General features: G+C 32.6%; 4 protein-coding genes, 2 long non-coding RNA genes and 1 other non-coding gene across 8 annotated transcripts; 2 read left to right on the top strand and 5 right to left on the bottom strand.

The window, feature by feature from the left end:
- Positions 1–15268: 15268 nt before the first annotated feature.
- On the bottom strand, positions 15269–28942 carry LOC135126938 (progestin and adipoQ receptor family member 3). Of its 2 annotated transcripts, none has more exons than XM_064053178.1 (6): positions 28808–28942; positions 25856–26016; positions 24347–24576; positions 16330–16486; positions 15936–16277; positions 15269–15882 (listed from the first exon to the last, which is right to left on the bottom strand). In XM_064053178.1, the coding sequence occupies exons 2-6, from the start codon at positions 25946–25948 to the stop codon at positions 15649–15651; spliced, it is 1056 nt and encodes a 351-aa protein (XP_063909248.1). In that variant the 5' UTR covers positions 25949–26016; positions 28808–28942; the 3' UTR covers positions 15269–15648. The 2 variants fall into 2 exon arrangements, with proteins under 2 accessions (XP_063909248.1, XP_063909249.1); XM_064053179.1 differs by having other exon boundaries at positions 25856–25938.
- A 429-nt stretch (positions 28943–29371) lies between these two features.
- Trnav-aac (transfer RNA valine (anticodon AAC)) lies at positions 29372–29444 on the bottom strand. Its single transcript has one exon. It is a non-coding gene; the product is annotated as a tRNA-Val (tRNA).
- A 6620-nt stretch (positions 29445–36064) lies between these two features.
- On the top strand, positions 36065–36853 carry LOC135126500 (uncharacterized). The gene is made up of 2 exons (XR_010280050.1): positions 36065–36162; positions 36226–36853. It is a non-coding gene; the product is annotated as an uncharacterized LOC135126500 (long non-coding RNA).
- On the bottom strand, positions 36516–37064 carry LOC135126499 (uncharacterized). Its single transcript, XR_010280049.1, has 2 exons — positions 36906–37064; positions 36516–36852 (listed from the first exon to the last, which is right to left on the bottom strand). It is a non-coding gene; the product is annotated as an uncharacterized LOC135126499 (long non-coding RNA).
- Positions 37065–43540: 6476 nt separating this feature from the next.
- On the bottom strand, positions 43541–49188 carry LOC135126937 (uncharacterized protein K02A2.6-like). Its single transcript, XM_064053177.1, has 2 exons — positions 44209–49188; positions 43541–44049 (listed from the first exon to the last, which is right to left on the bottom strand). Exon 1 carries the CDS (start codon positions 48687–48689, stop codon positions 44628–44630), a length of 4062 nt encoding a protein of 1353 aa, XP_063909247.1. The 5' UTR covers positions 48690–49188; the 3' UTR covers positions 43541–44049; positions 44209–44627.
- A 2330-nt stretch (positions 49189–51518) lies between these two features.
- LOC135126936 (ubiquitin-conjugating enzyme E2-17 kDa) lies at positions 51519–56648 on the bottom strand. The gene is made up of 5 exons (XM_064053176.1): positions 56293–56648; positions 55734–55797; positions 55638–55669; positions 55228–55411; positions 51519–51900 (listed from the first exon to the last, which is right to left on the bottom strand). The coding sequence occupies exons 1-5, from the start codon at positions 56314–56316 to the stop codon at positions 51761–51763; spliced, it is 444 nt and encodes a 147-aa protein (XP_063909246.1). The 5' UTR covers positions 56317–56648; the 3' UTR covers positions 51519–51760.
- Positions 56649–64445: 7797 nt separating this feature from the next.
- Positions 64446–71297, top strand: LOC135126940 (uncharacterized). The gene is made up of 2 exons (XM_064053180.1): positions 64446–64579; positions 70589–71297. Exons 1-2 carry the CDS (start codon positions 64577–64579, stop codon positions 71057–71059), a joined length of 474 nt encoding a protein of 157 aa, XP_063909250.1. The 5' UTR covers positions 64446–64576; the 3' UTR covers positions 71060–71297.
- The last annotated feature ends 792 nt before the right edge of the window (positions 71298–72089 follow it).

The raw sequence follows: 72089 nt of genomic DNA, 5'->3' as shown, positions 1-72089 counted from the left end.
AAGTTTTTCCATAAGAAAATTTTGTGATGACGTCATCAACAACTTGTCAATGTAATACCAAAAATCACAGTACTGTATACTCAAAATTTCGAGAAAATGGGGTGAACCGTTCTTAATTTGATCAATAAAATAAATTGCCTCATTCATCTTTTTTAAGTCACCCTGTATAAGCAATTCTTAAAAAATGAATGCACTCATAAACTACAAGTGCAGATTCATAATATTTTATATGTTTTAGACAGAATTTATTTGACAAAATTTTGAGATGATGTCATCATTTTTTTGGGAGGGGATAAATGGATACATTTTGATTAACGATTTACAATGCTTCCGATGACCTTTTAGCTTTTGAAAGATTTTACAGGATTCGGTTTAACAGTTTCAAAGCTAAATTGCAAAATATTGTTATAGAATTTTGATTTTTTTTAATCTGGTTGTCTAGGGTAAAAACACAGATTCATAACACAGAAGTACAGAAATAGCTTATTGTATAAAATTTAAAAAACATTTATTATTGTTACTTTTGGAGATGACGTCATTGCCGGTGGGGATGATTAGTCAAATTTTAGTTACCGTTTTACCATCTGCGATATTTCTGATATACATATAAAATTTGATGACAATCGCTCCACCAGTTTCGGAAATTCTGTATCCAATAAAATTTGACACAGACGACAGGCAGACAGACAGACAGACAGATGAGACAGAGACGGAAACCGGAGACCACCTTTTCGTACTCTCTTGTCCTGAAACGTCGAGAAAACATGAAAGTGACAAGTCTCCCGATGGACTTGATTACAATAACTTACCCTCAATACTCAAAAATAGCAATTACTATCAACTTTAAATATAGAATGTACTTAAGAAAAAAGAAATAGAAAAAAAAAGAGAAGACGCAGTAAAAATGTGCAGGCTATTCTACTTGAAAAAACTGAAATGTCTGAAAATTCTAATAATTTATTATTTTATAAACACTCTGAGTACTAAGGCTTAATTTTATTTATGCCACAACAAAGTGTGTACCTTCTTTTATCTCCCCACAAAATATTGTAATACAGATTTTAAAGATAACCCTACTGCGGTTTTTTGTTATGAACTCTTCCATTTAAAAAAAAATCAAGAAATTTGGAATAACGTGGCAATATCGCATCAGAATTTCATTTTTTTTTTGCATTTAGAAATCATAAAAAGAAGTCAATTAGATTATAAAGGCTGATCAAAAAGTTTTCAGATTAGAGTTGGCAATGGAAATATTTGTCATGTCTTTGATTAAACCGTAAAAAATAAATAACCTTTATTTATTAACCCTAATCTGAAAACTATAAAATATATAGATAGATGTTCCATTTGAAAAAACTAAGTTTTGTGTTACGCGTTAAGACCAGAACACTTTGTATAGTTGAAAGTAATTTTAGTATATATGGTACTTTCGTCATAGTTACATCGAGAAATTTTGTAGAATTATAATTTGTTTTCTAAAAAGGTACATGCATAAAGTTAAAAATGAGGGTGGTTAAATAAATCACAAATATAGAAACATATCATTTTGGGTTGCGTTTTACAATTTACGTTCTTAAAATACTTACATCTAAAATCTAACAATAATCAATCCAGGAGTTTCGTAAGATACTTGCCTAATAAAATCACCAACAAACGACAAAAAACCTACAAACGACTGACATACGGAAAGAGAGGACCTAATTTTTCATATCCTAGAAACTATGAAACGTTGAAAAAAAATCTTAAATTACTTGCGCTTGAGTAAAGACACAAAACTTTTAATAGCCAAAATCCGTTTTAACTTCGTCAGTGGAAACGTTATTAGAAAATCATTTTAATGGAGAGATTTCAAGAGATTTTTATGTTTTGTGATCTCCAAACAAAATTTTATTTTTTATTTCATTATGTTTAATGCCAGTAGTTAAAGAATAACAAGAGAAGTTACTTTTCTAAAGGTACTTTTTAAATATTCTGAAATTACCTTGGTACACATATTTGTTAATAAAATGTAAATATGACAAACAGTAAATATGTTACACAGAATAAAAGTATGGATCTACATTTTAATATGGTTAAAGTGACTTTTTTTTTGAAAATCCACACGTTTATGTTCAATTCCCCTACATCCTCAAATTATTGATATTTGGACTGCAATTAGTCAATGACGGATAGTAGGGCCTATGTTCTATGAAGGTAATCGTACCAACAATGATCATGTGATTAACTTCTTTTCAAGGTTGCTAGATTTCAGCAAGCAATTTTTAAAGATTTTATATGTCAGTGAAATTACAGTAGATTTCAACAAGACGGGGCTACACCGCATTTGGCTAGGACCACAGTATCAATAATGTTAATAAAATTAGTATTAATCTTGTACCAATTTTTGTATCTTCAGACATATTTCATTAATAATCTTATTAACAAGTGTTTGCCATTTTTGCTTTTTCATTTGTCATTTTTTTGACATTTATCATTATTAGTGTGGTTTAAACACCGACATACTAAATCATTTCCAAGGATGACTCGGTTATAAATTATGTTGTTCACTCAATTTAAAATAATATCAAGAAAGAAATGATTTTATTAATTTGAAACCGACCAAAAAATTAAACACATACAAAATCAATTTTTGGAGGAATATGTGGTTTAATTTAAACAGAAGTCACAAATAAATTGAATTGATTTTCTTTTAGAGTAGATTGTAGCAATAACAAAAACAGTACAACCTTTGTAAAACATTACATAGTCATATTTTCTATCCTCCGTATGAGTGATTTGCGAGGGCGTGAAGGGCTCTAATACCCAGCGAACATTTCAATTACTTCCATAAGCCCATCGAAGGGACACAAGTGTCTGTAGCACGGCGATATTCCTTGATATTTCAATTATTACGCAAGATTTGCTAATCGGATCTTCCGGATGCCCGAACTCCTGTAGATGATGCTGTCGTAATGTTCCCTAATGTACCCCTGTTCTACACTGTACGAGACACCATCGTCATTCCCCCGAGATTACTGTTGGAGAAGAGATTATAACGCAATCAAAATACAGACCAGTTCGCAGTCATATGATATTGTCATTGTTGACTCGCACAGTCAAAACTCCGATTACACATAAAATAAAATAAGATCTCTTTCGGCAGTTACATAGTTTGTGCATTTAGCTAAAGGTGTAGTGTAAGTCTGGAATGTATGCAGAGGCTTAAAAACCAAAATTAGCTTTATAATGCTTGAGCTTTACTGATACAATGCAGTTTGCATTAAAAATCTGAACCAAACGACTTTACAGCAATAGAGGCTATTATAAAGTGCTTATTGTTACGATACTACCTGGTCTACAGGATGAATTTAATAACAAGGCGATAAACTCTAGATGACCAAAAACGCCACTGAGCAAACACAGATCGATAACCGTATCAAGCAGCATTTGGTGGATATTTCTAATTGCGGTTAACCGAAAATATTTATTAATAAAATATTTATTTGGCATATGTTGCAACAATAGTTGTAGAAATAAAAAAAGCCGTATCAACATATGTATCGTGGAAATTACATTATGTCGATGTCACGTTGGTATGCAAATAAGTTATTTAATTAAATCATGCTCATTTGATTGTCATAATTTAATTTTCTCGGCTGATATTCTCGACCCTCTTCAACGATGCGAATACCATTCGTATAAATAAGCGACATATGTTGATTGAGTGTAATAACTGGTATTGGTTCGTGTATACATTGACTTGATGATAAACCCCGAAATTGCGTGCTCGAGTGCTAATTAATTTGTTTTATTGTTATTTTCTAATTGTGGTACAATTTTGTTGCGAATTCATTAATGTAGATTATTAGTTCTAGGTTTACAGCGGTTTACAAGTTAGCGCGGGGGTTTAAGAGCTCTTATAATATCGCGAACGAATTTGTTAATTATCACTGGTAAATATTTAAATGATGCAGTTTTTTGCATACACTTTTCACCTTGACCACATTTAGACACTTGAAAGATATTTTTACCAATTTTACAATGATTAAGTTAAAATATACACAAGAAAAATATATTAGAAATATACAATATAACCACAAAATATGCAACTTGTTAAATGTTTCAAAAATATGTGATTTTTTATTAAACAGTTAATCTCTGGAACTACCGTATCGTTTACTCAGATATTTTAATGTAGTTTCAATTTATTCACTAGACCGCCAGGTCTAAAGGAAACATTGCAATAGTACTATAGAACTCACAAATATTAATTTCATATTTTCTTGCAGACGCAGATTTTTCGTTTGTCTCTTTGTGTATCATTTGTCGTTCATCTATGTGTCCAAAACTATCAATCAATGCAAAATTTAAGATACACTTAAAGATTTCCTGAGAATGATAAAACATTGTCCAAAAGTTGTCTCTCCACCGCCTATGAAAAACTGCTGTATGTAATTAAATATTCCATGCCTATTTTTAAGAAAGAAATTAGGTGTGGATTGTAGAAGTTTACAAATTCTGTCAGGAACTACCTAAAGAAATTCTCAGAAATTTCGATAGGACTAATGGGTCTTAAAAATTATAGAACCATTTTTTTAATCATCAATTTGGTGTTAACTTAACAATTCTCTTTTCTTTTTTTTGTTGATTTGCATTTATATTGTTTTGAAACATACTCAAAATTGTTCTTCAGTGTACAGAAATATGCAGTCATTTTTATCTAAATCTTGCTAGATTAAAAATTACTCGTTTCTTTTGTGGATTCACTTTTGTTTTCTTTCCACACTTTCGTTGTCCATTTCCACTCTTTTCCTTCTCTAAATCTTGGATATTGTTCAGCTGTCTCTTCCGACTTTTACCCTGAAGTTAACGGTATGCCCGGATTTGGCTTTTTTGTGGTCAGTAAAGTCTTAGAGTTATTTTTTTTACCGGCAATTTTTGTAAAATGTAATTTTACACACTCTTATGTCATTTTTACCCACAGTTCAGTCATTTTTTTATTACCATGGAAACCGAAATGGAAATAGAAATGGAAATATTTACTACAATATTCGCTAATTTACTAAATTTCAAATTAATAAAACCAATTTTTTATTATTCAAAAAGTTTCAATTCCAATACTACTTTTTGTGGTACAATTACCTTATTTATTGTAAATAAAGAGGCGTTTTCATAAAAAATTTCACGTGGAAAATAATAAACAATGATTGCTAGATAAAATCCACAGCCAAATACTGCATTGAAAGGTTGCGGAAAATTATTTTTCAATATTAAAAAAAAGATAAAAGTATCAAAGAAGATTTTGTATTCCACTCGAAGGTAAACGAAAATTTACCCACTCATAAAATTTTTCATTCGTGGGTAAATTTTCATTTTACCTTCTCGTAGAATAAATATCTGTTGCCTTGTCCATTTTGTGTCAGAGAGAGCAATAAAAAACACAATCAAAGACAGCTATGGATTTTTTTAAATTTGACAGTGCAAATGCGCAAATTCTGCAATTTTTAGATTAATTATATAAAAACAAACATTTATTTTTAATTTTATAAATACGTTTGGAAATTGTTTAAATTTCCAGGAATTTATTTTATATCTTTTTATAAAAGAGTCTAGGGCCAGATTAATGTTTTCATGACGTTTCATGATCCCTAGAGTATGAAAAAAGTCGTCTCCCGTTTCCGTCTGTCGTCTGTGTGTCTGTCCGTCTGTCTGTGTCGATGCTTATTAGCCAGATAATCTCCGAAACTACTGGACCGATTGTTATTAAATCTTATATGTTTATTATGAATATAATGCAGATGACGCTAACGAAACCTAGGTCTAACCATCCCCGCAAACAATGTGATGACGTCACCTTAAATTATGTAGTCCTACACGTGTAGTTTATGAATGCGTGTTGAAATTTTTCAAAAGCGTTAAATTTATCGTAAGCACGTTAAATTTTTAAACAAAATATATTTTTTTGTTGTTGACGTCATCTCAAAATTTTGCCGAATTAATCCTGTCTAAAATGTGCAAAATATGATGAGTGTATATTTGTGAATTATCATTGCATTGATATTTTGTTGAATTGATTATACAGGGTGACTCAAAAAATCAAGGAATGATTCAATTTATTTTATTGATTAAATCAGGAACGCGTCAATCAATTTTACCGAAAATTTGGAAGTGCAATATTGTTATTAGACTGCATCTATCCAGATTGATGTATGTGTCCTTACAAAAATGTTGATGACGACATCACAAAATTTTGTAAAGAAAAACCTCATTCGAAAGAAAAGCGCAGCATTATTCTTTACCTTTGCTTTAACATTACATACATGTCTTTGTTTTAACGTATAGAGGGTTTTCAAAAAAATATACTAAAATTCGCAAAATCAAATTTTACAATTTTTCGAAAAAGTTGGAAATGTTTTATTGTACTTCTGGGGCGAGGGAAGTTCTGACAAAACATTTTTTTTATATCAAGAAGTGGTATTATTTTATAATAAATAACTATTTTTTTACAAAAGTTTAATTTCATCATGTCCCTCATATTTTGTACATTTATTGTAAAATTACCAAAATTAGCTTATTTACTTACCAGACTTTTAAATTACGGTGATGTTGCAACATTGCTCTTTATGAAATAATGAGGAATTACCAATTTTATCTAAGTATTTTTTAAAGAAGACCAAACTGTAATTTTTTGTAAATTTTCAAAATGATTTCAAACTTTTTATTCAAAATTCGAGATTAAATTTAGTGTGATACATTTTTCTCTTCGAATTAAACTTTGATTAGTTTTCTTTGACTGATATTTTGACACGTGTCGCTGACGTCATGTGCAGAAACAAGTGTTTTTGGTTATTAACGTTAACATTGAAAATTAGTTATGTTCTTTTTTTTTTTAACTAAAGTAACAAAAACTAAAGAAATATCTTTACAAAAGGCGGCTTGATAGTTAGCAGGCACCGATAAGGCATTATGACCAAAGCAATCAGCAGAAAAATGAAGATTTGAACTACATTGTCAAAAAATTTTAAAATTTAAACTAAATTTCATGACTTCTATGTGAAATGTTGAGTTGACGTCATGAAATTGTTGCTGGTGACAATTAAATAAATTTTACTTAGTGTTTTATGATCTTCACTATATTCCTAACATACGTTTAAAATTTGACAACAACCGATAGTAATTTCGGAGATTATCTGCCTAATAAAAATCGTCACAGACGATAGACAGAGCGAAACTGGGGACTTATAGAGGTCATCAAGACATCAAGACATGAAAGTAGCCTTTTGTCGGATAGACTTTATTACAATACTACCTTAGCTTAGGCCCGGAGAAGTAAAAATATAGACAATACCAGCCACAGTGTAAGAAAAAACCAGTGGCCCATGGGGGGACCGAAACACGACCCCCGTGGGTAGTATGATATTACACATTTTGAAATTTTTGTAAGTATGAAGAATAGGTATGTTATTTTATAAAAAGTAAATAGCATTTACCACGCAAATTTTTGCAGTGATGCCATCAAATTGTTGATGAGAATGATCAGACAAATTTTCGTTAGCGTTTCACCATCTACATCTAAAATTTGAGGAGAATCGGTTCGACAGTTTCGGTGATTTTCTATCTAATAAATATCCGAAACATACGACAAGCAAACAGACGAAAACGGGAAACCTATTTTTTGCACTCATGACCTTTTTTGATAGCTTTCGCGCATTCACCAGAGTGCGGGAGGTCGAACTTCCCGCACACGTGCATTTAACTTCCCGTAGCCATGGTAACCTTAAAATACTCGGGTAGTGTCAACATTGTGACGTGTTGACGGCGCTGTCAATGGCGTTGTTTATAAATAACTCACAGTTAATCTCTTCAGTTTAAAGGTTTATTCGTCGCAAAAAATATTGTACACAACACGTTCGTGAGCCTGCTTCCCGGATTCACGCAAATGCGGCACTCCCTTCGGTCGTGCCTCAAACAAGCGTTCATGCGGGAAGCAGGCTATCCCGAACTAGTTGCGTAAATTACTATTTTCATATTCTATAGGTAATGCAATTTCTAAAAAACATGAATGTTTTCTATATTCACCTGATGGATCCTATTACAGTACTTCCTTAGCTTACAATCGGGAAATAATAATGTAAAAATAAAAATATTCAAAAGTTACATCGTGATAATTTTTATAGCTCACGCTTTAAAACTACTTATAGTACCATTTTTAATTAAATAGACATAATTCCATTTTAACAACTCTGACTTATTAAGAACCTAATTAATGTATATTTAATTCATCTAAAAATATAGCAATTCAGCAAAAATGTTAGTGTTACATTGTACTTACACATCGAAGTTAATATATTATTTACCTTCACTAATAATTAAGACCAAAAAAATTTGAAATAAATCTTCATAGAAGAAGAAGTTCGATGTTGTGATTTTTTTTTAATTATTCCGGTACATTGTATCACTCAATGATTTGACAATGTGTTCGTCGATTTGTTAATACTTATTTAACTCATCCTCTAGAACGATGGCAAAAGACTTTAAGCCCGCAGTCGTCTTCCGTCTGCTAACCCCGTAGATGCGACCACATCCGAATATAAATTAATTACTGTTAGATGCGTCCTCGCTGCCTTTGTAAGCAGCATAGGTCCGAAGCCCTTGGACCAAAGTTCGCAGCGGCATAATTCATCAACCTCCAGCGGGTTCATCTTTTACGTCAGATGTGAAAATTCATAAATCAAGCAGGAGACATCAAGCGGGGACAACAAGACTCACGCCCGCCAAAACGGAGGGAAAGCGCCTAAGCCCGACACGACTCGTTGCTTCTAATTATGCACGCAAAGATTTCTCGCTTAATTTAGTCCTACCGGTTCCAGAGTTCGCATTTCCCTAACTCATTCCACTCGCGAACTTCCTCAGGAGACGCTGCTTAGACTGGAAAAAGCTCGCCGCGGGACGACCCCAACCTCTCACAGTCTGACTTCCAAGGAAAATGTCGCCATGGAAACGGGCTCGAGTAGGGGAGCGCCATTTTGTCCCCGACTCCGGAGTTAGCGAAAGCGCCACAAATTTATATCTGCCTCATCCAGGGCTCAAAAGAGATCATTACCAAAGCTTTCTACTCAATTGCGGATCGCCCGGAGTTTGATCTATTTGTCGTCGCTCTTTACCTGACTACTCACTGCCGTCTTTATTATTTTATATGATTTCTCCGGATTCCGGCGCCCGGAGCGACCGCGGAACTGCACCGGATTATCGGCACGGATGTTTCGTGAAGACGTCTAATTAAACGACGCTCACACTCTTCCGTTCGACAATGCGAGTGGTAGAAAGAGCAGTCCACAAAAAACGCTAAATTTTAAAAAGTAGGAGAAAACAGAAATATTACAGAGATAAAGAAGTACGGTATGAAATTAATCACGCAAAAATGTAGGTGAAGTAGCTGAAGAAAACAGCGGGTGAGGCAATAAAGAAGAATTATTAAGGAAACCCATGAGCCAACAAATCCAGTCAGAGTTGGCGGCACAAGTTGAGGGATCAATGGCTCAAGATGCCGCCTCCGAAGATGGACTGCTCCTTCATTTACAATCATTAAAGTGAAACTGGTTTCTGCTTTCTGCTGATTTAAATTTCTTATTCGCAAGAATAAATATGGACTTTTTTGATCCCGCACCTTAATTTTTAAATAAATATCGTAGTAAATGTCGTTGCATTAAGATGTAATGCTGAACAAATTTAAAGTTTTTTATTTCCATCTAGGTTTGAGACTATCAACTACATAATCTACCGTTCGGAAAGTAAGTCGTCTGGTGCCATCTAGTGGTGCCTAGTTGAAAATTCTAACATAGAGGAAGAAAGCTGCGATCAATTCCCCAAAATTATATGGTATACTTGCAATATATCACATGTGAAATATGTAGAACATGTATTTATGTTCTTTAACATATATTATCATAAGGAACAATATTTTAGTAATCAATTCTGATGAAATATTATGGTAATTTTCTGATTCGGTTGACATAAAACCATGAAAATAATGACGTTTAATTTAACACTTTCCAGCAGTTTTTGGTACTTGCGTAATTACTTAACCTTAACTCAGCGTAAACAACGCACATACATTAACTTTCCAAATACTGTTACGCTGTGATATATGTAAACATATACAGGACGTCAAAATTTAAACAACAAAAAAACGTAAAAAACGTATAATATTTTTGAATCCGTGCAGGTGTAAAAACGTAAATAGTTTCCTAGAAATAAACTCAACATGCATTTTAGGTCTATGTCGCTATAAACATTCATCTGTGATCAGTTGATCATAATTTAATAATTTTTGATGTCATCTGCATACATTAAATAATTAACATTTAACTGGAAAACAAGGTCATTGAAAAAAACAGCAAACAAAAGGGGCCCCAAGACTCAACCCTGTGACATTTTAGAACCGTCATGGAACTCATTAGAATTGCATCCAAAACAAAGTATAAACCGTTTCCTCTTATGCAATATAACGTTAACAATGAAATAAACATAGGACAGAACCCGAAATCACTGAGTTTATTCATTAAGATAACATGATCTAACATTGATATATCCAAATAAATGAAGTCAGTTTGACAACCGTCATCTATGGAATCAACAATAAATTACGTAATGCAAAAATGATTTGTAATTGTAGTTCTAAATTTGGTCGTAAATTAAGAAGTCTAATATTTTGCCAAAATTATGGGTGATAAAAATACACCTATAGTTTTCAAACATGTACGATTATATACTTGTGTGGATTGGAATAATTTCAAATATGTATTTTCAAAATATTCGGGAACATTTCAGAACGCGGATGCATATGTTGAATACTCGTATGACAGACAAAGGTTCTAATAAAATACCAGCACAATCCGTCACAAGGAAAAGACGATTCCATCTGGTTCCTTAATGATTTTCTTTTACTCTTTTTTCTGGCTTGAAAAACATGTTCAGAACTCACATCCACCATTGTAACATTGTTAGTACTGCTACCGTTCAACTGACCGCAATCATCTATGATATTGTTACGGTTAGATTATCATTCTCACAAATAATAGTACCTAGTATCATCTGCATATAGACTTTATCGACATCGACTTTGTGCCAAACCGTGAGGCAAATCATTTATGTAAATTAGAAAAAGGAGTGCGTTAAGTATTGCTCCTTGTGATACACCAAAATTAAGTCAAAGCATCAAAGAGTTTCCTGCTATTACGATTTGTTAAATATCAACAATTCTACTAAATAAAAAAAAAAGTGTGTACTACTTTATGACCATTAATGTTTTCAAATTTCTAAAAATTGTTTAAACATGTTTCCAGTTTTAGAATTATTTGATATTCCTACAAATTTCAAATTTAGAAGCGAATTCGTGGTACTTCTTCACTATACATAACCAACAACTTAAAATACTAGATTTCAAGGTAATAGACATTGACTTCATTTTTTCTTGCGCATTCGTACCAAAATTAAAGTGTCAAATAAATTTGTATAATTAAAACGAAATGTACTTCAGTCAAAATATAGGTTTAAAGTGCAAACATTATTTTCAACAGTTTTTAATTACGCGACGAATGTTCTTACAAACTCATGTAAAAATAGAAATACTTTATATTATCGAAACATGGTTCACTAGAAATTAAAAAATTTGGACTTCTATGTCTAATTTCAGTTCAGTTTATCTGAACCGACCCCAAGCCGTAAACCCGCCCTCCTCTTCAAGGGGATATTATTTTCTTAAATCCAGCAACAGATCACCCCCCGAGAAACCGGCATTTCATTCATATTGTGTGAAATTAATAAAATTCGCTAAACACAAAGGTGGGTTTGGTTTCTGGAAAAAACATTTGGTCCTTGGAGCCGGATATCTCGAGGGACCAGTGGTAGTGTTTTCTGTTCCATCTTCGGCCATCACCAGCTTCACGACCAAGCGTGGACGACATCAGTAACAGGTTCACGACCAAGGGCACTTTCAGGCAGCGTGGGCGACATTAGCCACAGGTTCAGGACCAAGGGCACCTTCCGGCACCGTGAACGACATCAGCAATAGATTCATGACCAAGGGCACCTTCAGACAGCGTGGACATCATCATCAAACTTCACTACGAGATCAAGGTGGACTCCATCCATTTTCCATTTTTCCAGTTTTATTGACGTTGGATCGTAAGTAAACAATGAGTATTGAAGAGCTATCGGTTTTAAATATTAAGTGAGAAGCGATAAAACGCAAAATAACCTTGGCTCAAAACGCGATAAACGATTTCTATCATCTAAATAAAATACAACTTGTTTATTAGAAGTTCAAGAACATTTGACTAAAATTAGATCAATTTGTAACGCATTTTTCGACATTTAAACTCAAATTGAGGAATTGACAATTTCTTTATGACAAACATCCATCGCAGATCAAGGCTGTATTTTTGATAAGGAATTTTACATTTTATGTCATACAGGACTTAAAATTATTAGAATTAAAACATTTATCCAAATTTTCAACTAAAAGTGCTTTTAATTAAAATTGTCTAAATCAAAGTGATGTGAAACATTAGAGACTCTACATCTTGTGACCAATAAATCAGTTAGTAATCATGATAACTCCAAAAGGTGTTGTGTTTTTGATACTCAATTTTTCCTGTTTAATATATATGTAGTTCTAAAGATGAAACGATTGTATCGAAAAATGTAAGCAGATCTTAGTAAAAGTATACATAATACATATGTTTATGTGGCGTCGACTTAATTCTTTCAACGTTTTAAATAATCTATTTTAGTGTTCAGTATTTTTAAATTTAAAAGTAAGGAATAAAATTGACTTTGTATCATCAAAAAGATTATGTTCAAATTGTTTTCGTAATAATTATAATTCATCCAATTGTAAATCTCAATATCACAAACGCATCAATGTAAAGAACATTAAAATCCATTCCAATTATAAATTATACAGGGTGTTATTGAAAGGTACGTACAAAATAAAATCGGCAATTGGTCTCGAAGTATGGGTGCAAAAAGTTAAAAAATGTTCAGGTAAAAGTGTTCTCCTTTTAGAGATAAAAATTATTAAAATTTGTCCAAATTCGTCAAAAGATCATCTTTCGTTTCTATAGCAACATTTACTCTTGACAAAAGTTTTATTGTTACAGTTGCTAGGATTTACTAAAATAAATTAATTTTACCTATTTATCCTTCAGTAGCGTCTAAAAAGGTTGGATAAGGGTTAATTTTCCCCTTATAATTTTGATAACACAAAATAAGTTTTTCAAATTTCTTAGACTTCGCGACGAACTGTCCATTTTGTTGCACGTACCTTTCAATAACACCCTGTATACTTGAAATTTATCATGTGTTGTCATACCACAAATATCTGAATATTTACCATCAAATTCATTTTCAGTAACTAATTTAGAATTTCCAAATGACATTAAATTGGCAGATCCCACCTTTCATACAAGCGATTTGCTAACTGGTGCTCAAATTTTCTTTAAATTGTTGGAACCAAAACAAAGAGTTCCGATTCAAAACTTTCTCCTACAAGAGAGTAATTAGACTGATAAATCATAAATCAAGGGTCGTGTCATTATGTTAAACCTGTCTTCGACCAAATGATCAGCAAATTTTGGGAATTAGACAGTTTCTGCTATTCAGAGGTAATTTACCTTCTATAAGTACCTGGAAATTAAACGAACATTTCAAGTTGCTATTACTTACCTCATAATGGGTTTTCAAGGAGAGTAGTACAACAAAAGATTTCAAAAATTTGTATGGCGATCTGATGAAAATTCACATACGGATTTAAAACGTCCTAAACGGTAAAGCCACTCTCATCTTTAAAGTTTTTTTTTTTTTAAATCCAGCAATAAGAGAGGTAAGCATGGTCGGAGACAAGCAACGAGAGACCGGCATTTCATTCATGTTGTGTGAAATTAATAAAATTCGCTACATATAAACATCAGTTTAATTTCCGCAGGAAACAACCTCAAGAGAAGTTTCTTTTATTTCACTATACCGAGTTTCATTTCCGCTCCAATGAAAATAAAATTTCACATATCCCTTTCAGCCATCCGTACGGTGATCAATTAATTCATCGTCGAGACGAACGCCAGCTATTAATTAAAAAAAAATCTTAATGAAATTAATTTTGGTAGCAGAAGCACGCGGAAGTGAATTTAAAAATTTCTTATTTAACCAAAAAAAAACATTTACATATCAACATAATAAAATTAGGATTTTCACTTTTTTATCATAATTTTTTCTATTGCAATAAAAAAAGTTACGCATTAATTAATAATTATTGGCTCATCTGAGTCATCTGTCTAAACATTGTTTGCTTTTCAGAATACCTTTTTTGTCCTCTTTTTTAAGTAATAAATATCCCAACAAAAATTTCGCATTTAAATATATTTCTGTAAATTTTTCTTCTTAAAAAAAAGTCCCAAAGCTTAGAAGGCTACATTTATTTAACTACAACTGTGTTATTGTCTGCCATTTTTCAGTCGTCGCGTCGTCACCCCTTTGTTGTACAGAGTACACTCTCCAACAAAAAATAAATTGTCAAAATAGTTAGCACACTACACACATGACTCTTAAAATTTTTGTAGCTCAAGGAAACTTATTCATTTACACAACAACAAAAAATACCTTGAATTTGAAATTGGATTGTACTTGTGTTGATGACACAGTGGAACTGTTAAAAATACTAAAGACTATTAAATAAATTAAATTAAGTTATTTTTTATTAGTTAGTTAGATTCAAAAGTTTGTAACCTGTATTTTTACGAAGTACTTCAGTCCCAGTAAGTAGTTTTACTTTTAAATTTCATCGTATTTTAATTATGGATTAAATTAGTCCGTAGTGACTAAAAATTTTCCTTTTGATAACTTGTGACCAGTGCGTACACGAGAAAATTGTATTTGCGTTCTAACATTTCATTTCAAGAAATACATACTCCAAAAGTTTTAATTTAATATCGTGAATCCTCGGTATTTTTTAAATACTAATTATATTCAAAATTATGTACCTATTAATAACCTTAGTTAAGTGAATATATACCGGCTAAATTAGAGAAAGTGTAAGGAAATTTCGTAATAATTCTAAGTCAACAGCAATTTTTGAATATATGAGTGCATTTATAATTTTTGTTTATTAAAGATTCCTTACTTATCACGTGAAAATTGACATAGTGTGATTGGAGAATAGCAGCAAACATGTGCTACTATTCTTAGGTACTTGAAATAAATTCAGTGTTATAAAAAAATCACGAAAACGGACTTTTATTAAACTCACATTTATTTTGTATAAACATTCTCATGACTGATGATTTCTCGGTGGTAAACATTTCCTATCAATAAATAAATGAACAAAAAAAATTATTTAATTGTTCAAGCAAAGTATACATTCTGAACACATTAACCTGTAGGTAATATTCGCAACTGACGTAGTTGGTAAACTGTCAGTCTAATTTAATGTCCGATAATACTGTTACCAACAAACTTTATCATAAACACAACCTTGTGGTTTAATAGTATTTGTCACTTTACACATTGCAAGGACAAGTAAAAAGTTGAATACCTAACTAAAATTCAAACAAATTGAACTCACCACTAAATGTAAAAATGTAATAACAGTCAGAATAACAATAACAACCACTCTTACATTAAAGTCGCATGACTAGCACAAGCATGATTAAACCTATAGTCCAGATAGATCATTCCAGTACAGTGCCAGTAGTACAAAGCTGCCAACACTAAAATGTGCCACCACTGATGCGAATGTCCAAAATAATCAAACTTCCCGGAGCAAAATCTTTCAGGTACTTTCGTTATATAAATACAAAACGCTGTTCCCGTTATCATATACATCCCTATCACTCTAGGGAGGAGAAGCTGGAAAAACATAGAAAATAATTTTAAGTAATTTTACTCAAATTTTTACTTACGCAAACTATTGGACTTTCGAACCATCCCATATGTATCGCCCAGTGCAATGTTGGTACGACCCCATAAGCCGCCCAGGCCACAAACACCATCATTTTCACATTGGCATTAACATTGAAACTTGGAATATGCAAACCCATCGCTATTGCAAATATAACCGTCACAGTAAATAGATAGAACTTCAAGTGTCCCGGATCGCACCAAAAAGCATAATAGATTCCTGAGATGTAAATTGCAAGAAGCGACATAGCGATTCCGAATAAATCAAACGTAAGGAAAATGTCAAAATCACGAGCTGACCGACAAGAGAAGGTGTGGTACATTGATGATAACAACATACATATCTGTAACACAGAAAATTAGAGGCCACATAGGTGAGTAAAATAATGGAAGTACCTGGAAGCACGTTAAAACGAAGCCTACAATTAGTTTGTCCGAGAAATGTGCATAAACGTCCAGCGTTGCAAAATCCCGTATTGATGCTAGCAGGAAAAGAACGAATCCGAACATGTGGGACCATATGTTGATTGTTTCGTTCGTCCACCAAAATACACTAAAAAGGAACGTAAAATAAAATAATTAATTAAAATTTTCGGGATTTTTGTTGTTTAAATATAAATATCTGGTTGATTTTGTAGTTCGTTATAAAAGAATGATGCTGCTTTTGAGAAAAGTATACTTTAATATAAAAATACGGATAGGGTAGAAACTACTAATAATTGTAAAAGTAAACAATTTTCTATTATTTTAGTTTTTGATAGGTAGTATCTGTATCTTCAATTGTTTTTGAAATTCACAAACATGTAAAATTTCTTAAAGGGTAACAAAACTGAAAATTCTGTACTACTGGAGTAAATGCTCAAATAATAATCAACAACTTTTTACGTGTGTCATTTTTTTTTTTAAATTGTGCAAAGCCCAAAGTAATAAATAAATAAACGTAATAATCTGAAGAACTCTTGAAAATAAAGCTAATAAGTGTGAGTTCCTTGAAAAAGTCTTTCAAGGTAAGTACTATCTACAAATAACAAAAAATATAGCATTCTATTAAACAATTCATATTACGTCATAGCTCGAAAAACGTTGACGTCACAAATAGGTACAGCCGAGGGTGCAGCAATTAGGGAGGATAATTATAAATACAAATTAACTTGTTTAGCGTTTTCGACAAATACCATTAGTTTTGAATTTACTGAATTTATTCCGTGAGTAGTTTCAACACTGTATATATTAATATTTAGTTGGTTGTTTTCAACAAAATAATGTTGTCAAGGATACAAATATAAAATTTGGTAGGTATAAATACAGTGTCAGAGCTAAACGCCAAATCCTTGGCTTACTGCAAGTTTGGAATTAATACGTCAGAAAAAAATGTTAGTTAACTACTTTATGAAATACTGATTTATGAATAAGTAGCAGACAATGAATATTTATAGTGTTTTTACACTGTTGATCGTGATTGAAAATATTTTACAGGACTCTTATTAGTTTAAAAATCTGTCGGTAATGTTTTCGCGTTGTTTTTTTTTGCATAATGATACAATAACTGTGACAGTACAGAAATCATTGATGATCACGCGAAACCTACAACTTCCTCCATATAAGTATATTCAGCTGATTTAGTCTCATCATGATGGTCATGGAAATATAAATGTAGCTATGGAGACAAACATTGTTATTTGGAGCTATTTTTAAGTATTCTTATTCGTGTAACTTATTGCTGCTGATAACACCTTCTATTATCTAAATTTATTATTTTCCTCTAACAAATTTACTGATAACTGAATTTCAAAACATTTAAAAAGTCACATTTTCATACTGAATTTTTCAAAAATCTTCATCAAGGGCCATTGACGCTCTACATGGTGATTCAAAAATGGTGCACTAACACAATGGTACATTATTAAGATTCCAAGTCTTAAAAATTCGAGAAAAATAATTTTAAAGAAAGGTGAAAAATTAGCCACTGTTTACAGCTTCATTCTGAACAATTTTTAAGTTTATCATGATATTATAAAATAAAATGAACTATGAATAAATTATGATCAATTTCATGTAGCCCACACTGAGTAGTGAATATGGTCAAATGTCTAAAAAAAAGTTAAACTTTGAAGAAATTATTTTTCGCATCAGCTCGTCGCGACATACTGTATTGAGGATTTTTAGACACCTTCTTAACAATCTCAATTTTTCAATACATTTTGGAATTTCTTTATCGTTCTTCGAGCTTTCGAGATATTAAAAAAAAATTTCTAACCGAATTTTTCGAAAATCTTGATCCGGGGCCACACGTTATGTTTTTCGAATCAGTTCGTCGAGATTTACAGGATATTTCAGAGCAGTAGTACATCATTTTAAAACGGAATTATATGGAAAAAGAGTGAAAAGTTTTAGTAAAACTCAGATCATTTCTCAAAAATAGAGAAGGTAGAGAATTTTTGAATTCCTACGTTGCCGTATCAAAACCACTTTAGACAATCGCTAATTTTATTATAAAAAAAATGGTTTAAACAATTTATGGTTTTCCTAAGAGTTACCTTGGAAACGCCATAAAAATTGAACGAAGTCTTTACTAAGGTGTTACAATGGGAATTGTTTTCTTATATTATTATTTATTAATTACCATGGAAAATAATTTTGATGATTCACGAAATTTTAACATCCTCTGACAACCATATTTTAAAGATTTGACCATGCTTTCGTTAGCACTTACAATTTTTTGAGCATTTTTGGGCAACTTTTCAAAAAACATAAATTTTCAGTACCACCACCTTGTATAAATATTTTGATCGTTTAAATTTTCATATTCAAACCGAATTTTCTGAAAATTTTATTTTGGGGAAAATTAGCACTTTATATTTTTCGAAATCAGCTTGTCGAGATTCCAGAATTTGTTGAGGAGTTTTCGGCAACTTTCCAAAAATTTGAATTTTCAATAGATAATATTGTATTATTTTTATTTGATCTTTCTTTGGGTTTTTTAAATATTTAAAAAAACACATTTTTAGGCAACTTTTAAAAAATATCAATGTTTCGTTACATTTTTTTTTTCTGGTAGTTTTTAGCTCTAGCTTATTAAAAATCATTTTCAAATCGAATCTTGCGACAACATTGTTCAGGCACCATTAACAATTTATTTTTTCGAATCAGCTCGTCGAGATCTATAAACCAGAATGTTTTCAGAATTTTTAGCCAATTTCCAAAAATCTCAAATTTCAATTTTCCCGTATGAATGTTTTGACTTTTTCGAGATTTCGAAATCGTGATCCGGAAACATACGTTATGTGGTAGGAATCAGCTCTTCGAGATTTATATAGCAGAATTTTTTCAAAAATCTTAAATTTTCAATACATTTCCACGTATGAATTTTTGAACGTTTTTCGAAATTTGAGATAAAGAACAGTCGCATTTTCAAACCGAATTTTTCAAAATCTTGTTCGGGGACAATTAGGGTAAATGTGTACAAGAGTGCGAATATGTATAAGAGTACGCACTAATGATTTCTGCTTATTAGTGCCATCTGGGTAAGATGAAGTTATACCATTCAGAATTTAATGCTAAACCTGAGATAAAGGTGCAAAAGTGACCTGAATATAGTTTATAGTTTGGTCGTACTGACGATTTTATGTGCACACGTTGTGTGGATGTAATTTTTACCACTCATAGTTTTAGTTTTTTGTAATGTACGTACCAGTTCTTTTATTTTACAGTAATAATTTTCATTAGTTGTAACGTTTAAGGTCTCGTTATACACTAACAGTTTTATACTTTCTATCCATCAAAAGCTTTTAACTTTGAAAACATTAGGTTATGTACAAATGTACAAGAGTGCGCATCGAGGTATTGTATAAGAGTGCGCATTGCTTGCGATACGTAGTCTAATAGTCTTGGAGATACATATCATACGATAATGAATTATTTAACTCTACTACTTTGTACTGCTTCTCAAGTTGTGCGGTGGTGGTCATTGTGATTTTTTTTTTATTTTTACTTCCTGAGCGTGTTGTAATCGAGTCCGTCCACCGACTCTCTATTTTTACGTTTTCTAGACTTTTCAAAACCCCTAGAGTACGAAGAAATAGGTCTTTCGTTTTATGTGTAGTCTGTAGTCACTTATTCCCATTTATTTTCACCTTAGAAACAAATATTTTTTCATAAAATGTAATGCGCACTCATAAGCGTTCAAATGCACACTCTTGTGCAATGAACTGTCTAAGAGTGCGCATTTACACATCTTGACAAAAATTGAAATTACTCTTAAAATATAGTGGTCTTGAGACGTGCAATTAAATATATCTGATCTCTAAACATGTATACAACGAACCCATATCATAAAATTTATCTATCCAAAAAAATTAAAAAGTTATTGACAGTTTTACACTAAGTGCGTACTCTTGTACACATTTACCCTAATAATTTATATTTTTCGAATCAACTCGTCCAGATCTATATTCCAGAATTTTTTGAGGATTTTTAGGCAACTTTTCAAAAACATCACTTTTTCTATACAATCTAGGTAAACGGTAATTTTGATTAACGATTTACAAGCCTGAATGCAATTTCGCAGTTTCAAAATTCAATTGAAGTACCATAAAATTCCATTTGCTGAAAGGTTGATTCTGTATTTTCTCGACATTTCTTAACTCTTACAGTACGAAAAAGTAGGTCCTCGTCCCCTCGTCTCTTTGTAATTTGTAACCCCCACCACTAATTGGATGACATCATTGGAAAAATGTTACCCTATTTAAAATATAAATAATGAATAATAGACTTTGATGTTTGTGATTTTGGAAAAACGATTAGCTGTAGAATCGTACAAAAAAATATATAACTTAACTAGAAACAACAAAACCGCTTATTTGAAATTTTGCACATCCATAAGATTATCGTATACATACTAAGCCGCTAATCAGAATTCATCTATTCATTCCTTCCAAAATTTGACGACGTCATCTCAAAATTTTATTACTTAAGTCTCTGTTAAAATGTGTACTATATGCTCCTGTAATTAAGGTTAATAATGCAACAATATTTTTAGTAATAAATCAATCAATTTTATTGATTAAATTAAATAATTAAACAGAATGGTTTATCAAATTTTCCAAAAATTCCCTTAACACAGTGTACTATATTTTAAGCAGTTTCATAATTTATTCACAAAACTAGAATTTGTTGACTGTGCTTCAGGTATGAATAAATAAATTTAGACTAATTTTTCATTGGAGCAAGACCCCGACATTCATTTTCATGCGTTTAAGTACCACCGAGGCCAAACAAAAAGCTAGGTACTTGTGTACGATAACAGCTCCATTTATTTAATTGTCTACAATAACATAAAATTATAGTAATTAGGTGTATGTCGGACTTGATAAGATACTACGTCAATACATGCTCGAAAAGTTCTGTCACTAAACAAAAAAGAACTGTATTTTTACTTCCCGAGCGTAAGCCAAGGAACTAAAGTAACCTCATTTGACATACACTTGTTAAAACTTTTATGACTTAAGCGGCTTAAGCCAAACCACCCTCACTGCCCATTCACAATGGACATAAGACATAAGAACGAGTGCATAACATAATTTATGTTTTTGGTTTGTGTCTGGCTTATGCTTATCTACGTTCACAGTGGACAGAGTGAACTCTGTAAGAATTGTTAAACTGCGCAAACGCAGAACGGAATAACTCCCGGCTAAACATAGAAACGGCTAACCTCAAACTGAGTCAATCAAAATATCTAACCTACAATTTCGTACGATACTCGAACTTGACAACTCGCAGTACAGAACAAACTCGCAGTGTGAAGCTTTGATTATAATTTATATAAATATAATCAAAGGTGTGAAGTGCCAAGTGCCAACTGTCAAAGGGAATTCAATAGCAGCATTCAAAAGTCCCTAGATTTTAACATAATTTTGACATAATTCGTGCACAAAGTTGAACTTATTTCAACTTTGTGTACGCACACAAGGATTACATAAAACGTTCATAAGCATAAGAATTACGTTCGTCCACTGTGAACAGGGGTACACGTTTTCCATCGTTTCAACTTTATGTATTTATGTAAGCTTTATGTACTTGTTATGCCTTATGTCCATTGTGAATGGGCAGTTATAAGTCAAACTGGCTATTGTATTACTTAACTCAGTTCACAGCTACATTATGCCAACAATGCGGTTCGGGTCAACAAAGCTTACAATAGCCAGTATAAGGGTGCTTTGGCTTAAGCCGCTTAAGTCATAAAAGTTTTAACAGGTATCTGTCAAATGAGGTTACAGTATAGTAATCGAGTCCATCGGCCGAATTGCCACTTTCATATTTTCTCGACGTGTCGTGATCTCTAGAGTACGAAAAAAGTGGTCTCCCATTTCTGTCTGTCTGTCTGTCTGTCTGTCTGTATCCATTTTTATTAAACAAGTAATCTCCAAACTTACTCGACCGATTGTTATTGTCACATTTGTATGTATATTAGGAGTATCATGTAGATAGTTAAACGCTAACTAAAATTTGAATAATCATCCCCACCACCAGGGGATGACGTCACCTTCAGAATTTGTAATAAAAAGTTTTTTTAATTTCAGAAAATAAGTTAACCCTGCACTTGTGGTGTGTGAATCCGTCTCGAATTTTCACCCTAGATATCCAGAATTTTTGGAAAAAATTCAAAACTGAATAGCAATATTTTACAATATAACTTTGAAACTGCAAAACAGATTGCTCTGAAATCTTGTAAATATTTTAAGGTTATCGTAATCATGGTAAAGCGTTAAGCAAAATTTATTCGTTTACCCCATCCCAAAAATTTGACGACGTCATCTCAAATGTTGCCGAATAAATGCTATCCAAAATGTGCAAAATATGATAAGTAGACAGCGGATTTCTGTCGGGCTACGTCACGATTATAGGTGGGGACGCGCTGGATCGCCGGGACTCAGTAGCGGGTGATAGATAATCACTGAATTTAATCATAACTTATTCCACAAATATAATTAATGATTTATTAATCAAACGGCTAAGTAAATGAGAACGGGAATTAACAGCAGAGTGCAACGAAACAGCGTTATTCTAATCTCAAATAAACGAAGTGCAGCGCGTAACTTCAATGAATTCCCATCCCGTACGAGCCGTACCGAGTTTGGCCTTCCCTAGCCCGACAGAAATCCGCTCTCTAATGATAAGTCCATACTTGTGATTTATCATTGCATAAAAACTAATTAAAGAGTCAATTTATTTGATTGAATAAATCGGGAACGGTTCACTCCGTTTTCCCTAAAATTTGAAAATACAATACATAGATTTTTATTTCAAACGAAAAACAGTATTGCACAGCTACGAGAACACTTTACCAAACTACTTTCGAAAGAAAGTAAAGAGTAAACAATCACTAGTAGGACAAATAGGAAAGACATGGCTCTTTGTGTCTGTTTGTGTTTTTCTCTTCAAAGTTACAATTTCATTTTAATGATTTAGAAACTCAACATCAACAGTTGTATTTGGTGCATGATTACTTTTTGAGTTCTCAAAACTTATTTTGTCATACTTCACACAGCGTAAGTATCACAACAGAAGCAGTTCTGTAATGTTATTTTATTTTTATAACGTGACTGGACAGAGTGACAGATGTTTGTGTTTTAAAAAATGCAATAAGTAAATAATACAAAACTACAGATTTTATAAAAATAACCTGGATAAATTAAAAAAACGACTAAAATGGAATTTTTGAGTGTCCCAGAAGTTTAAAAAATCTCTAGAAATAACTTCTAATGTCGATTACCTAACACGTGCAAAAAATACAACACAAGTAGATGAAGGAGTGTTGAGATATAATTTGTACTAAAATTTACATATTTTAAGATTAATTATTAAAACGGTACAAAACCAAGGTTTTAAAAGGCGACAAAATTTACTTTTTTAAATTGATTGTCACAAGTATTACAACTAAGTTTTCCATACAAAATAAAATGAACCCCAGTTCAAAATGGCAGCAAAAATTTTATAATCTGTCAACGTAAAGTTTGCAATGAAAACATGAAAAGGTGATACCCGGATTCCTGTAGACTGTAGAACAAAAACAGTGCAAATACACCTTCAGCTTTGTCAATACATTGATCAAACAACCGCTTTGCTGTAGCGGTAATGATGAAATGTCAAAAAATTATGTTAAGGCAGCCTTCAGTGCCTTCACTTTAAATAACTACCTTTCTCAATTTATATGGTCTTCACACCGCTAGCGTAAACTATTATAAACTTTTACAAACTATATTCGTTTATGTGGAATTTCCGACTGGTGGTTTCTTATAGTGGCCAACGGCAATCTAATTAATTTAGGAGGATATTTGATCATACAAAACAGGTTAAGTATACGTGTCATATTTGAAAATTTTTGTTGCACTATACATTATGCTGAATTACTTACCTTTCCAGACATTGTTGCGTGTTCAAAATTCCTCTATATCCTGTTAAAATGAACATATTATGTTTGATAAACTCTGGAGCCTCCTTGAAACTACAGAGTTTTCTTTCTGTTTGACAATAAGTCTCTTCGTTAGACTCCATACTACTAATCGTTCCATCCTGATGTTTCATGTTCCGTGGAACAGATCTCTTAACGAGACCCGTTACCAGACTTCCTGCATAATCACAGTCCTGCAACATACAGGGGCCTGTTTAATATAATAGTCAGTGTTAAAGTGGATTTTCATCGCCGCGAATTTTGAGTGGAAAATTTACTTCATAATTTAGGCCGCATGGAGGTTGCAGGAGCTCCTGCAGCTTCTACATTCCTGCTAGACGTGTGCAATAAGCGACACTGACGCCACGAGACTGACAATTGACAGACGCTGTCTTTTAGACAGCGACACATCACTTATTTATTCAAGTTTAAACGCAACAACGAGTTATTCCGAGTCGAAAAGAAAATAAAATCATTCGCCGACACATTTTCTTACGGTGTAAAATAATCAATTTTCTCGTTAACAACTTCCTCGCTATTCTAGTCTCCGCGTTCTACAAAGTTTCTGAAGAAGAGAAACTACGTCATCTTGAGACAAGGCTAAGCAATTTAAATTTTTACTTTAGGTAGGAGGAAAGCAGGTGACGGTGGTATAATCATTAATTATAAAACGACAAAGTGGTTTTGTCTTCGTTAGAGAAATTGGACTCACATTTGTCTTTTTTTTTTAATTATAAACATGGAAAAACGAATGAAAGTAATTTCCTGTAGTCCTGCTACACGCGAAGTTCATTTACGCAAGGTAAATTGTCATCGGCGGATGTCACTTCCTAGTTTCATACATTAATTTCAAAAAACAAATAACGGAAATGTTACAATTCCAAAGCGTAATGACAACACGAAGTTACAAAAATTTCGGTGGTAATCATAACATTAATATTGCTGATTGCAGTAACCTTGAACTGATGAAGAAACTATCAAGAAATATAGGACACTAACACAGAAATGATTTACATAACATCCATTGTCATGCAAAGCGTCACTGTGTAAACTAATAGTGCATAAATAATCGCGTTAAAAGATGAAACAAAAATTCGCCTGCTTTGAAACTAGAATTTTTTCTAAGGAGAAAGTGTAAATTGAGGAAAGACATTCACATTTTCATAAGATGATCTCCCTCTACTTTCTCTCTTCAGTTTTTTTTTTAAAGTATTGTAAGAAAGCAGGTTCCGTTCCAAGTAGGTTATGATACCTTGTGGGTCTCGTCAGCTGATTACCATTATTAACTTTTAAAACTCCCTACAAGTCAATTACAATCAGCTGTTATACCTTCGATTTTCTCTACCCTGGGAAAGCATAAGTACATATATTTACGGTCTTTCGATTTGCGTGTGACCGTCTACTATATTTATAATATAAAGCAAACCCGATTTCCTTTACATTTACAACAAGAAGAAAGTATAGTTCACTCACCTTATCACTACAACAAGTTTCATTGTCATTATTGTCTGTCTTCGGTATATCATGTTTCGCTGTGATGCTAACAGTCATAATTTCTGCAAACATAATAACGTATGACTGTTTGTGACAACTTTAATAAATCTTGCTACAGAAGAATTTGTTTCAAAGCAATTCTGGAAAAATAATACCTAGTAGAAAATTAAGCACACGTGCTCATAAAGTTAGTACCAATAACACGAAAAGTTAAAAACAAGTTCAAGTTCAGACACATTTATTTTTAAAACCAAGTCTAAGTACGAGTTAAAAACTACGAATAAATTTTTGCGAGAAAACAAGTTTCATTAGACGTATTTCCTTGTAGCCTTGGCTAGTTTCAGACAAGCGGGAAGCACATTTAGAACAAAAAAAGCATGACCTCATTTTCACAAAGTTCCATTTGCAAAAAATAAAAAGTAACATACTTGGCTTTTTGCTCGTGTTGTAATAATTTATAATGACCTTACCTAGTTCTAAACTATTTTGTCTAAAGTTGTTCCACTTTCTCCGAGATGCACATATTCAGCGTGCGATGTCTATGTAACTTGGTGTATTTGTGATATTACATTGTTTTAAGTTTTTTTGCTCTGTAGAACTGGTTATTAAATATTTTCTAGCATGAAGACTTAAATCTCGAAAGTAGAATTATCGCGATGGGATTTTAACGATATTTGGCTATCCCGTAATTACCTGTCATGTTCATGATACTGTACTTTTTTTTTGGTGTGGAGAAAATAAGGTACTAATTTTCACTATTTTCACTTTCCGTATTTATATATGTTTTCAAGCTTAATATGGAGAGATAACAGTGCAACACATTAAGGCAATTGTCAGAAAAATTCGAATTCAAATATTTTACAAAATTTAGGTCGTCTGAACGTAGTAATACTCATTACACATTTTCAGAAATACTTTTAGACAATTTTTTTTAATTTTTGACATAAGCTGTACGAGTAAAATATTCTACATTTTTGTTACATTTATTTTTCAGAAAAATGTATCGATAGGTTCTTTTATCTATTTAGAGAAGTAGTAGGGTTCCCTACCATGAAAATCAGTTAAAACAGTTCTTTTTACCGTAAAAGTAGACGTTTTCAGTAATATTTTTTGGTAATAAAAATAACTGTTAACCTACTTTTATTTCAATGTGGATTATAATATGAAGTTTTATTCCACTGCATCTTGTCTACCTTGATTATTTATTGATAAAATGATAAAAAACATATGATTAAACTGGGCCGAATTATAATCAATGCAGTTTTTTTAACATAATGTAGGTCAAACAAATAAGCATAGAACTACACATAATTTAAAACATCATAAATTACACTTACACCACGGAAAATACCAAATTTATTAAAAATAAAAAATCTACCACACCGTAAAACTACACAGAACACATGTTGTGAAAATATTTACCTTCATTTATATAATTCGTCACGGTACAGAACAAAGTTATTGATAATTTATAGTTTTCTACATACATTTTAATGAAAATAATTTGTGCCACAAAAAGTAACGATTACATAATACGATGAACAATAAAATGAGAAAGTTCTCTACATTTCTGTTAAACATGTAAACAAACCATAAAAAAGAAAAGTAGTTTTTTTCTAATTAAACGTTACTACGGTAATAATCAAATTAAAACTACATTAATTTTGTAACAGTGCTACATTCGCAAATCTCTAATTTATAAATATATATCACTGCACATAAAATGCAATGAATGTGAGCAAAACTGGAACCAATTAATAATATATTACCGAATCTAGGATATTATGTAATATTATACACATGGGTAAATGCATTAAAACAAGACCCAAACGAGGTGACTAACTTTTTTCTTGTATTTGTTAGCACTAAATTTAAGAAACAACCATGAGAAACACTATATTATGCAAAATTACTGAACTTTTCTCACTAAAAACTATAAGCTCTAAAAAAGAATTACCAATCTAACCCGATATACTTTGATATGCTCAGGTTTGTAGATTTTGTATTCTCGGTACATACAAAATATTTGCAGAAAATGTACTAAGATTGAATAAGGATGAATTAAATTACAATGGAAAGTGAAAAGAGTGTGCCATTTTTAATACCAATATTATCACTCCACGTAACCAGTCAAATGCTCAAAATTCAAATATAAACCTTGTTTTTAAACACTTAAAAATTCATGGAAACACACGTTTATCTTTGTAAATTGTGGGCATTTCCCACTATATCGTTACTGTAAGCGAAAAAGTATACCTACTATTGTAAACAAATAAAATGAAAAGTACGTGTACTTATTACTACCATAAACTAAACCATTTGCATTTCGTTGTAGCTTGTTAGTATGACAACAAGGATTCCCAGCTGTTATTTTAAATTGGCGTAATCAAAATACAAAGAGTTAATATAGCTTAGAAAATTAGTCTAGACACGAAGTTACAATTTTATTTAATTTAATATTCAACGTAATGAAGCAATATTATCAATGGAATTTTATTGAACTAAGTAGTCTACGAAACTTTGAATAACAACGGCGAAAGGAACACACACAGTTCTCGTTTTTTTTTCACAGTGGAATAAAACGTTGCCTTACTTAAAAGAGTCAGAGATACTAACTTATTCAATTATTAACGTTCAATCAATGATATGAATAATAAAAACCACGTGGAGTGGAGACTCTTCCAAAAAACATTCACATAGACAAAATAATGTATGATTTCTATTACAATTATTACTACAACATGGTATGAGCATCATCCTGCGGTAAATTTTTTTTAATCGCCTCAATATTTGACGTCGATATTTTCGTAAGGTCAACCAGATTGAATGAAACAAAAAACTATATGAATGTTGAAATACAACTAACAATGAATAAAAACAAAACAAAGAAATTAACATAACTAATAAATAAATTGAGAAATTCTTACTTACATTTAGAAAAGTCAAAAAGCACGTTTTTTCATACAATTTAAAAATAATATCGCACTTTCTAACAACACTGTTGTAAATACAACGTCAACATTGGCGCAGGTGCGGACTGCTGCGCGGTTAGTGAACGACTGAATACCCATCCATGAAATTTCAATTTCGAAATATAGTGACCTCCTTAACGATGTTTAGGTTGATGGTGTCTTACAGAAAAATGGACATAATACTAATCCACAGTGGGGATGCGAGTGATGTGTCAGCGTGAGTGGTAGCTTTATGGAGAAGTAGAAATAAAATTAATGTTATTGTGGTGCGAGATACGGGTTAAAAGGCGATCATGCGGAACATTGGAATCTGAGAAAATCGTAATAATTTAAAAAACTAGATTCGTAACTTTGATGAAAATCGACTGAAAACAGTCAGCTTTTTCATATTCGTCTCTAGACTAAGGCCAAGAGTCCAGTTACTAGTGGTGAATAATTTATTGGGGTTTTCTGCTAATTTTAAATAATTAAAAAAAAAATTAATTACTTTACGACTGGTAATAAATAGGTAAAAAAAAAAGAGTGTTTCCGCCCGGGATCGAACCGGGGACCTTCCGCGTGTTAGGCGGATGTGATAACCACTACACCACGGAAACATCTTACTTAACTGTGCGTTCTGAAATGTGATAACGGTAAACATCACTTATATTTAACAAAATGACTATTATATTTTTTTGCAATTATAAATAAACAATATAAACTGTAAAACATATCTATTTATCTAGGATATATGTAATAAATTTATATAATGAACTACACCGAAAGGTAAACGTATGTGTGTCAATCTAATATAAGGCTTTCATCAATGTTTCTTCCTTCCAGTGACCCGTGAAATTTAAAATATTAGACTTCTGAGTAATGATGGACATTTTGGACTTTTATTTTAATTCCAGGCAATTTGTTGTAATAAAATAGTACGATGGCACATAAATCATTAATTAAATAATTAAACTTCTTTGGAAATGGTTCCCGCTCCAGAAAGTTACTTAATCAAATACCTATAATTTGAATAAGAAATTAAGAAAAACGTTAAACATAGACAAACATCTGCAGAGATATTCGTTTAGTGTGGTTGACCGTCTAGAAAACTAGAACTGTCACTTTTTAGGTTGATAGTTGGTTAAGGGATTGGTAGTCGGTTGGTAAGGCAGAGAAAGTGCCCCCACTTGTCGTCTATTTTTTGGCGATGTTGCTTGTGAATGTAAACACGTGGTGAAAATAAGGGTAAGGCAAATTAAGTTTGTGGGTTTCTCCCCCAACAAGCGTAATTAATTATTATTAATGTTTTTCTGATCTGAAATGTTCTGAATTTTCATCGATGTCAACATGTGGTGTCAATTTTTGTTATTGTTTGTAAATTCACAGTTCATGGTAAGCTTTGCAACTGTTTCTGGTTCAAACTTAATACAATTTAACAGTCATGGAATTGTACCTAGAAACCACGTGTTAGGAAATTTACTTATTCAGAATTCACTCTTTTAATTACAGCAAACCCAGAATGTGTTTGCGAGCGGCGGGGGTGCGCAGTTGACGCATTTGTAAGCTCATTCCACCCAACACAGTACAATAACAAAGTGCATTGGCCGCCATTGGCGTATATAAGATTTTTTTAGCATACGATGACCTCTACGAACCGCAAACCAGTATCACGCCACTGGAACTACCCTTCCACTGCGCCCTTATGACGTCATCTGCGGACTTGTATCCCCACCGCTCGCCATCACATTCTGGGTTTGCTCTATCAAGTTATAACTAAAGTTCATTTGTAACACACTTCTTACTCGAGATTAACAATAATTCATCTATGGTGTTTAAACTAACCTAAACGTTGATCCATTTTGGGAGAAAGGACCTTGAAATTTACACCATCAAATTCACACCCTTGTGGACCCGAAGAACGCGAAGGCTTTAATATTTTCTTACAAGTTTAATAGTTTCTTGCAGGTCTAATTATTCTCTTCCAGGTTTAATAATTTTCTTGCAGCTTGAATTTGAACACTTATAATCGAAGTACGCTGAGCGTTTCCGAGACCAACTTGTGTAACTTCTTTGTTGCTTGAAATCGTTGATATATTGTGGTATCATTTAACATCATGTACATTCTTTGTTGGTTGAAACTCTTGATAGAGTGTGGCGTAATTAATTTAAAGGAGTAATTGTAATACTCATTCACTCATCATTAATTAATAATTAAAACAAAAATGCACAGGTTCGCGTGGCGAAAGCGAGTAACATGGTTTCTCGCTAAGTTTGCGGGTTTGTCATTGCCCAAATAGATGGGAACACCCGCGTCTGAGTGATGCATAACTTGGCCCAATAGTTGGTTGTTTTGCGAAGACGGGGTAAAGCGTATAATATGCGGCATACTTTTTTGGGCATAGAAATATGGAGTGTGTGTTATACCTGTATATAGATCGAGAATTAATTATAGCATAATTTTCTTTCATTCTCTTGTTTTTTGAAAAGTCGTTTGGGTTAGGTTTTCCATACATTCGTAGTGATCCACATTCTCTAAGGTTAGATGACAGCAGTAAAATCGGATCTTTTGTGTACAACTTGTTTACCTTTATTGTAACATTCATGACCATATTTACTTGTGAATTATTTCTTGCATGAATTTTTTACTTCCCGACTGTAAACTAAAGAAGTGTTAGTAGAGTCCACTTGATGAACGGTCAATTCCATCTGAGCATTTCATAGCTCCTAAAATTTGAAAAAGTTGGTCTCCCTTTTCCAGCTGTCTGTCTTGTGTGCTCCATCATCTGCCATTCGTCATTAATATATCTTCTATTCACGATTTTATTGGACAGATAACCTTCAAAACTACTAAACCTACTGTGAAATTTTAGACGTATTTTAAGGATATTTTTAATTTGTCTGGTCATTCCCGCGATAAAATTAATGACATCATGTTATACTTTTTCAGAGTAAACCGTATTTAAAAAATCCAAAAGTTACACGGTTCTGTACCTGTATTTATTAATCCACTTCAACCACGTCCAATCGTCCATGTAGTTTTTTGGAATAAGTGAAAGTCCGTCATACTCAACATGGAATCTCTAAATTTAATTGAGGAAATGAAAAAAACGCTCAAAATCTATTGCATATTTAATCAGATGAAGTTATTGTTGAAACCTGTTTCGAGAAATCGCTGCTATGTTTGATTAGTTAATTAGTTTTCATTTAAATTTTTCAATATTCGACTAATGTCGAAACATGTTTTGACAATAACTTCACCCTCTGATCAAATATGGAACAAATTTTTAGTCTTTTTTCTACTCCTTTAATTAGATTTTTGGAAATTGAAAATTAGCACTGAGTTCTTCATGCTTTCCAAATGCCTTATGATGTCACCGCAAAATTTTGTTTCGCAACATGCTCCTTTGTGGTTTAACAACGTTATCTATATTTTTGATATCTATACGAGTTATCGTGAAAAAAATAAGAGTAAAATTTGGCGAGATACTAAAACTGATTTAATGATTAGAAAACAAAAAATAAATGTTTGTTAAAAATGTTCTTTGATATTTATATAGGCGTTACTATAAAAAATATGCAATTAAACTAAACTCGTTTAATTGATTGTGCTTGTTCATACCTTGAAATGTTGCCACCTCGTTGTAATACGCATAGCTATTGTCTTTGCCATTTCTATTGAAACACAACCTGTTGACTTTTGCTTAAAATTTAGCAATTGGTAACAGCTTTCGGCTGATTGACAACGGCTTTTAGTTAGAAAATTGTCTAAATATGAACGTTGCCAAATTTACGATTAACAAGTGGTGTTTCAATAGAAATGGCAAAGACTATACTGATTAATGTTCCTATTATAGGGACTTTGAATACTCATCGCCTGTCACAAATATCAATTTCCTAAGATTTTTCAATGTGTTTGTTAGATAGGCAACCAATATTTCACAAGGAAATGTGAATTGTAAATGGATGTACGGTGATCTTTCACAATCGGCTTGTATGTATAAATTAAAAATTACAGTGCTGAAAACACAATTAATATTGTCTCAATGGAGATAAATGATTCTTGTTAAGTAAAAGCTGTTTCCATGATGATTTTGTATAAATTAGAAAGACTGAACATTTTTCAACTGCAAAGTTTAGAGTGATAATGTGGTTTTCTTGCAAATTTGTCTTCAATGAATGTTTCTTTGCTGTGTGACAAAGACAACATCTAATATACAGGGTGGTAATTTTATCTGTTCGCGCCTGACAATTTTTGCATAGGCAACATATTATACACCCCAGAGACGACTATTTTTTTTTAAATAAGCAATCATAGCGATCACAGAAAAAAGATGACAAAGATGTCAATGCCAAATAATGACAAAATTGAAAAAATTAATACTCAATTTATTAATGGATCAGATTACAACGAAAAGGAATTTATAATAAATGTTCAAAATGCCTGCCTCCACTATCTTCACAAAGTCCTATCCTACGTTCAAAATTTCTACGAACTCTAACATGTCGGGAGTTATATGTAGATCTTCATGACGCTATTATCCTTTCACGTAAGTGGTTTTCATTTTCAATTGAGATACTATAAACGTCATTTTCCACCTTCCTCTAAAGAAAAAAATCTAATGGCGTTAGATCAGGGCTCCGTGCAGGCCAAGCGTACTCTTCTCTAGCAATTGGTCCAAACGTTCTGTGTAAATAGTTCCTAATCTCTCTCTGATAATGAGCGGGAGCGCCATCATTTTGAAACCAAATTATTCTTCGTATGTCTAGCTCTACGTTTTCTAACAGTTCGGGTAAAATATTCTTTAAAAAATTTAGATACATAGGTCCGTTTAAAGTTCCTTCAAAAAAATGTGGACTAATGAAATAGTTACCAACAATTCCACACCAAGCATTAACTTTGAAAACTTCTTTGAAATGCTTTTGCTGATACCAATGGGCATTTTGTTGGGCATAGTAATGTGAGTTGTGTCTGTTGGTAAATGTGGCTTCATCCGTATACAAAACGTTAAATAAAAAATCTTAATTGTCTCTTAATTGAGCCCTCACGAATTCGCAAAACACTAACCGTCGGATAAAATCGCGTTCTGTTAAATGTTTGACAATTGTCACAAGGTATGGATGAAATCGGTTTGCCTTTAAGATGTTGAAAACCGAACCCAAACTAATCTCCATTTGTCTTGCAATCTGTCTTTGACTCACGTGGGGATTTTCGGCTACAATTTCAGTTAGAGCAGCTTCATTATCCGGCGTTGCTACAGTTCGATTTCTAACTTTTTTTTTTAATTGCCCAAATTCTCGTAAATTTTTTTCAGGTTTTCTAAACGCTTGATTTGAGGGAGTTCTTCTATTGGGATATTGCCTGGAGTAGAGACAAACACCAGCATCAAACTTTTTGTCACACTTTCCCAATTAATAGTATGTCTGTTTTTTCAGAATTCGAAAACATTTTAAAGTAAACGAAAATTGAAAATAATTGGCTGACAGAAATAATTTGTCATAATTTTGGTTCTGATCATTGCTATCTATGCGTTCATTATTATTTAAAAATAAAAATTAATCAAAGTTGTTTATGAAACGTAAAATGGGTTGCCTATGCAGAAATATTCAGGCGTGAACAGATAAAATGAACACTCTGTATAATAAGTATATATATAACTTATTGTTTTTCGGAATATGTTAATAAACTCAGTTTTCGTTTCTTTTATTTGCTTATTTAATTGGCTCGCACTCAAAAATACCTACCTACATTGTTCTATATTTAGGGTCATCGGTAAACTTCACTCCACCTTGTGTCAAAAAATTATGAAAAACCAAGGAAAAACATTCAGTGGAATTCTAGAAGCGTCCATTGAAGTCGCTTATAAAAAGTGAAATGAGCCAGTTTTAGTGGGATGGAACTACTTGCAACACTACTCGGCTCTTACAAAGGAAATTCAGAACACGTTTTCTGTACTTACAGGGACTACTAATTAGCTTAATCGTTCCGTAAACTTAATATCGTCGTATTTCTTCTACCTACAGTTATTAAAAAGTAAGGCAAATCATCAAATCAATGTAAAACAGAGGCCCAGAGACCGTTTTTTGAACAACGGCACGATGCTAACAAGATATTTTATCACCTTTTGTAAATCAACTCCATGCCGATGAATTGGCGATAAGATATTTTTAACAAGATGGTGCCACAACCCATACAGCTGGACTCACAACTGCTTTATTACGAGAGTTTTTTGCAAATCGCCTCACTCAGTCAAAACACAGAACCTGTGGCCACCAAGGTCTTTGTATCTTACACCGAGAGATATTTTCCTATGGCTATATCTCAAAAACTCGATTTACCATAGCCTCATTGACAACCCAAACGAATGAAGGCGAAGGATTACTGCAAAAATGATGGAATTAACGCAAAATCCTTGCTACAAAATGTTATTTATGCAGTTAATAGACGACAAAGTCAGACGTACCTACTTAACATAAAAGAGACAACATATTCAACATTTATTTTAGCGTATAATAAATTGTCTCAAGTACCTATCACGTGTTTATTTGTTGGAACTAATCGAAAACATTTTTTGTTGTGAACATCACCGTCACAGAAAAAAGTGGCGCATCTTGAAACTCTACCTTTATTATGGTATTTTTGTGTTTTGTTATTTTATTTTACAGTCTTCAAACACATGCAGATTAAAAGTCAAGGAGGCATTTTTGATCACCCGATATAAGATCCTTAATTTTTACATACTAGTAATATCAATTCTATATTTGTTCTTAAAATACTTCCACCAAGGTAAGTCAAGAATTGTTCTATATGTTTTGTTGACTATTATTTTTCCACCGAAGGCAAAAATTCAACAGAAATACTGCATAATGTATTACATCCTATCTATTGGGGGTCATTAATTGTGCTGAAATGTAAAAGTTCTGTAATATTACACTCCTCTAGAGCAGAGTGAAATCAGAAGAATAAAACCAAGACCGACACAATAAATATAACAAAATTTTGTGATTCTGGTAAACCTAGCTCATAAAACACAGAAAAACATTGTGTCAATTTTTAAATTTAAAACGACTAAAATATTCTCCGTATAGACTATAGGTGTTTGAAGTTGACAATTCAAAATTGTTAGTTACAAATGGAAATTTGTGTTGTTTTCTCCTAAATTATTTCTTAATAAAATAAAAATCACTAAAAAACAAAAGAAAACAGAAACTGGTGTTTTTTCACTAAATGTGACACTTACTTTGACAATTATTTTACTTGCAATATGGTGCTTCGTAAAGAATTACTTGAAGAATTTCAGTGTCCAGTTTGTACCGAATATATATTTCCACCAATCAGTGAGTGCCTCCGTGGACATGCCTTTTGTACAAAGTGTTCTAAAAAATTATCCGAATGTCCAGAATGCCGCTCTCCAATTGCTTACGAAAAAAATTCTACACTGGAAAAATTACACGAAAAATTAGATTTTCCTTGTAAATATTATGACCAGGGCTGTTCTTTTGTCGGACAACCAGATAAATTAGAAATTCATCAAACAGACTGCTGTCACAACATCGACAAAACATCGAAATGGTCTGAAGGAAAAATACCTGAACTTCTTTCTTTTATTGTCTTTTCTACATGCTTGCTCTTGTTTGAATTGTACTTGATTTTATAAGCAGAACAGGGCTGGTAATGTAGGCAATAAGACTATAATATTTATAACATTTACTAAGAAAATATTAAAAATTACAGCAATAAATAAGAATTACGACGAAGATGAAATGTTTCAGTTCTTTAGTTTTGCATCGACAATGGGTAATCGACAATTACGTTACAGTAGGAAAATCGTCTGAATCGTCGCGATAGTATTCATAGTCAGGACGGAAATTAAAAACTCGTCTCTTCTCATTCGTGTGTCTTCTTAGCGAAAACAAGGGTTCGAAGACAAAATCGTCAGCAGCCACAGCTAAATCATCAAGACTGTCCCTCGAAGCAGGATAAGCAAATGCAGTTGCTAACAAAAACACCAGTAAGGTGACACAAATCTATAAAAAATTGTAATTAAAAAAAGCAACTATTTGAAAGCAAAAGCACTTACCAAAACAAATGACTTCTTCATGATTTTGTAAGAATAACAGGCACTGATCACTTATTCTTCGGTGTGGTTACCGTGCAACGATGTTGCTGAGACTGAACCACCTCAGTATTTATAGGCCTTTAAAGTACCCGAAGACATAAACAAATTTACCGCTTCCTTGAAGACGCAAATGATTTTGATTTACACCTACATGTAAGTGGTGATTTTTTGTTTGAAATGTTGATTTAATTAATTGGTGGATTGCACAAAATGTCATCATAGAATCAACAACCATCATCGATCAATTATGTGTCCCAAAATATTTAAAAAAAAACGTTGATTTTAAATAATATAATTAATTTGTCTTATTGATAGTAAGTACTAGTTGTCATCAATATTTATTAAACAAATCAGCGTACAATTATCGCTGAATCTCCGCTAAAAATATTCCCTTCTAGATTCACGAGTTTAACGGAATGTTGCAATATGATTCAGACTGTAATCAAGTTGAATTTATTCTATTGTTAGCGGGTCGATGTCAGTTGGCGCTGATATTACGCACATCTTATTAGACTTTGATTATTCCTATATAAATAAAAACCTATACGTACGCAAGCATAGTACTATTATAAATTATCGTTGATTCTATTTATAGAAAAATTACAATTTTCAAACAAATTTCTTTCGTGTTTTTGTTTCGTACATGCAAATTTTTCGCTAATAAATTGTAGATGTTCTAGTTTCATAACTATTGGTAAAAGTAAATTATGTTTAGGTACTGACTGGAAGATTTTTTACGTAGTACCTGAGGATCGAAGGGTGATTTTTTACACAAGCATATAGACTTTGATACAACCTAGTTGGAAAACCCATAAACCAGTATTTTATAAATAAATTATACGTCTACAATTTTTCCTTTTAATTTAAAAAATGTTCATTTGAAGTTAAGGGGTTGCGTATTATAAAGGCTGTAAATAATAACGAGCGTTCAAATAAAAACGACGTCAAGCTAGCTTTGGAAATTTGAACGTAGGGCTTAGTGAATAATTCGTTCACATTTCCAAAGCCAACTTGACGTCGTTTTTATTTGAACGCTCGTTATATTTCATTTGAAAAATTTCGGAGATATCAGTTTATATGAGTTCTACACATTTTCAGTAAAATTCGTTGAAGTTATACTTTTTTTTTTTAATGCGCCTTTATTATTTTCAAATTTGATCATGTTTTTTTAGCAATATTGCTAAACGTTACTGATTCTAACTATGTAACTTTTATTGTGTTAATGTTTTTTCGTACTTTATTACTTGAAATGACAAAGTAGCAATTGCAACCAGAAAATCATATATACTACGCAGAAATACAATTTGAAAACTATCTTTGATATTTCATACCGTTTTTTTTAAGTAAAACATAAATTATCTGTTTTGTGTAACATCATGGAAATAGTATCAGTTTAAATGAGGAAAAGACCGATGTGATTTCGATGTATGATTAGTGGTTCACGGCTGTGTAGAGAACATTATCCTTACAGAAGATGCCCTGATGACGATGAGATCTTGTTTTGAATTTGTTTGTTTTTGATTTTAACCTAACAATTGACGTTTATTTCCAAATTATCAAAACCAAACAGCTAACTAGGTATATATGTTTAACTTAAAACAAAAATGAAAGTAAATATCAAAGACTGCTATGAAATTGTACTGTTGGTTGCGTTTTGAATTTTTCAGGTGTGGAGCTTCTCGTGAATAACCCTGTATATAATTCGGTAATGATTGTTTTCGTCCAATAAAAAATATTTAAACACGTTCATCATTTCAATTTACGTATATATGGCGTCAGTTTAAAAAATTTTAACTCAAGGACAAGTACTGTAACAGCAGAAGAAATTAAAAAAATTTTTAAAATCAGCAGTACCTATTCATTCTATTATTTATTGCCAAAAACTAAAACAAAAATGCTGATAGATTCTAAAATACGGCACAAAAATCTAAGTTTAAGATAAAAAAAAATCACTACGAAATTTTAAATACCATGATAACAAAAATTTTGTAATAAGATGTACAGAAATGATGTTCCAAGTGCTTCAGAAAATCGATACATGTTTTAAATTTGTAACACAGCTGCGAAATCTTTTCTTGATGCATGTTCGCAAGTATAGGTTATAATTAAAAATTTCTATATTTAGCTGTTGCTTTTCAAGGTTTTTTATATTTCTGGTTCCATGTTTTTTTATAAAAATTTTTTTGTGAAAGTGGTAAAAGGTACCTATCCTTACAATAATTAGTGGTCGTGAAGACAGTAACACGCAAGCACTTTCCACCTTTATGTGATAAATGACACACTAATTCAATTCCTAAAAATTTAGTATTCAATTTATTACTCTATTTCGTTATGGAAAACTAAATTTTCCGTACCAGTTGTACAAGGATCGTACACATTGTTAGCGTGTTGTGTGATAATATTGATAATTACAACCATTATACGTTTCTCTAATAGATTGTATTTGAATTTCTAAGTTTAGCACAGTTATTTCATTCATAGAAAAAATATGTTGCAATATTCTGGTAATACTACATTTATAAAATTGTTAGAGAAATGATTAATTTCGATTATGATTAAATCAAATCTATTCACATCTTCTCATTTCTCTTTGCATACAATTTTACCTCAACGAAATGAATATTTATAGATCAAGACAATAGAAAAACATATTTTGACCCGTTGAAGTATACTGTCATTGTTAATTTACTAACATTGCACTTGCCGCAGCAATAATAAGACATGTGGCAACGCTGCACACAAAAAATATGATAAGTTTTACTGCGAAAAAACTAATAATAATAATAATAATTTAATCTTGTACTTCCAAGAAAAACTATTTTGTTGCATCGATTTAATTTAAAATCCACGTGTAGAATTAATAAATTGGAGTTACAAATATCCACTTTGCATTCCTCTTCAAAATGTTTATTTACCTGAAGTACTTATGACTGTCAACGTTTCCCATTGTTAACTGTGTGAACCTGGTTTTTGGTAACAATATATTCTGAACACTTAAGATAGGTTTTTAAAAGTTTTTTGTATTGTTTAATTACTAAATAATTGTCAAAAGTGATAGGTATGTTTTAAATAGATTGTGGTGACCAAATTTTAATTAAAATTTTGCGCTGAAACAAATTAACAACGGCGCGAAGTCGCATTTGAGTAATTTGAATTTGAAAAAAATTTCAAATTAAGGAAATCGTTAAACATGGGCAACCATGTGCAAGTTTAGGTCTTTTCTGGTAGTTGGTAGCTCTTTTAGGGAATTTCTGGGGAGTATCTAATAAGAGGGTTGGAAGAAATTAGCTTGCTTGGTAAATAGAAGGTGGAGATGCGTCACTGTTGTTTTGTTTTTGGTGAGCAAAAAAACACGGTAAGGAAGCTACTTAGATTAAGTTTAGTTGGTTTCGTATTTAAAAAGGGGGAGCTTTTATTTAACCATAATTAATCGTACCGATTGACGACGCTACAGTTTCCCCAATAAGCGTAACTAATTATTGCTGTTGTTCCAAGCGGAAATATGCGAATTTTCGACCGACGCCAACACGTGTGGTGTAAATTTGTTTTATTGTTTGTAAATTCACAGTTCATGTCAAGATTTTAGTCGTTAACTGGTTCTAACACAATTTAAGAGTATTGAGTTTGTTCAGATAAAGCAATTGCTGGAAGATTTCATGAAATTCACTTAGTCAGGACTCATCCTTTGTTTATCAAATTATAAATAAGGTTTCTGGATGCTTATACTTAAGTGTTACATTATAACACTTCTTAATTCCTCACACAAGATTATTAATAATTCATTTACGGCAGTTAAATTAATCTAACATCCCACTTTGGGAAAAGAGAGTGCGATACAATTTATAGTATCGTGGGGGATTAAAATTTTTCCCCTTAGGCAGTTATCATCATCACATCACCAAGACATTTTTCTCGCCACGTGGGAAATTATACCACCCAGACGCATATTTCTCGCAACGTGAGATGCATATTGTGTTTGTTTACCATGTGTTTATTTGGGACAAGCTGGGAACAGTCTACGATATAAACTCTCAAACAGAATTGCTTGAAGTAACTGGTCACTTGGATCAAGGCATAATTTAATATCATGTAACTTCTTTGTCTGAATCGTTGATAATATGGGACATAATTTAATATCATGTAAATTATTTGTTTGAATCGTTGATAAAGTGGGACATAATTTAACATCATGTAAATTCTTTGTTTGAATCGTTGATAAAGTGGAGAATAATTTAACAACATATAAGTTCTTTGATTGAATCGTTGATAAAGTGTGGCAAATATTAACCTCATGAAAATTTTCTTTAACTTACAATTTTAGCCTCAGTAATTTTCTTTGCTCTATAATTTAAATTGAACGTAAATTTTCATGCTCTGCAGTTTCTAACCTCACATAATTTTTTTGTCTGTACAAGTTTACTTCAAGCCAGATCTTTTTTTTTGTTTTTATCAATCTTTGCTAGTTTTTTTTCAAGCACATATTTTGTTGATGAATGCTTCCATCATATAAACTGTCTGATGTCCAATCTTAATCTCAGAAAAGAATTCTTTGCTGTTTAGAGAGTGTATGGCGAATTTAAATTTTGTTGATTGCTCTTTTGAAACTTTAACATTTGTTCGGTTGTAGTTTAATATTCGAGTTATAGAAAAAGAACATTTAAATGGGATTGGGGTAAATAACACAGAAACACGTGGCAGAAGCGAAGGGCGCGATTCCTAGTCGAGCTGGCAGGATTTGTCGCGCCATCTGCACAAAAGACGCGGATCTTGAATAGTAGTCAGAGGAGCGGTTTGACCCAATAGGCGGGATTTCCAACCACGAGTTTGCGACCGTAACGGCCTGTTCGCGCAGCACGTTTCTTCCTGATAGAGGGGTGTTGGGCAGCATGCTTGCCGATAGAGTAGAATCACCGTCGTGGTGGAAGAACAGCCACAACCAGGAGCCCCAAACTCCGCTTGAGTTACAACGCTATGCTCTAGAATGAAATTGATATAGTTCGATCGCCACACTCCTATAACGCTCTGGTGCCGCTGTCGCTGTGCATATTTTTATTAAAATTTTGTTCTCTTGTTAACCGCCATAATTTTAAATTTGCCACCGCATTTCCGTAATAACGTGTGTATTTGCATTCAGATACTTTACTTCATACTTTTCTTTGTTTTTATTAAATTTGTGATATTCAAATAGTCATTGATTCAGAACGTTTAATTTGATTTCATTCAAAGTTAGGCAAGTTTTTTTTGTGGCTGAGCACTAAGAGGTGTCTTCAACCAGCACAACTTAGTCGCAGCTTTTTTTTTCTTTTTTTGTTACTGGAGGAATAAATGATTTTATTCAATTTTGACATGTAAACAAACGTTTATTTTGCCGTCAGTAGGCCACTAAAGCTTTGGTTTATCCGGTAGCACCATAAAATGTTTAAACCGCTAGCGAAATAAAATTTTTATTTTGCTGTTTTAAAACCATGGTTACCATTTCTGTAATTTCTCCAGTGTCTTGCTGCTCTTTCCATCTAAAGAACTTTTGATACACTTTCTGATCTGGTGTTTTCTGGGACCAAGTTTTGTCGTTAGAATCTTGCATGATTTTGCAATTTTTCGATAATTTTAGTTTGTTTAAAATAAACAAACAACCGTCGCCAGAGTCACATACTACACACACACACCTGATATTGTACACTAAATTCTACACATATAAAACTTTTATTTGGTCGCTGTCAATTCTGACGTTTCTCGAGTCTGCTGAACTTTGAATCACCAATTTTTTCACAATTTGGGACTTGGGGTTGTCAAAATTGAATAAAATTTTGTATTACACTCGCGGTTAAAATGAATGTGTAACTCGCGGTCTTAAGGCGTTCGCGGCATACGCCGCTCTCGCCTTAAACTGACCGCTCATTAAACATTCACTTTAACCGCTTGTATAATAAATAACTATTGTGCCCTCCCGATTAACTCGATGATAATACATTCGCGAGTGATGTTGCGGCAAATTTAAACTATGGCAGTCGGAAAATCAGCAAACGAGCTACAGGGGACGTTAATACACACCACATCGGTATGTCCAAAAAACTTGCCGCATATTATACTCTCTACCCCGTCTTCGCAAAACAACCAGCTATTGGGCCAAGTTGCGCGTTCCACGCGAAAGCGGGTCACCCCATGAAGTTAAAAAATCCATTCGGGTAAATGACAAAAAAAAAACGCAATTAAGAATTCAAATCCGATCCTTTTCGAATTTATAACGATAACTGAATGAGTGACACATGTGAAATAAACACACGGTCCACAATATTATTAATTTGACTGATGAAAATTTTCAAGGCTCTTTCTTTCAGAATGGACCAACGCTTAAGATTAGTTAAAATACCATGTGAACTGTTATAAATCTTGAATGAAAAGTTTTGAAGTGTGGATCCAGATATTTTAGATACATCGTTAATTAAAATAAGCTGGGCCTGAATAACCGAATTTCCACTACGTGTTTTATATGAACATCTACACTGCAGTTACACTGTATTGATGAACAATTAAAAATTTCAAAATGAACTGGGAATTTACAAACAATAAAACGAGAATTATAGGTACCTGTTTATGGAATACTCATTGACAATTCACATTTAGAAAATCATTAATAAACTGTCATTTCACTAATTACATTCTTTCCCTTTTTATGAAATTATACACAATATTGTACATACCATCACAGTATATATACCACCTTCAACACGTGTTTACACTCACATCAAAACTACAAACAAATAACGCGCCAAAAACAGGAAGTGAATGACCTTTCAGAATTTTAACTGCACTATACTGCAAAAATTCCTGGCACCACCAACGTAAATGGTGGCCTTCTAGCATTCTCCCTAACGCTCTAATCCTGCATGGGTGATTGTCAACGTTATTAAACGTTTTTATTATTATTTTTTTAAATTCGGCTTGGTGACATTGTTTTTTTCCCTCTCAGCGTGAAATTTGAATTTCAAAATCAGAACACCACAAGCTCCAGGGTGGTTGTCGCTGATGATGAAGCCACCAAATGGTCATCCTGCAGGGGCAGTAAAGGCGAGTCTCGGAGCGTCCAGGCGGTCGGTCATCGTGACTGAAAATACGATAAAATTTTAAACTTGAGTGAGCCTTTAACGAGCGACACTGCATTACTTAATTAATTTTATATACTAAATTGGACCATCGACCAATACATCAAGCTACCTAATGGTAGAAATCTTTATCCCTAAGATATTTAATAAAGTAAACCTACCTAGATATTATGACCAGTTCAGCAATTAGAAACTCTGCAGCTTTCATTCGGCAACCATTTATTAGGTGAGTGAAGACTACTTGACCTCTTTTGTGCCGAATATCAAAGTGAAGGGAATTGTGGGGTACTATCGAACGTTCTTTGATTCTCAATTTTTACTTCAGTAGCGTAAACTAGAGTGTTGTGTATTCCGTAATCACAGGTATAAGACACAATAATAAGACGTCAGATTATTGTAGGTTTATTCACCACGTTTGTTCCACACGTGTGTATCGACATGGCGTCCATGACACCCTTGCATTGGCTATTGCTGGTTGCATATATAACACATCTCCCTCTTTAACTTACAACTACAAAATATTCCTCCTAACAATGAAATTTACCTAAACTAACTAAAATAATATTTACAGGTTGAAATCTTACATACTAACAATAAAATCATCTAGGATCTTTGGGGTTTTCCTAATTCTAGATGGTCTAATACATTCATGTGCTGCGGGAGGACACATTGGCTCGGTGGCTGGTAAAGGATGAGTGTCCTGACGTGTGTTGTTCATACCTGCTGGTACAGGATCCAGATTAGTGGAAGTGCTACGTACTGGGGCAGGGATGGGTAGTTGTGGTAACGTAGGATCGTAATTTATGGGCATTCCGATTTTCACATTGCAATGTCCTCTGTGCTGTTTAATGGCGGTGCTTTTACTCAATACTGATTCGCAACCCTCACTCCTTTTCTTTATTTGATTTGGGTGACGTTTCCACACCGTTCCAGATGCGAGCTGGCATAAATAAGTGGCGTTGCCAATTGTTTTTATTATTTTCGCATCAACCCATTTCCTCTCGGTTGTCCGATAGTCTCTGATTATGACTTTGTCGTTGATTTTAAAAGTTCGACTTGTAGTTGGTTCGCGGGGTATTTTTTTTGAGACATGGTCAGTACGAGTCATTAGATGAAACCTTGTACGTAATTCTCGACCAAACATAGCACTAGCTGGAGATATTTTGGTCGTCGTATGCGGTGTGTTTCTATAAACTAGCAGGAAACGGGAAAGTATCGTCTGGATGGTGGCATTTTTATTTTGTTCATCTGCCAATGCCGACTTCAGCTTGTTTTTTACTATTTTAACACCGTTTTCAGCAAGGCCGTTACTTTGAGGGTTGTATGGCGAGATTGTCATGTGTTTGATTCCGTTCCGGTAAAAGAAAATCTCCATTTCTTCGGAGACGAAGGAAGGTCCGTTATCGGAAACAACTGTTTCTGGCAGCCCAAATCGAGAGAAGCAGTCTCTCAGCATTTCTACAGTACTCTCGCTTGTAATGTTTTTCATACTGTAAATTTCTAACCATTTAGTGCAGCTGTCTACTATGATCAGGTATTGTCTTTGCAGGAACGTGAAAAAGTCCATGTGGACTATTTCGAACGGATTAGAAGATTCCGGCCAGGATACATAGGTTTTTGGGGGATGAGATGTGACAGACAGACAAGCTTTGCACGATTTGCATATCTGTTCAATTTCTTTGTCGACTCCAGGAAACCATAAGAACGATCTCGCCATAGCTTTCATTCGCACGATGCCTTCATGAGTAGAGTGTAGTTCTTTTTTTACTATTTCTCGCATTGTGGTTGGTATCACGATACGGTCTCCAAACAACAAACAGCCATTTACCACGTGGAGGTCTAATTTGCGATTATAAAATGGTCGATAATTTTCATCGATCTCGTTTGGCCATCCCGATCGAACAAATTCTATAACCTTAGTTAAGATAGCGTCATTTGCTGTTTCTTCTTTTACCATTGTATTGTCTATCGGAATATCTACATTAGAGAAATATATGCTATTGTATTCTACTTCGTCAACTGTAAATTGCTTGTCTAGTGGTAATCGCGACAAACAGTCTGCGACTGCGTTGTCACGTCCCTTTATATGTTCAATTTGGAAATCGAAGTTTGAAAAATACAGTGCGTAGCGCTTTATTCGATTAGCATATGTCTGATTTATTTCCTTTTGTTTCCCAAACAAGTAGACCAACGATTTTTGATCTGTTCGCAAAATAAATCTCTGTCCATATAAGTATTCTTGGAATTTGTTTATGGCGAAATAGCATGCTAAACTTTCTTTGTGTACTACTGAGTAGTTCTGCTCAGCTTTAGTGTAAGTTCTTGATACACATGTCACCATTTTTTCAGTGTTGTCTGTCATCTTGTGTGCAAGAACTGCTGCTATGCCACGTTCAGAAGCATCACATGTTACAATGATGGGTAGATTAGGATCGAAGTAAGTTAGAACCGTATCAGACGCAATCTTTTGCTTAATACTTCTGAACGCTGTATCACATTTATCTGTCCATTGATATTTAACATCCTTTTTTAGTAACTGATAGAGGGGTGCTAGAGTTTCTGTAATGTTGGGTATAAATTTGCTATAATAATTAACCATTCCAATAAACGATTTAAGTTCGGTAATATTATTTGGTGGTGGAGCAGATGTTATTGCTTCGATCTTATCTTTGCTTTTACTTAAACCGTTTTCTGATAAGTCGTATCCCAGATACGAGATTTTACTTTGGAGAAACTGACATTTATCCAGGTTTACCGTTAGGCCTGCGTTTTTTAATATGGTTAGGGCTCGTCTCAAAATATCTAGGTGGTTTTCGCCACGTTTATGTCCGATTAAGATGTCATCCTGGAAGGTGAATACATTGTCGATGCCTTGAAAAAGTTGGTCAATATGTTTTTGGAAGTAAAAGCTTGCACACTTAATCCCAAAGGGCATTCGGTTAACCATGTATAATCCTTTATGCGTGGATATAGTGACCAGCTTTTTTGACGCATCATCGAGTTCGAACTGCATATACGCGTCGCTTAGATCTATTTTGGAAAATTTGTAATTTCCTTTCAGATTAGCATAAATCTGATCTATGCGTGGTAATGGATAATACACATCTACTAGATTTTTGTTGAGATTTATATAGCTACCACATATGCGTACGGTGCCATTTTTTCGCAGAACCGGGACAATATGGGAACTCCATTCTGCTGTTACGGTTGGTGTAATGATTCCTCTTTGAATCATCCTCTCTAATTCGTACTCGACTTTGGATTTAAGGGCTAAGGGTACAGGTTTCGGAGAATGGTGCTTTGGGACGGCGTTAGGCTTTAACTTCAAAGAAATCTTACCGTGTTTAAAACATCCGAGAGCTGAAGTACACACATCAGGAAACTCCCCCCTTAACGTAGTCTTCACGTCCACCACCGAGTCAATGGCGTTTATTCCTGCTGGAGTGAAAATAATGTTAAAATTATTGATGAAATCCCTGCCTAACAATCCTGTCATAGCATTTTCAATTACAAATAGTTTTAACTCACTTGCCATATCTCCATATTCTACTATAACATTTATGAATCCTAATGGTACAATTGATTCACCTGTGTAACCTTTAAACGACATTACTGTTGGATGAATTTGGTAAGTGTTCAAATTATTTACATAAAACTTGTTGCTTATTGCAGATATGCCGGAACCTGAATCTAACTGCATGCAATATTTTTTGCCATCTATTAACACAGAGAGTTCGATTGGCTTAAGAGTGTTGTTAATGTTATATATAGAGTTTAGATAATGTCCTTCGTCATATATACTAACCTCGCTTCCGCTTCCTTGTTCACTTTGTAGGGTCTCCATTGCGTTGATCTGCCTTGCCCTGCAGACACTCTGTAAGTGTCCCTTTTTGCCACATGCATTGCAGGTATAATTCTGGAACTTGCACGTTCCAGCATGTGTTTTGCCACAGCACTTACATTTCACGGTGGTTCTGCTTTGGTTCTTCACTCTTCCCATGTCATAACTTTCTTTATATTCTTCATTTGCATCTGGTTTTCTGGGTTTGTGTTGGTTTCTTCCCCGGAAGTTGCCTAGTTTACGGTGACCACTGTATACTGCCTGAATTCTGTCCTCGCTTCCTTTACCAGTGGTGTATGCTAACGCCAACTCCTTGCTGTTGGCAATTTCGATTAACTTCTCGAGACTTTGACTGACTGGTTCTTCCACTAGTCGGTCCATCACGGGTCCCTCTCGCATTCCCGACACGAACCGATCAACCAGTGTCTCTTGGAGGTGCTCAAATTTACAGTTGACCGCGAGATTTTTTAATCTTGCATACCACTCATTAGAACTTTCTTCGGCGGTTTGGTGGGCTCGGAAGAACTGAATTCGTTCCCTAAACACGTTTACTTTTGGACTGAAATGCTTTTGGAGCTCCTTTTTCAGCTCTTCTAAAGACTTGTCCTTGGGTGGAATTGGAAATGATAAATCGCGAAGTATCTTGTATACATCCGTTTCCATCTGACTTAGCAACAGGGCAACTTTGCATTTTTCGTCCACGATTTTGTTCACGAGGCAGAACTGTTCGAACCTTTCTTCGAAAATCGTGAAGTCACTGTCCGGTGTGAATGTAGGGATAATGCCGATGTAACTAGCCATGCTTGAAAGTGCTTTTCAGAACGGTTAGACTTTCTCACCTTTTCCTCCCGTTCTTGCGTTGAAAGTTACTCCCTTGTATTCATAATTTGCTCGTCGCCATACGTTGTGTATTCCGTAATCACAGGTATAAGACACAATAATAAGACGTCAGATTATTGTAGGTTTATTCACCACGTTTGTTCCACACGTGTGTATCGACATGGCGTCCATGACACCCTTGCATTGGCTATTGCTGGTTGCATATATAACATAGAGAAGTATTGTAATTTGACGAATGGTTAATTTCATGTTTTCTCCACGTTTTATGATTTTTACGAAAACCCCGGGCTACTGATTCCGGCTGTTTGTTGGCAATTTTATGAAACATATGATCTCTGAAATTGCTCTGAATATGCGTCTACGGGTGATTTATCAATGCACACACGAAATTTTGTCTGTCCACCCCCCCACAAAATTTTAATGACGTCACCTCAACAGTTTGCTAAGTAATTCCTATTTAAAAATTTCCGTGTAAATCTTTACACAATATCAAGGCCCACCGCGGATTGACCATCAAGTTCGCGGCGCAGTAAATATTCCTACTGACCGATCGTCATCATCTGCGCAGGCGGACCAAATTTAAAACATTATTACGAAAACAAAGAAAATTATTCCCCTATAAGAAAATTCTTCTGTCTATCATCGCATAGTTAAACTTACAACTCAACTTTGCAATATTTAAAAAAAAGTAGAAATACGAATTTAAGTGAGCCATAAAAATGACTTATTTAAAATTAAATTTTCTAAAATCGTAACAAGAAATTATCCGGTAACCATGCAAGTATTCTCTTTGTGGTCGTTTCAGTGTGCACTCCGAACCTCGGAAAAGTCCTTGAGAACTTTTTGTTTTTCGCCTTCCGTAACTTTTCAACCGATAAATTAATTACTTTACTTCACTTTTAACGGTTTATTTGCACACAAATTGTTTTGTCATCACGAAAATACTTTGAGAAACCTTGGATTTCATCCGAGTAGCTCAGATTTGATATGAGGAAAAATTCAGTCACTGAAATGGAAAAAAGTTATAGGACAACTTCAGAAACTTTATATTGTATTTTTTAAAAATTTGAATACAAATGGTTGCATAAAAAACAATAAGTATGTAAACCATATGCGCATAATATTCACCACTCGTCTAGACTGGTGCTGAATGTACAACGTAATAAATTCTTTTCTACACTTACTGCATTATTTAAGTTTCCTAATTAATATGTGAAAATCTTCCTCAACTACAAAAAATGCGTTTCGAAATTCTCCACGCTAAAACTAGTGAATTATTGCTTCCTATTATTATTAATAAACCCAAACTTTTTGAGTTTTTTAAAAATAAGACATTTTTTCAGTCCACTCCTGGAGTGGTTAACAAGGGCGGGTAGGTACACCCACCATTATTTATAACTTTCGATTTTTACGAATGTTAATTACCGGCTTTAAGACCAAAATTTTACAAGTGCTGTATAACACTACGAAATGAAAAAAAAAAACTTCAAGCTTGCAACTGATTATAAAATTAGGTATACAGGGTGGTGCCTCCATTTTTTTTTTCGTCACGGCAATTCAAAAATCTAAATGTTTTCACTGTTGATCCGTTTTCGAACTACAAAAAAGTGAATTTTTTGTGCGGTGTACGTACCAACTACGAAGTTTGATTTCAGAAAACAAATATTTACTGACGCGACGACACTTATCCTGAAAAAAACAGCATACTGCTGCATTACTCTAATTGCCTGCCAATTGAATGGCGTATTTACAGTGTACAAATGAAAGTTTTTCACACATTTTAAAATATTTATTCCACACAATCCAATTAACAAAACGTCAAACAAAAATAATTTAAAAACTGTAATTTTGTCATTCTCACTTTCAGTTAAACCACCAACATTCAACACTAATAAAAAAAACAACAGGTTAACTGCATTTTATTTTTAATTTCCTGATAATTGCGGAGAAAAAATATATATTATGTAACAAATCCTTACTATGCAATAATTGGTATTATACACTGAATAATTTAATGAGAATAACTGTGTCTCAATTAAAAAAAGGGGAGGAGACAACCCTGCGTGAGGGTCCCGGAAATTAGATTTCACCAGGGACAGGAAGCAATCTCTTATTTATTACATTCGATATTTTTACACATTATATTTATGTATAAAAAGTTTTACATGGTTTAAATAGTACAGTCATAAACTGCAAACAAACAAGAAGTGTCCACATTTGTGTGAAATAAATTACGTTATATTCTTATTCTATTCCGAAATTTTGCCAAAAACAGTTTCCCTTTTCTATGAATCGCCTGAAGTTCGTGTCTTAAGTGTTGGGGAATTGCTCTAATGTTACTGAGCAAACAAAACTGCCACTTGTTTCTATAAAATAACGATCGGGTGTTAAAATGTGATCGCTCTGTTTGCTCTTTGGTCAACTTCAGTGTAAACTAAACGAGATGCGACTGAATAGGTTCTTACCTTTAAATTTAGCCGAATAGTACTAGACATCTGAGATCTAGAATATTAAAAACTTTTAAACATGTATAGAATGTAGAGAATTGCAAAAAAATCTTTTATTACAATACACCTAGTTGAACCACAAAACCTACATATTAATTTATCTAACAATTATATTAGTATATGAGTGTCATCCATACGTTGGATAGAAAATCCGGGACCCGACGTTGTTCAAGTATTAAAAATGCCTGCCGAATGTTTCTAACAAACAAACAAGCAACACGCACTTTCACTACTCCTGCAAGGAAGTCGGGTGCAAGTGGGAAAGAAAAACGCAACCCAACACTTGACTTCTTACAACCACAATATATTAAAATAAAATAATTTCAAATTTAATGTAGATTATAAATGATTTTAACACTTTAAAACCCCAATCGATACTGTGGTAGTAAGTGATGGAGGGAGCACAGTCCAAAGCAAAATGTACAAGTTGACAGAAATGAACGCTGGCTCATCCCCTCCGAGTGTTGCAATTAAATAAGTTGTTTTTATCTAAAGTGTGAAGTGTGGGGTTTGGGGGCCGGGGCATCACATAGCATATTTGCGAGTCCACTCGCGCGCTAGCTCGTTGTACTTTTCCCGGTCGGTTTTATATATCCTAGCAATTTCTGGTACTAATGGATCATCTGGATTGGGGTCACACAAAAGTGAGCAGATTGATAAGAGTACTGGAACAAAACAAAAGTTAGTCAGTCAATGTCAACAGCCCCAAACCAATCAATACCTAATGCTATTCATTATTTACTTAACGTTAATCAATAACGCGTACCCTTTCATTAATAATCTGACTACACGCGTTCTTTACTCATCTATTAGAACTGAAACTGAATTATTTATTAAATCAAAATGTTTTTCTACTTAGAATGCGTCGTCTACAGGTCTGTCATAAAATTACTTTTTTTTTCATTCGTGATATCGTTACCACAAAGGTTAACTTTTATAATTATAGTAGCAATCAAATGTGTTATTTTTATAAATATAGGTGTACTGTCGCTTAACTAACGCAGTTATATCGTACTCGGTCAATTCAATCATTTATTGGCGTTTTGTGGAAGAACCAAGAGTGCTATGCCATTTCAAAGATAAAATTCACGATACACTTGAGTACTAAAAATTTTTGTAACTGTTGAAACTTATCACTTAAAATTTGAATGTCGTGTAACACACATTGCGCTATCAAACCTATTCAAAAATAAAAATGTGTCATTGCCAAGAATTAAACGTGACATTCATTGCATAGTGAACAGTCAAATCTCAGCACTTCGCTTGACAGAACCATCAGTTTAGAAAGTGAGAACTTTCCTTTTCATATTAATGGTCTTGTTATTTTATTGTTTCTATAACAACCGGCGTTCGATCGGTCAATTCATCTACAAGTAATAATAAACAATACCAGTACACAGCCAATAATAAGTACGTGACATTAAGCAATTGAAAATGGACAATTGCTTGTTTTATTATAATTTACAAATTTCCTAATTTTTCTCGTTTTATAAATTATTCTTTTTGAAGTTAGTATTTTCTCAATATTTAATAATTAGTAAAATAGTACCGAATTTGTATTCGTCAAATAGTTACGAAAAAAAAAAGGAGAGAAACTATTTTTGGAGAAGTTTAAAGTACACTGCAATCAATTTTCACCTCCAAGCTTCTAAAATTATAATTTACAACTGATATATTTGTCTTAAAACTTTGAATAATACCAACGACGTATTCGCTATACCAGTTTTATATTCTTTAATCTGGGCCTATCAGTTTCACAATCCTCGCAAAACAAGGCAGGCTTTGAATATTTAATTTTATTGACTAGAAAGGAACTATCGCTCTAGTTATTAAATATTAGTTGAGTCTTTTTAGACCAAAGAGCGCTATAAAAAAATTTATCTGTACTCACATTAAGCCTACACACATCGTAATAGACAAGTTTCTAACAATAATAAATCATCAATATCAATAAAAGCCATGAATTAAAAATAATTCCTTTTCGAATTTTAATTAATTTGCCATTATTGTTCAAAAATACGACCATTAAACCGTATTGTCTTTTTAAATGGACTTCAAAGTAATGGAGATTCCAAGTACATTTTATTTTTTATTCTGGAACATCGATCAAAAACTGAGAAATTCGTATATTAAAAAACAGCAATATTTTGAAAATACTCTTCATTAAATAAAGCGTAAATTGGAAAAACATTTTAATACTCAAACTATTTCCAACAGAAACGTATTATGAAGCAGCTGGCAACTGACGCATGATGTTTAAAAATATGATGAATTAGTCCAGCCTGAAAGGTAGTAGTCCCAATATGTGAGAACATTAAAGCTGAAAATTCCAATAAATTTTTGAAAAATTATTTTAATTTAATTAAAATTGCAGTTTTCGTTTGATCAGTAAATGATAAAACATGTACTCTTCTACACATCCAAAGAATTGTTTTTCTTTTTTTTTTTAAATTTAAAATTATAATTATTTTACACGAAATAAATTTGTTGTACAACACTCGTTCGCCACTTTTTTATAACAAAATCGGCAAATATCTAATTAAAAAAGATTCGCTGTGTATTTCATTCCCTACCATGGTTGTAATGAGAAATTAATGGTAATCAAAATCAGCTCAATTTTCATATGAATCAATAACTGTAGTCAGTCAGTTTTTTAACAATAAATGTACATGATTTTAATAAATTGTACCACGTTATGACAACAAAAGTAAAAAGTTAAAGATACTGTTTATACTAATGTATTAGTGTTTTTGTTGTAATAAAATACTAATTACAAATTTAGTGCTTTGTAATTAATTTGCACACACCCAAAACTAATGTAAAATATAATCACGAACTTTTAAAATTTCTAAAACTTGTCACAATGAAATTTCAATGTAATAAAAATTAAAAAAAAAAAAAAAATGTTTGAATACTAAATATGTTTCAGTTTACACAAGAAGGCAGAAGGTCTTATGTCTTATGTTTATATCATGCACAGACTGTTCCATACTCAACCCTAAAATGTTTATTATATTTCAACAAAACGATTCAAATTTTCGCATTAATTTTACAAATAATTTTTTAATCATTAATCTATGGAGTATTTATTTTGATATGAAATTAAAAAAAAAACACGCAGACAAACTGCAAACTTTTGTAAAAACGTTTAACTATATATATATATGTAATTCATAAGCAAGAATTTTATTAAATATAATTAATATTAAACATTTTTTATAAATGATTATTCAGGTCAATATCACAACTATTTTTCAAATAATTGATCTACCATTACAGGAAGCTAAAAATTGTTATAACATAGAATTAAACAAGAGAAAAATTGCGATATCCTCTGCTACAATCTTAAAAATTGTCACTGTAACAAGAGTTTCAACAAACAAGCAACACATGGCAGCTTAAGCTTGGATAACACGTCAACATGCCAAAACATGTTGTGCAAAGTAGCAGATACAAACAATTTTGTCACAACTTAAATTTTAAAAATGATACAAAATTTATATTGAGTCTTATAAACACAGCTGTTGTTAAAAAATAAGATCATTGTTAATCAAATTAGACTTCACTTTTTATTTAAACATGAATGACCTAATATTTTATTAATTTTAAAACACTCCATATCATGGTAACTTCATTTTAAAAAATATACGTAAACCACAGGATTTATGACGTTTGGAAAACAAAACTGTATATACATAAAAATATACAGCAGCATGGAAACACTACAGAACTTTGGAACAAAGTTTAAAATTCTAGTTCATTTAATCATAACTACTTATAAAATTGAATTATAGTACATAGTAAAATCTTGAAATTTGGTTGAAGATAAATCAGATAATTCAAAATTGATAATGTAACATTAACAGAATGATTATGATTAATCATATGGGAATTCACAATTTACTACTATTGGAGTATGTTGGAAAAACCCATTATGACAGTAATTAAAATAGCACAGATGAATGAAGAAACACTTAAACACTCAAACATACCTTTTGAAATCGTAAGTGCTGGTGACCACTGCGAACGTAGTATATCAAGACAAATGCTACCATTACTGTTTATGTTTGGATGATAGATTCTTGTAGTAAACGCGACTTTTGGTGGTTTGAACGGGTAGTCTGTTGGAAAATGAATTGTTAAAAAGAATACTCCTCCTTGGTATGGACTATCAGGCTGCAAAAAAAAAATTAAACTGTAAAAGATTTCCACAAAATACTTACACCACAGAAGCACAACTTAAAAGTAATTAAGATTCAAAAACGCGTTTTTGAAAATCAATACAAGTAACAGTGTTTGCATAAGGTTATTGAATAAATAAATAAGTCTATTAATAGCCTGCTCATTACAGTTATGTGTTCTAAATTACTGTAAAAGTGAAAAAAAAGGAGAAAAAACTTACTGGTCCCATAATTGTGGCCTGCCAGTGAAATACTGCAATAAAGAAGATGCATATCATTTAAAAGTTGACATATGTTGGAAAATTCGTTGAACTTACAATCATCTCCAACAGGTCCTGCTGAACATTGTGCGGGAGGATCTCTGCCGAGGTCTTGTAATTCCTAAAATGATAAAAAAGAGGTGAAAGAACGCTTGAACAGGTATCAAGTTAATAATAGCCACCTGAAAGTCAGGGGCCTAATATGGTGAGGTTAGAAGCATGAAACATCAAGCCAAGGTCTTAAAATTAGCCGCATTGTTATGAAGGTATATTTTTTGGCAAAAATCACGCAAAATCAAAACGAAAACGGGTCTCCACCGGGATTGACACTGGTTACGTTATATCCGGCATTTTTTGTGCCATTTGATAAGGTGAAGCAGGAAAATGAAACATTGTCACTATCTGCGAAATCCCGACCACGGCCCTCCGAAATGGAATCACCTACAGCCACCTCGTGTACAAAGACGGATTATAACAAGATTAAACGGTATTCCAATGCGGTTCACACACTCTGATCACAAAATCGTTAAGGGCGTTTAACTGCCACAAAAACGACTTAAACACGGCTTTCTGCCAACACATACGGACATCACTTTCACTTTAAACTTTAACGTACCTTATTAATTCGTTTTAAAGCCATTTGACGGAGTGTATGTGTAATAAATACTGGCTTTTCACCAGACAATGAAACCTCGAGCCAAGGACCTCTGATAGGAGATTGCAAAGATGGCCTCCTTCAAAACTCACAGACACGACGTGGGTCAAAAGCGGACTTCGGGTTTCTTTTTGGACGTTGAAACTCCACAAGGTACACAGGAATTGGCTCAACTAATTACTTCAACAAATGTGGTGTGTACAGTCACTTTGTCTTTTTACAAAGACGAAAGGATAAGCTTTATGTTCCAGAAAAGATGACTGATCACTTCCGTGGCGACTTGCTCATGTCGGTAAAACAGGCAACGAGTCTTTAAGCCAACTACTCGGTCATGCACCGACTGCGCACTGAGTATTCAACTAAGTGACGAAAGAGGACGCTATTTTAAATTGTCAATTTCAGTTGTCACTTGTCAGCGAGTTAGCTATGTCAAAAGTCAATAGTCGCTTATCATTCGTTTATTTGCAAATCGTGTTTATTTAAAAATGTAAGACGTAATTGATAATTACAGATAAAAAGTACTACGCGGTGGTTCATTCATTACTAAAATGGATAATAATTGCAATATCACTCCTCTGTTTGGTATTTTTTTTATTCCCCAACCTCCAAAGCTCAGGAAAATACGTCGATAGACCGGGCAATTTTGATGAATGTTTTATCTCACTTTTTTTTTTAAGAATTGTGTTGGACGTAGATAATGTTCACAAGTTATTATTCTGAAATTTTTTAAGTGTTTAGACCATAAAAGTCACTTCGACTGTGTACAATGAAATTTTACGGTTTATTTCCAACCTACAGAACACATTTGTTGAATTTTTGATAAGACACTATCTTTGAATATCGCGGAACTAAAGTCCGATTATTCATCCGCTTCAAAAAATTCATGACCTCATCTCACGGAGAGGTGTGGTAATTCTTAGTATGCTTAAACCGTGTGATCAGAAATGACTGGTTTATTGTCAGTATTTTTTAAATAAAAATAGGAACTTTTCTTGCGTTTATGTTGGTATAACAGAAGTAATTATTTCTGTGACAGATATATCAATCGTTACATGCGATAAATTTAGGTTATGTTTTGGATATATTTTGCAAATTTAAAAATATCAACAATCTAATCTGTTAATCTTGACAGCTGACAACGGGAAATTATTGAAAACATGATATCAATTTAAGCTAAAAATCCAGGATTGCCAACAGACTCAACAATTCTAATCACGCGGTAGATACCGGGTGATTGTTAATGATTAATGCGTTTGTTGGCAATTCTGAATTAATTCATTTTGACAATCAGGTCTGTCATCGTAAAATGTTAATACCTATGTTACCAACCTGACAAAAATAATCACAATCATTAGTGGTCACTCGATATTTTTTACATTAATGTTTTAAACATCTCATGTTTACTATTTATGTCAGTAAACGTTTCGTTTAATTTTTTTTTGATATTATGCAAAAACAATAACATTATAATCAGTACAGTACATCTGAAAAGTAATAGTTTTATGGTAATTAGAAAGGTAATGACTGAGCTCAAAAAATTGGTCGAAAGTTATTTCGACAGATCTTCCCTCGCGTCTAAAGCAGACTCCAACAAATACAGGTCTCAAAAGTGATAAAATTTGATTTTGTGGAATTTTACTTTTCCGTGATAACCTCTCTGGAGTTAAAACAATATAAAAGGTACTAGTCTTTGGGACGAAAAGGTTTTACAATTTAAAAAAAGACAGGTGGGACCATCCAGAAGGTTTCGCATTCTAAAAAAAAAAACATTTGGCGCCCTTGAGAAGGTTTTACATTTTTAAAAAAGACAGTTGGGACCCCCGGGAAAGTTTCACATTAAAAAAACATTTGACACACCCGTGAAGGTTTTACATTTTTAAAAAAGACAATTGGAACCTCCTAGAAGGTTTCACTTTCTTAAAAGAAAACATTTGGGGCCCCCGAGAAGGTTTTACATTAAAAAAAAGACAGTTGGGGCCCAAAAGAACGTTTCACATAAAAAAAAACATTTGGGGCCTCCGAGAAGGTTTTAAATGTATAAAAAAGACAATTGGGATCCCCGAGTAGCTTTCGCACTCTAAAAAAAATACATTTGGGGCCCCCGAGAAGGTTTTACATTAAAAAAAAGACAATGCAGACACCCGAGAAGGTTTCACATTCTTAAAAAAATACATTTGGAGCCCCCGAGAAAGTTTTACATTTTTAAAAAAGACAGTTAGGACCCCTAAGAAGGTTTCACAAAAAAAAAAACCATTTGCCGCACCCGAGACGGTTACATTTTTCAAAAAGACAGCTGGAACCCCTGAGAATGTTTCACATTTTTAAAAAAATACATTTGGGGACCTGAGGAGGTCTTACATTAAAAAAAACAGTTAAGAGCCCCCGACAGGTTTCACATAAAAAAGTGGCGGCCTCGAGAAGGTTTTACATTTTTAAAAAAGACAATTGGAACCTCCTAGAAGGTTTCACTTTCTTAAAAGAAAACATTTGGGGCCCCCGATAAGGTTTTACATTTTAAAAAAAGACAGTTGGGACCCAAAAGAACGTTTCACATTAAAAAAAAACATTTGGCGCCTCCGAGAAGATTTTACATGTTTAAAAAAGACAATTGGGACACCGAATAGGTTTCGCACTCTAAAAAAAAATACATTTGGGGCCCCCAAGAAGGTTTTACATTAAAAAAAAGACAATTCAGACACCCGAGAAGGTTTCACATTCTTAAAAAAATACATTTGGAGCCCCCGAGAAAGTTTTACATTTTTAAAAAAGACAGTTAGGATCCCTGAGAAGTTTTTACATTAAAAAAAAACATTTGGCGCACCCGAGAAGGTTACATTTTTAAAAAAGACAGCTGGAACCCCTGAGAATGTTTCACATTTAAAAAAAAAATACATTTGGGGACCTGAGGAGGTCTTACATTAAAAAAAAACAGTTAAGAGCCCCAGACAGGTTTCAGATAAAAAAAATGGCGGCCCCGAGAAGGTTTTACATTTTTAAAAAAGACAGTTGGGACCCCCGGGAAAGTTTCACATTAAAAAGCCATTTGGCACACCCGTGAAGGTTTTAAATTTTTTAAAAAGACAACTGGGACCCCCGAGAAGGTTTCACATATTTAAAAAATACATTTGGGGCCCCCGAAAAGATTTTACAATTTTAAAAAAGACAGTTGGGACCCTTGAGAAGGTTTCACATTAAAAAAAAATGGCGGCCCCGAGAAGGTTTTACATTTTTAAAAAAGACAATTGGAACCTCCTAGAAGGTTTCACTTTCTTAAAAAAAAACATTTGGGACCCCCAAGAAGGTTTTACATTTTAAAAAAAGACAGTTGGGACCCAAAAGAACGTTTCACATAAAAAAAACATTTGGCGCCTCCGAGAAGGTTTTACATGTTTAAAAAAGACAATTGGGACCCCCGACTAGGTTTCGCACTCTAAAAAAATACATTTGGGGCCCCCGAGAAGGTTTTACATTAAAAAAAAGACAGTTCAGACACCCGAGAAGGTTTCACATTCTTAAAAAAATACATTTGGAGTCCCCGAGAAAGTTTTACATTTTTAAAAAGGACAGTTAGGACCCCTGAGAAGGTTTCACATTAAAAAAACATTTGCCGCACCCGAGAAGGTTACATTTTTAAAAAAAGCAGCTGGAACCCCTGAGAATGTTTCACATTAAAAAAAAAATACATTTGGGGACCTGAGGAGGTCTTACACTAAAAAAAAACAGTTAAGAGCCCCCGACAGGTTTCACATAAAAAAAATGGCGGCCCCTGAAGGTTTTACATTTTTACAAAAGGCAATTGGAATCTCCTAGAAGGTTTCACTTTCTTAAAAGAAAACATTTGGGGCCCCCGAGAAGGTTTTACATTTTTAAAAAAGACAGTTGGGACCGTTGAGAAGGTTTCACTTTCTTGAAACAAACATTTGGGGTCTCCGAGAAGGTTTTAAATTTTTAAAAAAGACAATTGTGACCCCAGAGAAGGTTCCACATAAAAAAAAAACAATTGGGACCCCCTAAAAGGTTTCACATTTAAAAAAAAAACCATTTGGCGCCACCGAGAAGGTTTTACATTTTTAAAAAAGACAACTGAGACCCCAGAAGGTTTCACATTCTTAGAAAAATACATTTGGCGCCCCCGAGAAGATGTTACATTTTTAAATAAAGAGAGGCGTATTCTCATCTTTTTGAGAAAGTGGGGTAATTTCATTAACAGAAAAAATTGTTATGACGTCATAAACATAAATAATACACAATGCGAGAGAAAAAAAGTTAAAGGTCAAGTTTGGAATCGAACGCGCGACGTCCTGTTCGCATTCCTGACTCGTAACCACTGGGATTCTTTACGCTAATGGTAAACTGTTATTATACCGTGCATTAATTTGAACGCTTAGGGAAAAAATCAAAGCCGATTCGTACACCACACTTATAGGACTATATTGTTGTATAACAGTTAATTCAAATAAACATACAATCTACATATTTCTAATATACATATGTACAAAATTTGACAACAATTGGTTAAGCAGTTTCGGAGTTTACATGCCTAATAAAAATGGATAGAGACACCAGACAGACAGATAGATGGAACGGGAGACTACTTTTTTCGTGCTCTTGAAACGTCGAGAAAATATAAAAGTGGCCATTCGTCCGATGGACTCGATTACTCCTATACTTCCTTATTAGCTTACGCTCGGAAAGTAAAAATGTAAATAAATCGTTCTTGATAAATATGCTTATTTGATTTGCAATGAAATGGTTTTTTTTGTTTAGAATTACTTTAATAAAAAATTGAAAACCAAAATTAATGCATTAAACATAATTAACAAAAGAATGTTTTTAATTTGACAGCAGGAGTACATCAAATTCCTTAAATTGTATGTATCAATATTTAAACGGAGAATAAGTAAAATAATAAAAGCGTCTCACCATTTTAATTTTGGAATAAAAACAAACATAGCCATACCAACATAAAAAATCTAGAGGAACTAAAATTTCTACCTCAATGATCGAATGCGTATTTGCGTAATTAAATGCAGTATGTCCAGATACCAGTTTCATATTTTTTATTTTCTTGAAAAACAGTAGAATTTAATATTCAGTTTTGTCCAATTAAGTTACGTAAACTGAATAAAACCATTACTGGTTTTGTTTATAATTTTTCAAGTGAGGTAGGTCCACGTGTATACTTATTGTGGCTAAATATGCACATTTTTTGAACACCGGTTCCAGGTGAAACTTTTTGATCGACGCATGTGATGTAATTCTATAGAAAATCGTGCAAAGTTGTCAGGAATAATATTATCCATAGTATTTTATGGTTGAAAAATGTTTCTCTTAAAAGTACGACCTTGCAATTTCACTTTTACAACAAATTACTTAGTAGACTGATAATTCAAGACAAACATATATACAAAATAACAACTCCCTACCACATGTCTGCTAGTCTTAGTAATATTTTATTAAGATAAAGCATTCTAAATTTAACTAAGCTGTCATTTATAGTACCTAGTAAATATTGACGAAACTTTTAATTATTTATCACTAAAAGATATTACTAGAAAGATTTGACGTCCACTCCTTTCGACTCACGACAGTAATGCGACATAATTATTCTTTACAATAGACACAGGTAGTACACAGGATGTGACACGGAATTTATTTGAACGAATTTGATCCTTACCGCCCTTACCGACAAGGGTGGACCTCAATTCTCACCGGATGGCGCGTATTTCAAATTAATCAAAGATTTTTCATTAATGCAAGGTACCCGTCACGTTCATTAAATTTATCACAAGCAATAGTTTTTCACCATGTCGAGCATAACGGTTTTATCCATGTTTCATCTTTGCACCTATATTTAGTACTTTTAGTAAATTTTATATGGTGTAATCAAGCGTACCAACATAAAGTGAAGATTTTCGTCTATTTTCAAACGATTTTGAAATCTCTTTAGCCTAAATAGTGATTTTCGTATATTCGCTCTCACTGATTATTTCTATTTTCTGAAGCGTATATTTTCTTTGTAATCAGTAAATTCCTATAAAATTATAGTGTTTTTTTTTTGTCTCTGTATGTTAATAACTATATAACACTAACAAAAATAATTTGAAATGTTTTGCATTTTCTACTAAATTGGAATTCTAGAAATCCTGTAGAATCTGAAATTCTTAAAATCCCTCCACAACAGTATTAAATTCTTAAAAGAATTTTCGAACGTAAGTATACTTTTTTTCTAGCATTTTACGCAATCTAAGAAATTTCGACAATTTCTGCAAAAAAAAAGAAAAACAAAATAATATAGATTTGGATGGATTATAATTCAAAGACCAACATTGCCACAGAAGTGCAATTTTGAATTGGATACATCAAATATAACATATGTTTTAACGTTTTGAAACAGATTCGTTTACACAAGGTGTTAAAAAAAAGCATGAACCAATTTATTTTATTGATTACCTCAGAAATGACTCATCTAATTTCTCCGAATTCTTAAGAATGCTGTTACGTTATGTTGTGATTATTAACTGACCATATGCATATCACTGATCACTTCATCTAAAAATTATTACGTAAATTTTGCAGGCCCCAATATATATGCAGTACTTGTTGTGCTGCATAGGCGAAGGAAGTTCTGTATGAATACGTGCACATATGTTTTTGATATCTGTATTCCAGACATTGTACGCTACCATGTGTAGCAGCTGACATAATTGTATGTTTGTACAAACTTTTATTTATTATTACTTTTTTAATTATCTAGCGATTTGTTTGTTTTGAAATATTGTTCTCATCATTATATTGAGATCTCTCGTGTTCTCCACGTCTGACAACGTGTTGCAAATATTTACATAACGCACTATTGCCTTACTTTCGCTTTTTTGTGTAAATAATACGTCACAGACACACCACTGTATTAACCGACACACCTTTCCCCGTTTTTACGTATTTGTGACCTTGTCAATGAATAAAATATGGTTCTGTCCAAATCCGAATTAATTAAGTAGTCACAAGGTCCTAGCTAGATTTTGCAATTTTACAAAAATGTGCTCCGTCTTGAAAGTTATTTAAATTATTTAAGCGAAACTAGTACGGCAGCAACGAAAATGAAATTACTTTTCCTGGTACATATAAATCTAATAACTAACTAGAGCTATAGAAGCTTCGAATTCCTGCACATAAAATTGTGTTACGAATTTCGTAACACTTAAAAGTTGTATTTCCTAAATTTAAATTAATATTAACGAATTTGGTTCATACTTAGGTCTTACTTTGACATTTAAAAACTAGGTATATATCAAAGTTGAACATTTTTTAAAATTTAGTCTTCCAGATCTAGGATATTTTTCATTATGTAAAGTGTTAATTTTTAACAAATTTCTTTTTTCATGTTCTAGGTGCGCACACCGCAGGTATGTAATTAAATTACACTTCGTGATATTGGTGTATACTTTTACACAAAAAATGAGTCCGGTAATAGTAGAACAAGTTCAAGATTTAAACTTGACAATGACTGTTAAGTATTATTTTAGCGACTCATGACAAATTTTTGACAATATTTTACGCAACAGAAAAAGAGTTAAAGATTTCTTGCAAGATTCTCGTTACGTGAAAGGTGTACATTAATACATTTCATCAACTGACATTGAAATTTATGCAACTTTTGTAATTTTCTCTTTAATTAATGGCTTGTTGAAAAAACTGTATTAAACAATACTGCTATAATTCAACCAGATAACAATAGCAATGCCCAGGTTCCGCAAAAATTGGCGGTTAAATGCTGAGTAACAACACTAACCTGTAATTATTGAACATTCTAATATTCGATTCTACTTATTTTGTTGTTATTATTTTTAGAACTAACTGCGTTATACAAAATTAATATAACAACATAATTTTTGTAATAGCCAGTGTATATTAAATAAGAAAAACTCACGTTTTTGTGTCTTATCTAAAACGTAAGATATTTTTTTTATAAATTAATTAATTCAGGCTTCTACTAAATGTCAAACTGTGTAAGATAACAGATAATAATATCTTTCTTTAATCTATTTTACATATTATCCAACTTCTGTTGTGTTATTTACAGGGGCTTGGTACATATATGATGATTTGCAACATTTTCACTGAACTTGAAAGGACATGGTTCCATAACGTTTCGTGGCTAAATAAAGTAGGGGTGGTAAAGTGATACTTCTTTCAGTTTATTCTTGACCGGCATCAGTAAAAGTTCTTGTAGTTGATATCGACCATGGTTAGTGCTTTTACTACTGTAACGTGTGTTGATTGCAAATTGTGTACTCGTGTTTGGTGAAAATACGACGCTTGAGAATTTGCGACTCTAATTATTTTTATTGTTGTGTTTCACATTTTAACTATTTTTTTTTCGCTAATTTTGTGTGATTTTTAATTAATTTTGTGATGTAATAAAGTGATTCATAAACAAAGGTTATGTTCACTTTGAAACTTGTGTAAAAGTTTTAAAATGAAATAATTTGGCAGAAATTAATATTAAAACTGTTGAAAGCTAACGATGAATAATGTTTTTACCACTAATATTACGTATTTTTTTTTAATTGTAACAATTAATTTTATTTGCCATTTAAATTTTCTTTTACTTTTAAATATTTTACCTTTTCATAGAACATAGTAACAAATAACCAGAGCTATCCATATTGTATTTCGTTTTAATTTGACTCGAGAAACTTTTTTTACAATTCTTAGCAAGCTTTACTGAAAATTTAAAAGTGCATTGTTCGTACATATATAGAATATCACAACTTTCCCATCGTAAAAGATTACCTATTTTCTGTAAATTATTGTGGAAACATTTTTACAATGCTAACACAAAGTTATTTACTCTACCACATAAAATTACTTTACACCATATAGGTGTTCTATTTGTAAGTAGAGCACACAACTTAAATTTCGCACTAAAAATGTACCAACTTGTAATAAAAAAAATTTTATCGCATTTTTAACACGAATCTGAGTATTTAAATTTTGGCTTACTATCAAGGTCGTAGTACGAGAAAGCTAAAGTGTGTTAAAATTATTATGCAATTGAAGACCCTAATAATTAAAAATTAATGAACAAAGCAAGTTGAAAATGAATTTCTAGAAAAATGTGGTAACCATTATAATAGTTAAATGTCCAAGTTCATTAAAAATTAAAATTAATTAACCGTAAACATCGAATGATCATTATAGTTAATTTTATAGATAATCGGGTTTATATTTTCATTTTTATTTATCAGTTTTTTGTTTGAATTTTGAATATTTTGACGCCACTGATTTGATTGAAATTTTAGTAAACACTAGGGTGGAGAAAATTTGTTGATGAACATGGTTTATTTCTACCTTTTACTCTTTAACACTCTGAAAATTTTATTGAGTTTAATATTTCAAAATAAACTTCAATCATTACCGATTTACATAATATATGCTTAACGCATTTGGTAATACGAATGTGTAAACTGCATTTAACTAGGTTTTCCTGATATGAAATGCAGTGTAATTAACATTATCAAGTAACTACGCTACACATTTAGTAAGTCAATTTTTTCAACAATTGAACTGATTTATTGATTAATTACGTCTACTCTGTTTTTGAATAAATATTTTAGTTTGTAGGGCACAATACCAATTACATTTATTCTTAAAGAATTCAGCAATTAAATACAAGATGTTCATGAAGAAAATAAAACAACAGAGCTTTGTTTAGAAAATTTCGTCACATGTTAATAATAGTCTTCCTAGTATTGCTAGATAAACTGTGTAAAATATTACACTGTTGACGAAAAAAAATACTTTTTTTTATTTTGTGAAATAATACAAGTAGCTAAGTAATACATGTGTTATCGAAATCCTTTTTGCAAATGAACTGTGTATAATAATGCAACACCTATAATAATACATAATTATGTCACACAATGTACTGTCGCATCCATTGGAATACCGAGAAATTTTTTGAGAGGTCATGGTTATTAAGATAACGTGATGACAAAAATAGATATATACATAATAGATTGTTATCTTACTTAATAAATAAAAGAGTTGATAAATGCATGCTCGAAGCTTGAAGCATTGACGAATTAAAAGATTTTTAACAAGTCACTAGAAATCATATCACGAAGTAGGTACTACATAAATTAAAGAAAAAACAATTTTTAAGCAAGATATCGAACTTCTTCTTCGCGTGCAAATATTGAGTGGAAAATATAACGTTAATAGTAATTTAAATCACATAAATTATGTTAATTTAAACCTCATATTTCATTTGAATTTAATGATAGTGAAATGCACTTCGTGACATAGTTAGGGAATGGTAGTGCTGCATAACATAGAAAAAACATGCAATTAGACGTTCGTCAAAATGATGCCAGCTATCACTCGGGAAGTAAAAGCAGTTTGCATAAATTGGCAAGTGTCAGAATTTCGAAAATTGCTTCGCTGGCCTCTTTTTAGATGTACATAAGCGAGATGCTTCAGCAGTGTGGTGCATAAATTCGATAAAATATTGAGGAGTGAAACTTGCCAAAAACGCTCAGATACATCAATTTAGCTTCCACGGTCCATATAGTAGCTTTGATATATTTAGCTGATGACGATTTTTAATAAAAGGTTTACTGTTTTATTAAATTCATAATATAATAATTTATCAAATAAGTTTAGTAAATAGACAGAACTGTATGTAAATGTTGGACTCAAGTTAATCCTCGCGGGATTCATAATTTTCATGCACAGCATTTTCGTGAAATCAATGTTATAATATAATGTGTAATATGCATGGTCATAGTATTTGAGCATGTTTCCAAAGGTCCAGATATGCCTGGTGGTCACATTTGATTCAACAAAATGGTGCTCCACCTTAATATGCTGTTTATGTTTGGCATTATTTTGACAAACTTCTCCTAAATAGACAGAGAAAATAATCAGGTCTCTCGACTCAACACCACAAAAATTTTCCTTGTGAAATTAGATACTTTAAATTCAGAGTGTATGTATTATTGGGGTATTGATGATTTTTTTTTTTGGAATTCTACCATTCTGTAAACATATAGAGTAATTCTTAAAATGATCCACAATGTACGAGAGTTTTCTTTTAATTTTCTTTTAGGGTAGTTTGAAATTGTTTAGGTTGCTCTTTTTGAACATTTATCATAATTTAATTATTAAAAATTACAGGAGTACAATTTACTTCTTAATAATTTTATATTTTTTTAATTAAGTAATAACTGATTCAGGTAGGCAAATTTCCCTGTTTTCCTTCTTCTTAAAAATAATAACTTGGAAGTTGCAGGTTGGGCCACTTTTTTTCGAGCAACGTGATTGATAATATTTGGATATATTAAAAAAAAAAACTGAATTTGTTTCATTGTACTTCAGAGGCGATGGAAGTTTTCTCTAATAATATGAGACCGACTTTTATTTCTGTTTTCTCTGGAGAACAATAAAAAAGTTACGACGTTTAACTAGGGATACAATTTTCAAAAAAATTTGACCCTTAATGAAACTGTAGCCTTTCAAATAACGATGTTACAAATATTTTTTGAGCTAATATAAATACAATATTTTTTATTTGATGTGATGCCACTTTTCCTGCCTTTGGATTTGTGTTGTAAACATTTTTTAAGAGTTTCGATTCCGTAAGTTTATGTGGAATACGTTGTTTTAGAGATAATGAAATATACAATTTTGGATAGAGTCAACAATAAAACTTCATAAAAATAAAAATTCCCTGCCCCTTACAGTCGAAAATATAAAATTTGATGTTGCAAAATTTTACTTATTTTATGATAACCCCTATAAGTAAAAAATATAGATAATACAAGTCACAGTGAAAAAAAAACGTTAAGAATGGAATTCGAACCCACACGGCGAAGTGCACAAGTTCGAATATCAGCTGTGAATTCCATTCGACCACGAAACATTTTTTGATGCAGAGAAAATATTGCACAAACATTTTTTGTAAGTTAATTGTGGTAAAAATCAAGGTGGATTCATAAACTACCAGTATAAAGTCCAGGCTAGTTCTATATGGCCAGTTTAGAGGAAGGTTAGTTATATTGTCTATTTATTTATTTATTTGATTATTTGATTATATTAATTATTTAGTTATTTATTTATTTATTTATCTATTATTTATTTATTTATTTATTAAGCGGGAAATTTTGATTTTGTACATTTTTACGTATTATGTTCAACTTCTTCAATATTTAAGATAATTTTACCTTTATCCAAGTTTTCCCCTAAAGTCCGAACAAACGTCTTAAACCTCGCAATTTTCCAAAATTTACACTAGGGAATGGACAGATACAAATGGTCCGGACTTATTTTATCATTTTATATAACTTTAACCACTCAACGTGATGAGAGGAGAATTTACCATCTACACCATATTCCTAACATGCATACCAATTTAACTACAATCGGTCCAGTAGTTTCGGATATTATTTGTCTAATAAAATGGACACAGACGCTAGACGACAGACACACAAATGGAAACGGGAGAGTTATGTTTTGTTACTCTAGGGCTCATGAAACGTCGAGAAAACATGAAAGTAGCTATTCGTTGGTTTCGCTTACGCCTCGGAAGTAAAAAAAATCATGGAATCTCACTTATCGTAGATCGTATCCTTGGGAATGTTCACAATTTAATTACTTAAAAATTGATCTAAAGTTATATATTTAGATAGAATTTTCCTCGTCCCTTAAGCATAATCAGGGAAATCCAAGTTCATAAATAAGTTATAAAATTTGATTTTGAGAAATTTATTTTTTATGACAATCTTTAACGATTAAAATAATTAATAGAAGTGAATTAGTAAACTATAAATAAGTGGTGACATCATCGCCTTTTTAGCAAGGCCAATTACATCAGTTTCGATAGGGTAATACCAATAACAACAGTAATATACTCCTAGAATTTCAGGAGAATAATAAATCTATTTCAGTCAATAAAATGGACTATTTCCGCATTGATTTTTTAGACATCTTGTGTAAGTAGTTCTAATAAAAACCAAACCACAAGTAGGTGTATCATCAAGATACATTTTGATTAGCGATTATCATGCTTACGACACTTTTAAATTATTCGCAAGAGTTCAAGGCAGTCTATTTTGTAGTTACAAAATTAAACGTTGTTGTAAACATTTCGAATTTTCTTCAGTCAAAATGTCTAAGGTAAAAAATATGAGCGGATTCATAAACCACCAGCATGTTATATTATAAAATTTAAATAGAATTTACTTACAAAAATTTTGACATGACGTCATTAAATTGTCAGTGGGGATGATTAGACAAATTTTGGTTTGCGTTTAATGATCCACACTACATTCCCAAAATACATGTAAAATTTCAAAACAATCGGTCGGAGATTATTAGTCTTATAAAATCCCTAATAGACAACAAATGACAGATAGAATCGGGAGATGTATTGGTTCATACTATAGATATACAATTTTTAAATCTTTTGCAATAGGAGTATTATAAAAAAATGAAAACTATAGTTATACACATGATAGTTCCAAAGTTATTTTGGATAATGAGAGTATGATTTATGTACCCAAAACAAGCAGTGAATTAAATATGATCAAATACCTAAAAGAAAAATTACACTTGAAGGCTTACCTATGACTTTGACATCTGGGTCCAAGGATTTTTTTAAATTATTTTTTCTTTGCTCAATAAAAAATTCTTAAAAAGGTGTTATAGTGTTAGTGCGCTATTTTGGAATCACTCTGTATAGTTTAACATCCTATTACGGATTTTTTCCGATACAGTTAATGGATATTTTCGCACCTAACAACACAACTCATGTGTGCTAAAAGTTGTTTAAACCTAAATTAAAAAAAAAAAATGCACACAAATTCTACTCTTAAACACACAGAAAATAATACCTTCGATGAATTTTTATTTATAAAATTTATAATATCAGATTATGTTAGCTGAACAACTATCTAACTTATTTATATATATTTCTACGATAACAATAATTAATAAAGCATTTTCATTTGTAGTAAACGAAGGCCGCACTTGCAGCGTAACTAATACACATTTTATAAAAGTTAATTTTTAATTACGAAACTTTAACAAACTTGTCTGTACAAACAAACAAACTGAATTGTATGCTAAAAATAGTAAAGTCGATAATTTATTCATTATATTTTCTAATTCAGCAGTCTGTCACTCTCCAGATCTCCATATAGATTAAATAACAATTACACCACCAGTTAATAACTAATTTTTAATTTCTTTCCAGATTACCACACACATTCTTCTCCTGTTCACACTGACAGTGATTCCACACACCCCAGCCCAAAACTTCGTTCCCAATGCACAATACAGCCACGAAATAATTTTCTCCAACGAAGACCTCTTAAGCCAATCCGACAGTGATCCTGAAATCCTGCCGCTTGCAACGACTAGCAGAGTATCGAGCGAGAGTGATTTCCTGCCAGCAGGAAATGTGTTCAGCAGAGGACCTGCTCTCGATTCTGTCGACCTGTTCACTCCGAACACAGTACAACAACCTGCCGAGACGCCGGGTCAGATTGAGAATTACCGGAAAGCGTTAGAGGAGGAAGCGAGGGAAGCGGAAAGAGCGGAGAATGCAATTACGACGGTGTTTAGGGATAGAATCGGGGGTGAGAGTAACCTACAGCCCAAAAGTTATGTGAGCGTGAAGGTGGGATTGGGTAACAAAAGGTACGATTATGGATACACGGTGTGAGACATGGGGGTAATTTAGATGACAGGCAGTATTGATCGAAACGGTATTAGAATTGACACTCAAATTATTTTTGTAACGTACAATTTTATTTATTTTGTATAAAAAAATTTATATAGCCATATTTTTGTTCGCGTTTGTGGTTATTAGTTTGTTCTTATAGTGATGTTATCTGTTAAAACTGTAAATACTTTTTTATTTTTATAGATGTTTATTTAATTATAGAGATATATGCAGATTATTTATTATTGATTATTTTCTTCCCATTACTGCGTTTTGGTTTAGCAATAAAGGACAATCACATATTAAGCGTTGGGTTAGTTCTGAAAGGATCAGATACTAAAATTGCTGGATATAAATAAATAGTATATTTATAAATGCCCTTGTATCTCTCTTCACAAACTTTGCAAACGGTTTTCAAAAATTTTAGGTCATTGTCATCCTTAAACTAATTTACGCATTATATTGTTAGGCATAAGACCGAAGATTCATAGAGGTGTCCGGATGATTGATGATCGTGGAAGGTCGTTTCTGGTCACTCAACAATAAAATGGGTTATGAATTATAATTATTTAAGTACGTACCTAATTTAAAAACATTTTTTTCTCTACAGGATGTTCTGTTTCGAAATTGCACACTAAACCTTTTTTGAATAGAAGTTTTAGTTTTTGTAAAACTATCTGTCGATGCTTATAGTTTTCACTTTTCCTCTCGGCGACAGCTAAGTTTAATCTGATGTTTGTCCGCATTTTTTAGTTCGGAAATAAGCAACTGAATATTTTCCTTCACCATCTGTTGGTTATTCTAAAAGAAAATATGTTTTGCTATCAGATTTTGCAGCCTATATTATAAATCACACAACGGACCTCTTCGAATTTCGGTTTGGAGGGTTTTGTATAAGAAGCTGGTGACGTCCTTTCAAAATACCAATAATGCCAAGAATAAACCACGAAATCAAGAAACTGAGAAATCCCGGTCCTAAAAAAATGACCTTTAAAAAGTCGAAAATAGATTCGGAAATTGGTTAAGATTC

This window comes from Zophobas morio, unplaced genomic scaffold (genome assembly GCF_036711695.1).
Source record: "Zophobas morio isolate AGI-343-1 ecotype UQ-CSIRO unplaced genomic scaffold, CSIRO_AGI_Zmor_V1 ptg000011l, whole genome shotgun sequence".
NCBI classification, from domain to species: Eukaryota; Metazoa; Arthropoda; class Insecta; order Coleoptera; family Tenebrionidae; genus Zophobas; species Zophobas morio.
This window is presented reverse-complemented; position numbering and strand designations above follow the sequence as displayed.

Bases quoted from the DNA above. Each gene is read 5' to 3' on its own strand.
- LOC135126936 (XM_064053176.1), bottom strand. From the start codon at position 56,316: ATGGCTTTAAAACGAATTAATAAG. The intron at 55,798-56,292 runs GTACGTTAAAGT...TTATCATTTTAG, and splicing joins CTTTAAAACGAATTAATAAG to GAATTACAAGACCTCGGCAG. The intron at 51,901-55,227 runs GTATGTTTGAGT...GTTTTGTTCCAG, and splicing joins AGCACTTACGATTTCAAAAG to TACTCTTATCAATCTGCTCA.
- LOC135126937 (XM_064053177.1), bottom strand. From the start codon at position 48,689: ATGGCTAGTTACATCGGCATTATCCCTACATTCACACCGGACAGTGAC.
- LOC135126938 (XM_064053178.1), bottom strand. From the start codon at position 25,948: ATGTTTGCAGAAATTATGACTGTTAGCATCACAGCGAAACATGATATA. The intron at 24,577-25,855 runs GTGAGTGAACTA...TGTATGTTGCAG, and splicing joins AAACTTGTTGTAGTGATAAG to GACTGTGATTATGCAGGAAG. The intron at 16,487-24,346 runs GTAAGTAATTCA...GTTCCTTTTTAG, and splicing joins ACGCAACAATGTCTGGAAAG to TGTATTTTGGTGGACGAACG.